This window comes from Triticum urartu, chromosome 4A (assembly GCF_056163025.1).
Source record: "Triticum urartu cultivar PI428250 chromosome 4A, HENAU_Tu73, whole genome shotgun sequence".
Lineage (NCBI taxonomy): Eukaryota > Viridiplantae > Streptophyta > Magnoliopsida > Poales > Poaceae > Triticum > Triticum urartu.
Window position 1 is genome coordinate 539862887 of NC_141876.1, and position 72089 is coordinate 539934975.

At 42.9% G+C, this 72089-nt stretch overlaps 3 protein-coding genes across 10 annotated transcripts; 2 read left to right on the forward strand and 1 right to left on the reverse strand.

The window, feature by feature from the left end:
• The first annotated feature begins 12617 nt into the window (after nucleotides 1-12617).
• Nucleotides 12618-18410, forward strand: COP8 (Proteasome component (PCI) domain protein). Its single transcript, XM_048716214.2, has 14 exons — nucleotides 12618-12890; nucleotides 12980-13131; nucleotides 14637-14740; nucleotides 14822-14882; nucleotides 14959-15051; nucleotides 15135-15235; nucleotides 15493-15601; nucleotides 16923-16967; nucleotides 17057-17125; nucleotides 17219-17310; nucleotides 17390-17432; nucleotides 17732-17791; nucleotides 17900-17959; nucleotides 18183-18410. The coding sequence occupies exons 1-14, from the start codon at nucleotides 12755-12757 to the stop codon at nucleotides 18255-18257; spliced, it is 1200 nt and encodes a 399-aa protein (XP_048572171.1). The 5' UTR covers nucleotides 12618-12754; the 3' UTR covers nucleotides 18258-18410.
• Nucleotides 18411-19389: 979 nt separating this feature from the next.
• LOC125552610 (vicilin-like seed storage protein At4g36700) lies at nucleotides 19390-22158 on the reverse strand. Its single transcript, XM_048716213.2, has 5 exons — nucleotides 21803-22158; nucleotides 21529-21719; nucleotides 21349-21429; nucleotides 20913-21257; nucleotides 19390-20816 (listed from the first exon to the last, which is right to left on the reverse strand). Exons 1-5 carry the CDS (start codon nucleotides 22092-22094, stop codon nucleotides 19629-19631), a joined length of 2097 nt encoding a protein of 698 aa, XP_048572170.2. The 5' UTR covers nucleotides 22095-22158; the 3' UTR covers nucleotides 19390-19628.
• Nucleotides 22159-24254: 2096 nt separating this feature from the next.
• LOC125552612 (uncharacterized) lies at nucleotides 24255-29727 on the forward strand. Of its 8 annotated transcripts, none has more exons than XM_048716216.2 (9): nucleotides 24257-24940; nucleotides 25260-25347; nucleotides 25488-25553; nucleotides 25977-26013; nucleotides 26171-26252; nucleotides 26516-26594; nucleotides 27157-27366; nucleotides 27688-27872; nucleotides 28977-29727. In XM_048716216.2, the coding sequence occupies exons 5-9, from the start codon at nucleotides 26195-26197 to the stop codon at nucleotides 29060-29062; spliced, it is 618 nt and encodes a 205-aa protein (XP_048572173.1). In that variant the 5' UTR covers nucleotides 24257-24940; nucleotides 25260-25347; nucleotides 25488-25553; nucleotides 25977-26013; nucleotides 26171-26194; the 3' UTR covers nucleotides 29063-29727. The 8 variants fall into 8 exon arrangements, 7 of the variants coding, with proteins under 7 accessions (XP_048572173.1, XP_087374946.1, XP_048572176.1 ...); XM_087518820.1 differs by having other exon boundaries at nucleotides 25493-25553; XM_048716219.2 differs by lacking the exon at nucleotides 25488-25553 and having other exon boundaries at nucleotides 28900-29727.
• The last annotated feature ends 42362 nt before the right edge of the window (nucleotides 29728-72089 follow it).

Here is a 72089-nt window from a genome sequence, read left to right on the forward strand (position 1 = left end):
TTATAGTGTGCTGACTGTACCATATCATAGTACTCCCACACTCCCTTATACAAGGCCATTATAAAAAATACATTTTGCATCTATACAAGACCACTAACAGTAACCGAGACAAAATTTAATGATGTTTCCTCGCACTGGCGACTTGTTTAATACTTGCATGCATGTAGTCATAATGACATTGTGCTACTTTCTTTCCATTCATTCCTTGCATGCATGCGGACGTATTAATGATTCCGGTTAACTAGAAAAAAAAGTTGGCTTGCAAAGCAGTCATTAAATTTTACCTTGGTACTTCCTTCGTTTGGAATTATTTATCTTGGATATGGATGTATCTAGAACTAAAATACATCTAGATACATCCATTTCCGCGACAAGTAATTCCGAACGGAGGGAGTACCTGTAATTTGAGTGTGTGACCTTATATAAGAGAATGGAGGGAGTATAAATGCCATAGAAGTAGTACTCCCTCCGTTACGGTTTAGAAGGCACAGTTAAATTTGCGTGCGTTTCCACAATAGACAAGGTTTAGGGCCCATTGCATTTATTTCTAGTAGCTAATTAGTACTCCTATATACTATTTCTATATGCATGCGTAGTGTGAATGCTATTTTTTAGCCCATACCACAATCAATAGATAACCACCTAGGTTCCAGAGAATTTTCAAGCACGCCTTCTAAACCGTGACGGAGGGAGTACTATCATACTCCCTCCGTCCGGTGAAAAGTATACGTCTAGAAATTTTAGGACAAATTATGGAGTGGAGTAAAAAATGCATTGGGAAGATGGAAGCCACCTCTCTCTCCTCTTTAATTACTCAACCCCAAATGAGCTAAGTGCATGCAGAAATTAAGAAGATTATGTATAGAATGTTATTGGTCTTGACTACCGTGTAATGAGAGAAAATACTTTAAAGTGCATTGTAAAGATAGAAGTATACTCTTTTGTGGACAAATTTTAAACTCAAACGTACACATTTCATTGGACAAAGGGAGTATATGGTTGCATTTATTAACTTGTAGACTCAATTTTTCTTGAAAAACGCTACGTGATGTTAAATAAAGAAAGTACAATAAGGTGATATAGACGGGCTATAAGACTAAAAGTAATATATTTATACTGAGCTGAAAGAGAGAGAAGACAAGAGGACTACAAACTAACAGTCGGCTGTAGCACATGCTCCTAGAGACTTTGTGAGGGATGGAGGTGGGTCATGTATCAATGAAGTAGTACTTATTTACATCTAACTATTATACTTGCCGGCTATATGTTTGGCTACAGTTGACATGGCAACATCATATAGTCACCAGCTCCCTGTACTTTTAACCATGCTCTAATATGTATGTTCCTCCAAACATCTCTCTTTTCATTAACTAGCTATCACATAAGCGAACTTGTTCTGAAATATGTTATGTTACTAGCTAAGTTACTCCCACTATGACTATCCTTACCGTACACTTTGCCCCAATCAAGATTCTTTCAATTGTGATGAAGCTACGCCACCAACCTAACATTTCACATTCTTAGTCGAGGGTTGAAAATTCTCCCATCTAAATAAAAAAATAAAAATCTTGTCTCACACCTGTTGGAAAATTAGGCAAGTTCATGCTTAAAGTTGCGAGAAAACTTCGAATCTACTCCCAAACATCATGGTAGTACAAAGAACACAAGATAATAGAAATTACATGCATGTTTGTATATATTTTTTGCAAGAATACATGCATGCTTGTAGACCACCTGGCGATGACTACAAGCACGGGAGTGAGCCGAAGGCGCGCTGCTGTCATCGCCCCTCCTCAGCGAAGTCGGGCAAACCTTATTGTATTAAACAGCCGAGAAGTCATTGTGCTAAGCCCCCAAAGGACCAGCACACTAAAATAGCAACTATCGTCGATGAAGAGAAGCATAGATTGAAAGGATCCAACCAAAATACACACGAACACTGACAAAGCAACAGTTATCATGCATACGTCTATGGCAACCAGGAGCAACAAAGTGGAAAAACACTTCATCCCTACCCCTACGTCGCCCAACCTGGCGACATGGCGGAACCATAGCCACCATCCACTAGTGTTCCTCCTCTCATTCTCGCATCATTGTCGCCGGAGGGGTCATCGGCAATGCCATCGCGACGTCAGGAAGGTGGGGGGAGGGGCTTGGCACACTCGTGTTCATGGCCATGGCAGCATGTCGTGTGGCAGCGCAGATCTGGTGGCAGCTCTTGTTACATGATGGTGATGCGTGATACGTCTCCAACATATCTATAATTTTTGATTGTTTCATGTTGTTATATTATCGTTATTTGATGTTTTACAATCATTTTATAGCAACTTTATATCATTTTTTGGGACTAACCTATTGACATAGTACCCAGTGCTAGTTGCTATTTTTTTGCTTGTTGTTTACTTCGTAGAATATCAATACCAAACGGAGTCCAAATGCACAAAAACTTTTTGGAGATTTTTTGGACCAGAAGACAACTTGGGAGCCAAGGAAGTGGACGAGGGAAGGCCCATGGGGCCCACAACCCACCAGGGCGCGCTAGGAAGGCCCATGGGGCCCACAACCCACCAGGGCGCGCTAGGAGGCCCAGCGCGCCCTGATGGGTGGTGGGGCCCATGGAGCTTCATTGCACCGCCTTTTAGCTCTATAAATACTCAGATATTCTATAAACCCTAGGGGAGCGATCGAAACACAATTCCAGCAGCCGCAAGTTCCAGAACCACGAGATCCAATCTAGAGCCCTATTCCGGCACTCTGTCAGAGGGGAACGCGGTCACGAAGGGGTTCATCATCCTTATTGGTGCTCCTTCGATGATGCGTGAGTAGTTCATCATAGACCTACAGGTCCGTAGGCAGTAGCTAGATGGCCTCTTCTCTCTTTTTGATTCTCAATACAATGTTCTCCTCGATGTTCTTGGAGATCTATTTCATGTAATGACTTTTTGTGGTGTGCTTGATGGGATCTGATGAAGTTTGAGTTTATGATCAAATCTATCCATGAATATTATTTGAGTTTTCTTTAATATCTTATATGTATGATTGTTATAGCCTTGTATTTCTTCTCCGAATCTTTGGTTTAGTTAGGCCAACTAGATTAATTTTTCTTGCAATGGGATGAGGTGCTTTGTCATGGGTTCGATCTTGCGGTGTCCTCACTCAGTGACATAAGGGGTAGCGAGGCACGCATGTATCGTTGCTATTAAGGATAAAAAGCTGGGGTCTATTCCTACATGAATAGATCTTGTCTACATCATGTCATCGTTCTTATTGCATTACTCCGTTTCTCCATGAACTTAATACACTAGATGCATGCTGGATAGCGGTCGATGTGTAGAGTAATAGTAGTAGATGCAGGCAGGAATCGGTCTACTAATCTTGAAAGTGGTGCCTATATACACGATCATTGCCTTGGATATCGTCATAATTATTTGTTCTTCTTTCAATTGCCCAACAGTAATTTGTTTACCCATCATATGCTATTTTCTCGAGAGAAGCCACTAGTGAAATCTACGGCCCCCGAGTCTATATTTTATCATATTGCTTTCAGATCTATTATTCCAAAAACACAAAAATACCTTGCTACACTTTTTATTTACTTATTTTATTTTGTGTTTTTGCTAGACCTATTTATCCAATCTCATATAGTTTAATCTATCTTTTTACCGAGGAGGGGTTGACAACCCCTCTTACGCGTCGGGTTGCAAGTATTTGTTCTTTGTGTGCAGGTATCATTTACATAGTGTTGCTTGGTTCTCCTACTGGATTGATAACCTTGGTTTCATAACTGAGGAAAATACTTACCGTAGCTGTGCTGCATCATCCATTCCTCTTTGGGGAAATACCGTGTTAGTGCATGGTGGTGGCGGGTCTGGTCGACGGCGTCCGGGGTGGTGGCGACAGTTGGGCCGTGGCGGCGCGTGTGACTGGTCTGGCCTCAAGTGGCTGGCCATTGCGGCTGCTGCCAATGGCGAGCTGCTTCAGGGGCTTGTGGCCTTGATCTGACGGCGTTGCGGCTGCGATGAGGCTGCGTGATTGGGCTTGATTCGATGCTCAATGATAGCGCTCCAGAGTAAGATCTATGGAGGACGGCTTGAGGCAAAGGGCATGGATGTGTACCAGCGGTGAATTTTCTTGATGTGTTGGTAATCTATGTAGTGAGATGCTAGTGCCATGATCCCATCTATAGGTACACGAGCGGTCACGTCGGCTTACTCCGTCATAACATGGCGGTTCTTCGCTCGGGTGCGCAAGTGATGATGTGGCCCTGGGTGATTACAAAGATGAGTTCGGGGATCTTCATATCCGACAACAACGTTGAGCTTGTTTTTCTACGTGATGCTTCCTCTGAACTAGGAAGGTGTTGAGCCCCCAATTGAAGGGTTTGTAGCAGCAATTATCCTCAAGTGGATGACCATAAAATTTATCGAACCAGTAGAAGTGTACGACATAACCAATGATAAGTATCTGCACACACAAATTGCAAAACTGCATTGGCCCAGAACAAAACTAGCGAGGTTGTCCGCCTCCCTAGTCTTACTATTACAAGGATTAAATGCAAGTGTGTACGGAAGAATTGATTGCAATGGGAAATTTTAAAAAACAAGCAATTGTAAAAAAAACACAATTGTAAAAAAAACATTGACCGAGGTTGAAGGAAATAGGAATAAGAATGGTGCGGGGTCCATAGGATGACCTTAAGGTTTTCCCCCTTTCCTCTTTCTTTTTACTTTTTCATTGGTTTTGTTTAGTTCTTTCTTTAGTTTTCATCGTTTTTCTTCAGTTTTTTAACACATGTCTAATTTTTTTCATACACATTATACACTTTTCGTATACATCAGCAACAATTTTTATACATGTTTAGCATGTCTCAAATATATGCTTAACATTCTTCAAATACGTGTTTTGAATATGTTTTGAATACATGTTAAACATTTTCATGTTGAAACATTTTTCCAATATGAAATATTTTTTCTAAACTGGGTGCACATTTTTTAACATTTCTTTAAAATCTCACAAACATATTTTTAAAAAGTGTGAATAAATTTTAAATGTAAAATACATCTTTTTGAATGATACATATCTTTTTTTAATCTAAAAAACTTTGTTTGCATCGTATATGTCACCTACATTTGTTTTCAAAGTGTGAATATTTTTAAAATGCCACATACTTTTTTTAATATTACAAACATTTTCTAAAAATTGAGTGAACATTACTTGTATGAACATTTTTTTAATGTGCAATTAACATTCTTAAAAACTTATTAATTATAAGTTTCACAAGATATGCATTTTTATTATTACTCAGGATATAAATAAAAGTAAAAATGAAAAGACATACACATGTGTGACGCCAGCGAGACGAAACAACATGGCTACTCGGCTGCCCCCACCATCGGCTCTATGTAGGCGAGCTCGGCTTCCGTCTCGCTACCGGTTGGTGCAAAGCAAATTTCTCGCCTGCCGCGAGTTCTAATTGGTCTCGCCTAAAGTTGAGCCCTCCCCGGTCTGGTCGACTACCCATAGTGAAAGTAACATAAGTAGTAACATCATACATATTTAGTCAAAATAAATGACGTGGCAAGTAATTAATGAGGAAAAAGAGACATGTGGTTATATAGCTATTACATCACATATATCAAGACAAAATGACTCTATAACCTAGTAATAAATGAAGTGTTGCATGATATCACACACATGTTACTCTTCACTATAGAAGTAGTAAAATAGACTAGTAATATATGCATATTACTAGTCGAAATTACTCCCCTCTGTGGGTAGTCTAATACTTTAGTTGTGCGCATGTTTTTTTATGTGGTTTTTATATTGATTTTTACAGTTTTGCATCAGTATTCTTCAAGATTTCCTTGGTTTCGACGGGTTTCTTTGGGTTTTCTGTCTTCTCCTTTTATTTTCTTTCTTCGATTTTCACCAGTTTCTTTGATTTTTTTAACACATGTATATTTTTTTCATACACATTGGACATTTTCGTATGCATGGGAATATATTTTATAGACATTTAATATTTCTGATACATGATTAATTATTTTTAAAATAAATGTTTTGATGTTTACTTTTTCCATACACAATGAATATTTTCTGTATACATCTAACATATTTGTATATATGTTCAACATTTTATAGATACATGATTATCTTTTAAAAATATAGGTTTTGATGTTTTCCAAATATGTCTATAATATTTTTCAAATACACGCTATTATTTTTTAATGATACAAAATATTTTTTAAATGTGGAAACATTTTTTTTCATTTTTTTAATTTATAGGAAATGTCACCAACATATTTTTGAAATGTCTGGACATGTTTTAAATGTAATTTACATTTTTTCAATGGTACAAAACATATTTCTGAAACATTTTTTACAATGTATATTTTAGAAAAATGTGACCTACATTTTCTTAAACGCGTGAATTGTTGAAAATATGCCCTAGAGGCAATAATAAATGTTATTCTTTATTTCCAAATTTTTATTTGATGTTTATTAATAACCACAATTCTTCTCGAGTCCGCAATATAAACGAGAATCGGAGGAAAACTCATGTGCATGTGTGAAATAATTAATTCTTAGTCTTACTGGTAAGACTAGCTCATGTGTTTCTTGATGGTCATGTTTTCCATATCATGGACATGTTTAAAGTAACAAGGATGCTGAAAACAATGGGAGTACATTGGTAGAATAACAATTGTGTTGATCATGTTTTCCTTATCATGGACATGGTTAAAGTGACAAGGATGTTGAAAACAATGGGAGCACATTGTTAGAAGACCAATTGTGTTGAACAGACCCAATCGATTGATATAGTACGAGATCATATCATCACGAGTTATTAGTATAATCACACAAATGTTAATGTATGCATAATTTATTAGACTGTGAGGGTATTGAGTACCTTCATACCGGAAGATGTGCTTTGGGGTTCATCAAACGTTACCCGTAACAAGATAATCATAACGACAACTTTAGGGTAAATCGGAAATGTATGACAAGAGATTGATAGGTCAAAATCGGGGACGACGGAGAAATATTCTTAGGGCCCTCTCAGTGTTACGACATCCATCATTGTTGGGCCAAACACTACATGACATGTTCACGGGCATGCCGAAATACGGGAACAAGAAAATGGAACAAAACCAGTAACGAGGATAACTTGGTATAGTGATAAAGTGTTGCTTCACATGGATATCAACAAGTATCACCTTGGGTTTGTAAAGTATCATGAAGCAAAAGGAATAGTACACGGGAACAACAAATTCACTCGGCAATTATTCATGCATGTGTAGGGGTCAATATGGATGTCCATGATTCCACTATTGATCATTGATCAGAAGGAGTTCCTGGTCATGTCTACACTTTACCAAGCCTGTGGCGTCACGCGCGTAGGGTTATCGTTCTGATGAGTATTATAAGTGTATGAGCTTATGTGAAATTGCACCATAAAAGTATTTGGAGAAAATCGAAAAAACCTAGATAACTATAAATGTTCCGGGCAACCCTAGAAAACCTCTGGTGGATCCAGTAGGTTTTAGAAGTGTTGAAACCCTCCCAAATAATTTCATAGGGTGTCATGGGGTTACCACTTGGCAAGGGCCTAGTGGACATCCCTAGATGGGCCACATGGCCCATTAGTGGGGTGCCTCCCTTTTGCTTGGGACACAAGCCTGTGGAGCGGCTAGGGAGAGGAGGAGGGGCAAACCGCTTGGGGGCTGCCCTCTCCAAGTCGGCATCCTCCCGTGGCCTATATAAAAAGAGGTGATGAGCAGCCTCCAAACAGACCAAGCACTAGCCTTGGTTGCCCCTCTCCCCCTCCCCGTGTCTTCCTCTTTCTCCCACAATTACATCTCCATGCCGTGAGGTTGCTCCTCCGTTTCTTCTACTCCGACACAACTGAGCTCTCGACAACGAAAACCTGTCAGATCATTGTTCCGTACACGTAGATACCGACAGAGATATCGTCTGTTTTATCTTTGGTTCGAGGAAAAAATTCTTATAGTTCAACTAGGAAAGGAAAATAAATAAACATAAAAGAAAAATAAAAACATAAATAAGAGAAAAAACAAACAAAGGAAGAAACAGTCAAATTTTCTTTTACATTAACCGGTCAAAAGCTTGTAAAAGCTTTGTAGAACCGGTCAGAAACTTCCCAAAACTGGCCACGAGTTGAACAAAACCCATAAAGTTTCAAAGCCCTATATGGGCTGGCCCAATTACTTTACGATGGATGTGGGTGTGCGCCCCATAGGCATTTCCTAGACGGCGCCTTAAGCGCCCACTATAAGCGAACTCGCCAACCGACACACACCCCACCCCCCGCCATGGGCCGACACCATGCATAGATTGAACAATGGCAACCATCGGGATACCATGGCTGCTGTGATGTTTATACTTCTTTTTTCTTCTTCAGTAAAACACAAAAATGTTGTGGTTTCACTGTTTTTGTTGTCTTCGTTTTGGCCGACTTTTTGTTCTCGTCTTTTCGTTTTCTCTTTCTCTTTCTCTTTCTTTCTTCATTTTATTTTCTTTTTAAAATTTGCGATTTTTTGTCAAAACGTTTACAAATTCAATGAACTTTTTTTAAAAATGATGAAATTTTCAAAAATTGCTGAAATTTTCTTAAAATTGATAAACTTTTTCAAAATTTGTGAACCTTTTTTTCAAAATTGATGAACTTTTTTGAAAATAGTTGAACATTTTATCAAAATTGATGAAATTTTTTAAAAGTCGATGAACCTTTTTTAAAGATCAATGATTTTCTTTACTAATTTGTGAACTTTTTTTTCTAAAATCTATGAACGTTTTTAAAAGTTTAATGAACCTTCTCCAAATTTGATGAACTTTTTTTAAAATTTGTGAATATTTTTTCCAGATTCGATGAACAATTTTTTAAAATGAATGAACTTTTATTCAGAATTGATTAACTTTTTCTAATTCATGAATTGCTTTTCAAAATTTTAAACATTTTCAAGTTCGTGTTTTTTATAATTTTCAAGTTCATGGGGTTTTCTATATATTTTTAGAATTATTTTATGTTTTTTCGGATAACTTATACTCAGTATATAATAAATGTTATCTGCAGTACTAAAAGGGTCAAATACTATTATTTACTAGCGGCTAACATTCTTCCACTCCGTCCTGAAGACTAACTAAGACCAATTGAGTCATGTTTTCATGTTTTAATTTAACACTTTCCATTTATGATGTAACTAAAGGAGAAGATTGTTCTTTTACCAAACATATACAGATCAAATCACATCTTATAATAAGAAGAAATCTTTCTCGGTGGTAGTACGTTGACTATGTCGTTCTGAGCTCAATTCCTCCTTCTTGCAGTAATTTCTGCTTTTTTTTGAGCGATTGCAATAATTTCTGCTAACATTTTTTTCTGCGCGTCTTTCCTTTTTAGCATGTTGTTGGGCTGGCCCGCTAGGCGCCGCATCCGTGCGCCAAACAGGTTTGTATACTTTATAAAGGAAATTATCATTAGAAAAATGTTTCCAACGAGTATTGAAAATGTTTAACATATATTCGCAACACAATTCAAAACATGTTCACGTAAAAATGTACATGTATTTTAAAATGTGAAAAAATAATAAAAAAAACATGTTTTAGATGTGCAACGTGTATGAAACAAAATATGGACATCAGAAAATATATTTAAAAAAAGGGAACAATGTATTTGAAAATGTTAAACGCGTGTTAAAAAATATTTCTAATGTACACAAAAAATGTACAATTCATACGAAAAATGTAGACATGTGTTGAAAGAAAAAAACTGAAAAAAATAGTGAAATTCGGTTAAAACCGAAGAATAGAACAAAAAAATAAAGAAAGTTACAAAGAAAAGTGTTGAAAAAAGAAACAAAAGAAAGTACAAGGGAAGCAAACCGAAGAGAAAACTAAAAAGAACGGAAGAAAAAATAGAAGGAAAAAGGAAAACCCAAAACCCAAACAAGCCAGAGAAAACCTATTGAAAACCTAAGAAAAAATGGGCTACAAATAGTAAAAAAATATATCAAAATATCAGAAGAACAAACTCGTGTCGTGCTACAGTGTTGGCTGCCCGTAGGTGATTCCTACTGGAATCGGTACTAACGAGACATAGCCATTGCACCTTTAACCAGCCCATATGAGAAGTATTTAGGACTCCCAACACCAGAAGACCATATGTCAAACGGCCGCTCTTCATAATATCCTGATGAGTTTGACTAAACAACTAATACATTGGGGTGATGGCCACCTGGCATAACCGGGTCGAGAGACGCTCATCAAATTGGTCGCGCATGCATTACCCACCTACATCATAGGTGTGTTTAAGCTTCCCTTTTTCGGTGTGTGATGAACTTACTAGGATGGTGCGAAGTTTTTATTGGGGTTCTACCAATGGGTAGAGGAAAGTTCACTGGCATGGGTTGGATGATCTTCTACAACCAAAAGAAAGAGGCAGTGTTGGGTTTAGAGACTTCCCGCTCTTTAACCAAGCCCATTTAGCTCATCGAGCATGGAGGCTAATTGTTAAACTCGAAAGTTTATGTGCACATGTTCTCAGTGCTTATTTTTATCCAAGTGAAAAAATTGAGGGCACGATCTTCACTGAAAATGTGTCTTCTTCATGGAACATGGTAAGCAATGGATTAGAACTTCTGAAAAAGGGTTTGGTATGGAGGGCGGGGGACGGCAGGAGCATTCGTGTGTGGCGGAACAATTGGATTCCGAGACCTTTTTCATACAAACCTATCTCTCCCCAAGGAACATGCAGAATCAAATTTGTTGCTGAACTCTTAAATGCTAATGGTTCCTGGATTTTTGGCTTACTTCAGAACATCTTTATGCAGGTGAATGTCTTAGAAATTTCAAAAATCCATGCTTCGCCTAGATTGGAGTCCGGCACACTGGCTTGGGGTCCAAAGTACGGAGTGTTTCCCGTCAAAAGTGCATATTAGTTGGCCTTAGATGAGGCGCACAGAGATACTGCTTCTGATTCTAGTTCGAGAGCAGATGGTCAACGTGATTGTTGGAAATATATTTGGTCATGCGAGGTGCCACCTATTGTCCGCAACTTTGCATGGAGACTTGTGATGAATACCTTGCCTACCTGGCAAAGGAAACACATGATAGGTCTCGAAGATGATGATCTATGTCTGGTGTGTTCGTCTGAACTGGAGGACAATTACCACCCTTTCGTTCGGTATAATCTTGCTCAAGAATTTTGACTGTTATGGCCGAGGTTTAGATGCTGCCGCCATTGTCTTCAATTTAGAATTCTGGGAGGGAATGGCTATTCCAAGTGCTTGAGCCTTTGCCTGACATTGAGCGGTCTATGTTACTAATGATGCTTTGGTGAATATGGCATGTACAAAACGAAGTTGTGCATCATAAGCCTCCTCTACCGATGGAAGTATCCAGAACCTATCTTGTAGCTATCTTGATTCCTTGATTGGCCTCAAAACAGAGCTATCTGCAGATCCTAACAAGGGTAAGTCTATCATCACTTGTGAGAAAAAAGTGAAGAAGCGACTTGTGATAATGGGAACAAGGGTACAACTCAGGTGGTGTCCTCGAAAGGGTGGTTGGGTTAAACTCAACACCAATGGTGCCTTTGCTGATGATGGTCATGCCGGTGCAGGTATAGTCCTTAGAGATGAAAAGGGCAATATCATTTTCTTCACTCGCAGGGCTCTCCTTTCTTGCCTTGATACACTTGAGGCTGATTTATGTGATTGCATGGAGAGTCTCTCTCTTGCCATTCAGAGAAGTGAATTATCAATCATGGTGGAGATGAATCCTATAGTTGCAGTGAAGTTTATCTAAGCGCGGGAACAAGACAGATCAGGCCACGCTTCTATCATCAAGGAGATTAGGCATCTTATGGGCTTACGTGAATGTTGTATTACTCATATTTACCGCACACAAAATAATGTTAGTGATAGTTTAGTTAAATTTGCTAGAGTTGAGGGCATAACTATGACTTGTTATTGTCTGGCCCGGATGTTTCTTTGGTTCTAGACCTCGTTGATTGTGAGGACTATGTGATTGAGTAATACAAATATTTCACTCACAAAAAAGAAAAAAAATCAACGCATAAGCAAGCGCCAAATAAGAACGTGCCTTGCCCACCCAAGGCGAAAGACATAGAGTTGCCCTGGTTTCTTTTTTTTTGAGTATCAGTAGCCGGCATATCATCTTGAGATTTACGAAGTCACCGTAGGCGCCTCGTCGTCGACGGGAACGTCTCCTCCCACTGAAAGCGCATCGCCGGAAATCCTGAAATAAATCCAGGAATAATGCGAGCACCAGGATTTGAACCCTGATGGGTTGGGGATACCACTGTCCGCCTAACCAACTCAACCACAGGTTGATTCACTTGCCCTGGTTTCATTGCATGTGTTACAAGATAAAACTGAAGGACGCGTCAAAGAAAATAAAATAAAAATAAAACTGAAGGCTGAGTTGGCCCATAGAGTCGCAAGACGAAACTAAAACTTTAGGCCCAAATAACAAGGCGTCCCACACTAAAAGTACAAGGCGGCCCACCACTAGAAAAAAACACAGGGCGGCCCATCGTCCTACTCCCCAGCAGAATATATCCGACCCAGTTCATCTGCAAAACCCAGTTATAGCTTTTCCCCTCATCTTCTCCGCAGATCAAACGCCAAAACCCTAGGCCGCTCCATCTCCGACGCCGGCTACGACCCCCAACCCCTGCTGCTGTCCGCGTTAGCCGAGGGCGGAGGTAGCCATGGACAGCGCCCTCGCAAGCGCCGCGGCGATCGCCGACCAGCGCCAGAAGATCGAGCAGTACCGCCACATCCTCGCCTCCGTCATCTCGTCTTCCCCGCCGGACATCCCCCAGGCCAAGCGCTTCCTCAACCACAGTAACGCGCTTCACTCAAACCCTAGCCGTAGATTTCTGGGTATCTGATTTTTGTTTTGGGCGTAATGGCCGGGATTGTTGCGAACGCAGTGGTTTCGGATGAGGTGCCGCTCGTGGTGTCGCGGCAGCTGCTGCAGACGTTCGCGCAGGAGCTGGGGAAGCTGGAGCCAGACTCTCAGAAGGAGGTCGCCCACTACGCGCTCACGCAGATCCAGCCTCGTGTGGTCTCCTTCGAGGAGCAGGTAGGCACCCTTCGGTTCCCAGCCGGCCAATTTGAAGTACCAGATTGCTCTGTACTAGTTGTAGTATGTTGTACTGCACAGCCTGTAAAGCTAATATGCAATGCCATGGTATAATTTTGGAAAATTGCTATCACAGCACTTTTGTTTTGACAGTTGGTCACACCTGCCACTGAATATTTTTAACTTGCCCACTAGCTACTAGTAGTACGCATGGAGCTACTGCTGTAATGAGATTTTCTGTTCTTGTGAGATTTGCTTTGGAGTGGCCAATTTGGGCTCTGGCTGATTTTTCTTCAAGGGAATACACAGTGCATGAAAATGAATTCATCATGTTATCTCATTTACGCAGTCTCAGCTTAGATTGTGTATGCAAGGGCAAGTATTGAGGATAATGTTATGCATTTTTTGTTGATGCTCTCTACAATTTAAATTTTCGTGTGGCATACTTTCCAGGGGAAATAGAGCTATAGTTGATTTATGCCAGTCAGGCAGTCAACCACACAGCTATTACATGCCGTGTTAGTCTGTAATCCATTAAGAAGACCTGCGATTTGGAGCCCAGTCATTATAAGCCACATATCAGCCATTTGAGCCAATTCCTTAAGCTTATTACCCCACATGGTTAACTTATTTTGATTATCTGTGTGATAGTTCGGGACTAGTTATGAACAGGAAAATTATAACTCAAGGATTATAGTTTTATAATACCTCATGATCTTGTCTGCGAGTAGAGAAAATAATGCAATATTTGGAATTACTGTTGCCACTCATTCCATGTTCATATGGGTTGCATTGCAGAAACCTAAATATCTAGATATAGCTTTGTGCATCATGTCCCTCTTATGCATCGCATTTCAGAAATCTAAATATCTATGGGTTACTTCTTTAGTGTTACTGTTTGGGAGTTCTTGTTGAAGTTGCAATTTATAATGTCTCATGGGTTCAAACTTTGTTAAGCTGCTGAAAACAGTCACTAAAATTAGCAGTTAAGGAGTTGTATTATTTCTATTTATTGCAATTATGTCAAAGGTCTTAGATATTCATATTTCTAGGTAGTAGCTACCATCAAAGTAGAACCAAAATGGATTAAGTGTGCCCATTTTGCAAGTTACCTAGTCTTGAAAGATTATGTAGATTGAAGCTGGTTAATATATACCTGTGCAGAAAAAAGTGTCCCTCCGATCCATATTAATTGTCGCTGATTTAGTACAGGGAGTACAAAGAATGAATGCCTGCATCATGCTTGTCATCTTGTGAAAGAAATTATCCATTACATTTTATGTGATATTTACTGCTGTTCCAGCGTCTTCATGTAAATCTCATGGAGAATCTGAATCTCTAGATTTGTTTCTTCTACCACAAATAACCAACTTAATATCTGTTTCTGTCGGCTTTGTATCCGCTCATTAGATCTCCATCGGTGACTTTGTGATTGACCCTGTTGTTATTATGTAAAAAAGTGTTGCAACAATCTTAATCTATAATTTTTCTGGCTATCGATCCAGGTAGTAGTGATTAGAGAGAAGCTTGCAGAACTGTATGAATCTGAACAACAATGGTCGAGTGCAGCACAAATGCTTAGTGGCATTGACTTGGACTCAGGAATCAGGTAGAAACAAGCTTTTGTCTCTCTTTACATGTCAATGGATTTTCTAAGTCTGGGAAACCTGACTATCTGCTAAAAAACCAGGATGCTTGATGACACCAACAAATTATCCAAGTGCGTCCAGATTGCGCGACTCTATTTGGAGGTTAGTGCTGTTTAGCCTTTGTCGTCATTGGTTCATTGCATTGTCAGCTGGACTAATGTAGTTCTTCATTTTGTAGGATGATGATGCAGTGAATGCTGAAGCTTTTATCAACAAAGCCTCTTTTTTGGTCACAAACAGCAACCAGGAAGTTCTGAACTTGCAATACAAGGTTTGTTGGTTCAGAAACAGTTTACCAATCTATCTGTCTACAACTATGGACAAAGATTTAGTTCCTTCCTTATATCTCTATAGGTCTGCTATGCGAGAATTTTAGATCTAAAGCGTAAATTCTTGGAAGCTGCACTTCGATACTATGGCATCTCTCAGATTGAGCAACGCCAAATTGGGGATGAGTAAGGCTTACTCCCTTTTAATGTTCTGTCTTGTATGGTCCTTTGTTGCCTTGCCGATGTAGTGGTGCCTAATTTCTATTTTACACCCTTGCAAATATTTCAATATTTTGCTCATTGTATCAAAAAAATTACCCTACTTGATACTCATGTTTAGATACTGCAGTGGTGGGTATTGACAAGTCGTGTTTGGAACTGATATTGCTTCCATGTATTATTCTCAAAAATCTTGATGGAACATTGTTTCTGTATTTTCTCAGAGAGATTGATGAAAATGCTCTGGAGCAAGCTCTTAGTGCTGCTGTAACATGCACAATATTGGCTGGTGCTGGCCCACAACGGTCCCGTGTTCTTGCTACATTGTACAAGGTATTGGCTTTTAGCTTATCTCAATGTCCTGTGATATCACACCTTCTTTTATTTACCCTATTATCATTAATTGCTGCAGTAACTTCTAACCATCATGATCGTCTTGGTTCTCTCTTGATCCAGTTTTGCCAATTGGAAACCAATCAACGCAAGTCACGTCATTTATTTAGAGTTTTCGTCCCACTGGTTTAAGTTGTTACCACCTCCATTCCAAGCACACGCATTTTGAGATTTCCGATTTCATCCGTTAGATCTCATCATTTTGCAAATCAGAACCGTTCAAAGTAGGCATCGCACAAAATTCGTACGTGCATTGTCATGTTCAGAGTAGTTTCGTTGAGATTTAACATTGACTATTAATTTGACCAATAATATATAAGTTATGTGACTTTACAATTATACTATTGGTCCTTTTCCAATACAAATTCAACGGTTTAACTTTTGCAGCGCATAACCCACATTTTGTTGGTTAAACTTGATGGTCAAACTTGATTCTCGAAATGTGCGTGCACCTTATTCACTGGAATGGATGGAGTTCTCCCTCCATAATCCAAGTACATGTTGCTGGAACTGTCTATGCAAAGCACAAGAAAATATGATGTTGGAGGATTAGGAGTTCGGTGATTATTGTATTAACGCCCCAGAAGTATAGATGCACCAGGCTTCGATCCCTGCACCTGCAGGGTACCAAAAAATGTTCATATGTAATAAGGGCGAGATGGTAAACAAGCTCTGTATTTACGTGGCTCTTTGGATGGGAGCCGTGAGCTGCCCTTCCAAAAATTGGCTGTTGACCAGATCTGGTTGCACGTTTGGTTTTGCACCGATTATGGCTTTACCTTACTGTTGTAGTGTTCTTGTGATGCCTCATTTCGTATCTATTTTCTCTTTGGTTGGTAACAATTTTAGTTTGCCACTCATCAATATAACGTGAAATACATTAAATTGCATCCTGGATTTGTGGGAACCCAGGGTTGTTAAACCTACTGTTTGCTAAACTCATCCAAGGTCCAAAAACATGCTGTTCTATGTCTTTCTCCAATCTGGCACCAACTTACTAATATCATGATCCTGTGAACCAATTATGTTCAACCTTTTTTGGTAATTATTTTTCTACTTTTGAATATCTTCCACCATTCAGTTTTAAAACTGTCCAATGGCAGGCAACCTATATACACCTTATTTTTGCTATGCTGCTTGAAACAAACATAATGGTTACCTTAGTAATGTGCAGATATTTTTGTTTTACTGTGTATCTTATCATAATGACTCCTAAACTATGACTTTATGACATGATGTTATAATAATTTGCCCCATCCAGGATGAAAGATGCTTGAAGCTCAAGATATACCCAATACTGCAGAAGGTATCTGACATGGATATACTTCCCTGGCATTATGTTCGGAATATAAGTTCTCTTCATTGATAGGGTCTCCACTTTTTCCAAATATTCAGGTTTTTCTTGAAAGGATTTTGAGGAAACCAGAAATTGATGCATTTGCAGAGGAGCTGAAGCCGCATCAAGTAGGGAAACTTTTAGTCATTCTCTCTGTACCTTGTTCAAGATAAGTTCTCATTTATGGTATTCCTGACTGGAATTTCTCTACTGTTCAACAGAAAGCCCTTCTGCCAGACAAGTCTACTGTGCTTGACCGGGCAATGATTGAGCATAATCTCCTTAGTGCCAGTAAACTTTACACCAATATCAGGTCAGTATTCATTGATATTGTTGTTCATTCATTATTGGTTTATTCAACCTAATAACAGACCATCAATTCATTTCTGCAGCTTTGAGGAGCTTGGAACATTGTTGGGCATTGACCCTAGAAAGGTAAATTCTTTGTGCATGTGTTGGTTCTTTCGTTTCCCTGAACTCTACCAGCAACTTAGACTCTGTAATATTCTGCCATATTGCTTCTGGCTTGTAAAAGGGAACTTGTAGTGTTGTGTAAAGCAATAACAGAGCATAATTAATTTACAAACTAAGACATGGTAACATTTGTCAGGGTCAGCTCCTTGTTCTTATTTTGGTTTTTACTGCTATACATATACAGGGTGCAGAGTTCTGAACTTAGTCTAGGGTACCATTTAGATTTTGAGCCTTCTTACCATTGACTTCTGTACTGGCAGGCTGAGAAGATAGCATGTCGAATGATTTGTGAAGATAGAATGCGGGGTTCAATTGATCAGGTATTTTTACCAGCTCTCTTTCTTGGCATTCACTATCTGCTAAGATCATGAAACCCCACATCTTTGTGTCATCAGTCTGAAATTCGTGCATACATCTTTGTTCCACAGGTTGAAGCTGTGATACACTTTGAGGATGACACCGAAGGGCTGCAGCAGTGGGACCAACAGGTTAGTGTAGCCTTGTATTTCATTTCTTCTAGTTTTAACTTCTTTTTTAATTTAGTTAAAGCGAGAAACTAGCCTTGATAGAACTGTTGCATACTTGCACTTGCCTTCGTGCACCGTACACCAAAAATTTCTCCACAAGCAACTGCTACGTTTACAACAACTATCAGGAAACGCATCCATCTGTTTCTAATCATGTATTGCAACAACTTTGCCACACCTGCAGATTGCTGGATTGTGCCAAGCGCTGAACGACATCCTTGACAGCATGTCGAGCAAGGGGATCGCTATACCTGTCTGAGGGAGTCTGTTCACCCAGTTGTTTCGATGGTATCTGTGGTTTAACTCGGGTCAAGTCGCTGGATTAACATTTTTGTACAGATGTTTTGCCGTTGACTGATACTTGGAACCGATTCTGCTATGCGATCATCTCATGTGAAATTTGCGTGGGAAATGCCGCCTGAGTTATGCTCTGTGTTTTTCCAGTGGGTGTTAATGGTTTGCACGCCCATCACTATGCGACACAAATACTTCCTTTCAACTTAATATATAAAAGATGTTTTTTGACACCGTAATAGTAGAGCATCGCCGGAGTACTAGATTCCAGGCTAGCGCAGTATGATCATCTAATCGTAATTTTAAAGCCTTGTCATTGTACCTGGAATTCTCGATTAACCGTCTATGACTGATTTCATGTCTACAAATGCGAAAATCGTGCCTCAAAATGTAACAATATTAAGAAGACCTCCTGGCCGTGAGTCTTTTTCAGGGGGTGTTTTTTATTTGCATTCACGCTTTCTAAAAAGAGCCGCTAAACTAAATTTCCACAGGTTGCCCACAGGTTCTTCCTCCAAAACCTTCTTTTTCATTCGGAACCCTCTCCGTATTAGTAAGAAAAACATACCAGACTCTGACTTCAAAAGGTGGGAACAACGTCAGCACGCAGGCGTTTTTTTTTAAAAACAAGAAAAGGCGCCCAGAGCGCCAAACTTTCATTCAAACTCAGCTCGGGTACACATGAATTACAGAGATAGGACAAGCTGAATTAGTAATTACAGAGAGGAGCTAAGAAGGGACATCCTGCTTGTCATGAACAATCATGCTATGATTTTCATGTATGACGGGATGGAGGCTCATCTGCTCGTGTTGATGAACAAATTCTGTATGTATCCTGAGAAAGGTTCAAAACTGTTGATTTTATTTTCTATCCCGAGCTTCCCGGATGTAACTGTTGATTTTATGTTGCGTCCCTAGCTCCCCGGGTGTCTTATGTTCTGCAACTTTCCAGCACACAGAGAATTTGTTCGTCTCTTTGATGTAAAAGAAGTTGCAAAATTTTTCAACTTACTTTCATTTCACTCTTCTTCTATGAGCAAATGAGCGGATTTCCGGGATGGAAGGAGATTATGCACCAGTGGTCAGCATCCAGTGCATTGCGATGAACAGCTCCTTTATTTATACGTAGGCATAATGCACAAGCTGCTCTTCTATACACCGGCTACAGCGAAGACACAGTGGCATTGTGGCAACGACGGACCCAACAAAACTACGAGCACAGACTACAGTAGACTGAACAGAGCCACACAACTAGGATCGCCACCATTATTCGTACAGCGGTACGCGGGGAAAGGGTAGAGCATAGAGCGTGCAAGGTGATTGGAACAGTTCTTGTTCAGGCGCTCTGGAACACGGCGCCCTTGCGACCACGGTGGTAGCGTTTCTTCAGGTTCGTCGTGGCCGCGCGGTACCTGGAGGAGTCTCCCCAGTCGCCTTCCTCCTCTTCCCACGGGTCGTCTCCTCCTCTCCCGCCACGGCCTCCTTCCTCCTCCTCTCTCCTCCCCCTCCGCTCCTCTTCCTCCCTCGGATCGTCTCCTCGTCCGCCTTGGCCTCCGCCACCTTCTTCCTCCTCCCTCCTCCGCCGTTCTTCCTCCTCCCTTGGATCATCACCTCCTCCTCCTCCTCCGCCTTGGCCTCCGCCACCTTCTTCCTCCTCCCTCCCCCTCCTTTCTTCTTCCTCTTCCTGCTCTCTCCTCGCCGCTTCTTCCTCCTCCCTCTGCTTCCTCTCCTTCTCCTCTCTCCTCTGCCTCTCTTCCTCCTCCCGTCTCCTCTGCTCCTCCTCCTCCCGCTTCTTCCTTTCCTTCTCCTCCCTCCTCGCCCTCTCCTCCTCCTCTCTCCTCGCCCTCTCCTCCTCCTCTCGCTTCTTCCGCTCCTCCTCCTCTCGCTGCTTCCTCTCCCTCTCTTCCTCCTCTTCCCGCTCCCGCTCCCTCTCCCCCTTCCCGCCCTCCTGCTCCTCCTGCTCCGCCTTCCTCTCCAGCTCCTCCGCGCACGAGACGCACGCCATTATGGTCGACCCGCTCTTCGCCGACAGCAGCTTCTCCACGGCGGTCGTGTTCTTCTGCCCCAGCGCCAGCGCCACTATCTCCTTGCCGATCACCTGCAGCACCGAATGCTCCCCGGCCAGGAACTGCGGGTTGTTCTGCCCCATGTGCGTGCTGAACCCGACGAACACGAACGACCCGTTGTTGAACGACAGCTGCGCCATCGGGTGGAACCTCGGCACCACGAACACGTCGCCTTCCTTCACCCTGAACACCGAGTTCTTGCACTCGACGCCTTCTTGCCCGTGGTCGCCGCCCCTGCGGCCGCCTGCGTCGTGGTGACCGTGATCGCCAACCCTGCGGCCGCCCTCGTCGTGGTGACCGTGATCACCGCCCCCGTGGCCGCCCTCGTCGTGGTGGCCGCGATCGCCTCCGGCACCCGACGCGGTGCTCGGGCATACCACCTGCACGATCCCTGACCCGTGTGTCACGATGGCGATCTCCGTCGCTTTCGGGTTCCAGTGAGGCCCCATCATCGATCCCTGCAAAATTACCAGTGCAAACACTTCTTATGTTGGCACGAGAACTGAATAACCACTCAACGCAACAGTAAGCGAAGAATCTTCTTGCCCACTTACCGTGGTCAGGTTCACCATGAACATGCCGATGTTGGACCCCCTGAGGTTCTGCAGGTCCTTGTTGGTCATGGTTTTGCTCCACCCGAAGCAGTTCTTGACGTCCGGCTTGCCGGAGTAGAAGTTGAACGTCTCGCTCTTGGACTTGTCATCCTTCTTGTCCTTCTTCTTCTTGTGCTTATCCTTCTTCTTCTTCTTCTTGTTCAGTGGGGACTCGTCGCCCCACAGCGCGTCGAAGATTTCCTCCGTCCAATTCGACTTCTCTTCCTTCTTCTGGTCTGGATTGTACGTTATAATCGACTGCGGGCTCTTGGCCGATCGGATTGCCTCCACCACTTCAGCGGAAACCTTACAAGACCAACAATTCATGTAATCGGTGTGATGCAACTATGCAAGACATGTGCATACTCGTTCGTAAGTTGATACTAATTTTACTTACCCCAAATCCCTGTCGAAGAATCTTTACATCAAATCCTCTCAGTAGATTGCTGACGCTCGAGTATGCTTCTGAAGTGGGATGCTGCAATACCGGGGGCGAAGTGAAGTACTCACTCGTCAGTGCCTCATGAATGAACGAATAAGTAGATCACCGACGAACATAGAAGCGGTCTGTAGGTACCGATGGGTCGTCGGAGTTGATGGCGTTGCTGGTGAAAATGGCGTAGATCCGGAGACGCTCTCTGGTGGCGTTGGGGTAGCTCTGGATGTACAGGATGCTGCCCTGCTCCAAGTTGTACACGTCTCCTCGCTGTACCTCCAGCGAGCTCGTCTCGCTGCCCCCTTCTTGGATGTAGGTCACCTTGCCCCGCCCTGCCCCCAGAAAACACGGCGTAAGTTTAGTCACACAATCACTGTGCACTTGCAGACAGCGTTCGTTCACGGATGCTACGTACCGCTGTGCACGTAGAACACCGCGTCGGCGTGCAGCTGCACGGGCAGGAACAAGGCGCCGGGGTCCATGGTGATGAACTGCAGCCGGTACACGGTGCCCGCCGCGTCGGCGACGTCCGTGGCCGTAACAGTGCCGGCCTCGCCCTCCGCGACCACCCTTCGCCGCTCCTTCTCCACGACCTGGCCGCCCACCGCAGCCCCGGCCTTCCATTTCTTCTCGTGCGCCGCGGCCGCCGCCGACGCCCACGCGGCGGACACGAGCAGGGACAGGACGAGCCACCGAGGCGTCGCCATGTTTGCAGTCTTTGTTTACCTCTCGTCGACCTCGCGCGGTCTGTGAAAGGAAGGGGAGGCTATGGGCGCCTCATATGTAGACGACGCGATGCTGTAGCTGGTGAAGTGGCGATGCGTGGCGTGAGCTACGTGGGAGGCCGTGGGCATGGTGGCCGTGCATGGGCGCGACGTGCCCCTGATCACGACGGAGGCGGTGGGCGGCTCGAGGACTCGCGGTGGTGTTGCCGTCCGCGGAGTGTGTCCTATGCTAGCCACTTGGCCCCTGGCTATGTGAGGTGGAGTGCACGTGCCGTGCGATATATATCCATTTGGTGCCCACCGCCCCACGCGAAGTTTCCGTACGGCTTCCGTTGCTAATTTCGGTGCTTAAGGGCTGTACAATGTTATCTTGACAGATAAACGTTGAGGCGAAGGATGGGAAAGTATCAGGTGCTCATATCCTTGGTTACTCCGGTGCTTCAAATTCAGAAAATATATTCTTAAATGTTTCAAAAGATTCTGAAAAAAATGTGAATATTCATACGGAATGTGACTGCAACTCCTAAAAATTTCAGGTCCAAACTTGAAATCCACATTGAGGAACAAAAAAGTGAAATCCAGATGTGTATTGTCAATATTGCTTTGGCCTTTTTTTACACCGTATTTTTGTTTCTCAATGTGTGTTTCGAGTTTGAACTTGAAACTTTTAGCGATTATAGTCAAATTCCTTATGAACATTCATATTTTTCCGGATGTTTTTAAAATATTAAGAACATTTTTTTAATCTGGAGCACCCGGAGTACCCCAAGATGGTAGTACCTGATACTCCCATGACGAAGAATAAAAATAAGAAAGACTTCTCTTAATTAAGAGAGGATCTTTTAGCATAATTTCTTTTATCACATATCTAGGTATATTTAGTTATGAGAGTGATGTGTTTATCTCTCATTTAGGTGGCGCCTGCATGGAAAACAAGCGAGGGATGAAATTTAAATAGAAGGCCCACTCGCAAGCCCCGTCTATCGTCTCAGCTTGCTGGGCCTGAATGGGCTCTAAGAGTATCTACAGCCGGGCACCCCAATGCCCCCTCATACGCCCGGGCGGACGGTCTAATCAGTGACCGATCACAAAAAAGCGATCCAGACGGACGCCTCAAACGGGCCTCAAATGCCCGGGCTGACCAGCACCCCAGCCCAAATGTATGGCGGATATGGAGGCATCGCAATGCATCCACCACGTCGGACTGACGATGGGGTCCCACACGGTATCACTCCAAAACCCGGCGGTTCGATGGACGTCTCCTTCGCTCGGGGGTGTGAACGCCGCGTGACGCCGCTCCGGCTCGCCGCCTAAGGCCAAATCCAACCATTTAAGTCGGCCAGCGTCCCACAACCCTAGCCGCATCCACCTTCTTCCTCTCCGCTGCCAGCCCGAGCTCATCCACCTCTTTCTTGCTTTGTTGATCTTCCCACACCTTCAGGCTTCGCCATGGTTAGGTCAAAGAAAACCACGTATGATATGCTCATGCTGGAGCATCGGTTCCAGATTGAGCAGGAGATCCGGACAAGGCGTAGGTTTAACAATATAAGTAATTTAAGAAGTGGCACTGGTTTATCAAACATAGTAGAAGCATCATTATGAGTATTATCAATAGCAGAAGCAATGTCTATTACTTGTGACATATCAGATTGAATAGCAGATGGTGGTGTCACAAGTTGACTTAAAACAGTAGGTGACTCAAGTGTAGACCGAGTTGGCAGTTCCTTAACTCCCCTCGTCTTAGAGGGCATGATGTTGGTCTTAGAGTCTCTCAGATTCTTCATAGTGAATATAAGTTGCAATAGATATTTAACTCCCAAGTGACCTTAATAAATAAAGCTATGCTCCCCGGCAACGGCGTCAGGAAATAGTCTTGATGACCCACAAATATAGGGGATTGCAATAGTCTTCGAGGGTAGTATTTCACCCAATTTATCGATTCGACACAACGGGATCCAAAGAGTATTTATAAACCTTAGCAGTTGAGTTGTCAATTGAACCACACATGAGAAGCAAACTCTTGCAGCAATTGAACATACAAAGAATGAAGGGGGTGCTAGGCAGGCTCGCGTCGTCCACGTGTCGCTATGAATAGTGCCACGAGCATTGCGTCTCGCTCGAGCAGAGAAGCGAGCGAGCGAGAGAAAAAAAATAAGTGGGCCCGCGTCTCCCCCGTGACCCCCGCCTCCTCTCCTGTCGCCGCCGCCGCGCCCTCCCCACCCGTACGCGACCCACCCTCCTCCTCGACCTCCCTCCTAGCCGCCGCTGCCTCTCCTTCTCTTCCTCCTCTCTCTCCTGCTCCGCCGTCCTCCCCCATCCACCCATGCCGCACTCCTATCCTGTATCCCGCTGGATCCAAGGCTTCTTCGACGGCGATGATGACCTATAGGCGAAGGGCGACGACGCAGAGGAGAGGGAGGTGCAGCAGCATACGGGAGAGGGTCACCAGCCAGCGTCGGCCTGTGCTGGTGAGGTCGGGCTCCACCATTCCTGTCCGCCGTCCTTACGCGTCACCGGTGCTGCAGTTGCGTGGGGCGTGAGGAAAGCAAGGAGAGGGAGGGGATGAGTGGGAGGCGCGAGGACGGAGGCGCTCCGGCGGCCGGGCTCGCCAGCCATGCGGTGCTGGTCGTGGAGGACTCCAGATCCCCTTTTGCTCGCTGCCACCACGGCCTTGCTCGCCATCGACCTCCCCAGGCGATTCTCTCCCCAAATTGTGCCTACATGGCCAAATTGATTCAAGCCCCAGGTGAAGACACCTCCCTCACTGTCCAAGCGTGCTTCTCTACATGGGCGACGTCACCACGACCAGTTTGCTGATTCAAGCCAAGGTGAAAATATTGCCCTCTCTTTATTTCTCAGTTGTGTGAGATCTACTTTTGTTCAGAATTTGTGTGGAGCTTGAAGCACATCAACAAGAAATTGGAGATGATTCTTTGTCCATGGGATCTTCCAAAAACAGAAAACAACACAACAAATTAGTCACTATGAATTGCACCATATTCAGATATTTTGTTTGCTTGCTCAGAAATCTCAATCAGACTTTTGCTTTCATTCTATTACATGTAAATGAATTACTTGAGGAATGTGAGATCTCTTATCAGATTATATCCTTTGGAGCTAACTCATGTTGCTTTATTTTACTTGCAGGGTTGCATTAGATCTTCACGAATCATATCTATTATTTTGAGGAGCACTCAAACAATTGTATTGCAAAACAGTATGCCTTTGTTTGACGGTATGGCATCTTAGTCCTTTCATTGGTAGCGCTGTATAGGCCGGATTGGCTGATGTATAGGTGTATTGATTGAACTTATCGACTTTGCCTGGTTCCATGTTTTTCATTTCCTTTTGTTGATGAAGATTGATTTTTTACAGTGCAGATCTGGATTGTAGAATTGCATGCTTGAGTTGAGGCTTGTGATTGGCCTTTGTGATGCGCAGGTAGTTTGTAGGATGTACTTGATTGATCTATGAAATGTGTGTCTTGATGGTGAAGTTTTTTCACATCTGCTTGGTTAACCATGTACTGACTATGTCAAAATGAGCATGTCCACCATGCTGATTGTTCATATATTCTCTGGCTATGTCAGTGCTTATCTTAGTTACCTGATTTGCTATGAATTGCTCTTGCCATTGTTGTGCTCTTGCCGGTGCGAGTATAGTAGCAGATTTATGCACTGCCACATCGGTTCATCTTTATTTCGTAGATTATCCTGACATGTTTATGTAGGATCAACATTTCTATCTTGCTAAGCATTTTTTAAGTAATAACGCAACTTGTAAGTTTGGGAAATTTATACTTGTTCATTGTAACATTAGTATTCCAGTAAGCTCACACCTGATGTCTCCATCTTATAATTGCAGGTGTATTCACCTCATCATACCATCCGTTCTAATCAAGGTACCCATCATTTCCTACATTGCAGATGTAAAACCCTTTTTTTGCGGGGGTTGCTGATATTAAGTTTGTCACTTGGGAAAACATTTCTGATCCTAATAAATAATAAGATTATTGTGCTCGTAGTTTTGCTTCTCTAACTAGGATGGATGTGCCGCAGGCCACAGTCACTGCCCGGTAGGAGATGTCGGGGTTGTTATTGACTGGGAGGAGACAAGGAGCAGGAGGCAGCAGGAGAGGTAGTAAGCACCTTAACAATGACAACCGTCACCCGGCTTATTTGGTTATCCTTCATATGCCGCATAGGCTTGTTTGTGGGAATTGACATGCATTGCTGTTCCATTTTACTGATTTATTTGATAAATACATGACCATACGGGTAACCTCTTGTTTGTTTTAGCACTATCGGACAACACATTCCTATTTAACAGGGAATTGCTTATCTATGATTCAGGCTAGAACAATTGTTTTCTACTAACGACCGAAGTTCTACTGTATGCTTCAGATTTGCGTAGCGCATACTGCTCTCTGAACAAGGTGTTGATGTCTTCACAAAAATTGCTCAAAATCAACTATGTGTTGTGGTACAGATCTTTTATCTCTTTGTTTTTCTCCCTCAAATTGTTGAAAAATGGCTAGCCTATTTCTTCCTTCAGATGATACATATGAACAGATAATGCTAGGTGGCAGCCTTGCAAGATGCGTTTTGATGTTCATATGTACTGTCTACATGATGAGAGAAAAACAATAATATAATAGATAGTAAGACGTGTGCTGTTGCTTTGATATGGCTTGGAAAAGAGGGTTTAGTAAGGGGAAATAGCTGGCTGTTATAGTGTGGCTTTCATAGTTAGTTATTTGTTAGAAAAGCTTAAACCTGTTTGTTCCTTGCCAATCTTAAAGATCTTCCAATGCTTGTGATCCTTTTCCATAGTTATTACTTATTTGTTAGAAAATATTACAATTTCTTCATTCTACATGCGGCAATCGATTGTTGGATGTGGTAATAATGTATAAATTGGCATGAAAAGCACAGATGCAGAACAGATGGAAAAATTGATGTTGAACTCGAAAATACATTGCAAGAAATTTTCTTCAGAGATGCTATGAAAAAATGAATATATTTTGCTGTTTGTGAACATGTAGGAGAATGATATATACATTTATAGAGTATGTCCTGCTCGAGAACGGCGGCAATGGATGCCAGTGCTCCTCTTCATCTTTCCCGACCTGCAAGGATGTAAGCATCCAGTACGGGACTGCACCAGCACCGGTGGCGGTGTCCAGGGCGCCAGCTCGTCATCGTCCACACCACACTGGAGCAGACACGCCTCTGTACAGCTCTCACGCCCGCAGGTTCCACCTCCTTCCTTCCTGCTGCTCCCCTCTTTTGATTAATGAAGTTGTAACTGGAAATTGGTTTCAGTGCTATGCCTGATGTCGCTATAACATTGGTGAAGCTCTTTTGATTAGTCAACCACTGTACCATCTCTTTTGATTAGTGAAGCTCCTCATCCTATTCAGTCTCGCTGTAACCAACAAGTAAAAACATACCTGCTGAATTTTGGTGCCCAGGCACATGCTTTTGTTTCTTCAGATATATTATCGACTGCTGAAGAAGACACCAGTCACATTTTTCATTGCACAAGATGACTTTGTCATGTGTCATGCTTCCAGGAAAAGTTCAAGATCATACGACGATGCTGTTGTTTTTGACCTCCAAGGACGCGTGCCGGCATCCGGGTACGCAAGCAACCAATACAACCACGACATGGTGCAGTCGGCCTTCTCTGATGAGCTTCCGCCCCTGCACCAACAGCATCACCGCGCTGGCTGCTGCAACATTGAGTTCAACAGCGGTGGTAAGACGGCGACCATCCCTTCCTTCCTTGCTTGCTTGCAATGATTTAATTTTCACCTAGCTATCTAGATTGGTTTGGTTTGAGGGTGCTCTGATCTGATCCGTTGGAGGTGGATTCACTTCACATGGATGGAAACGGATGCCCTTTATTTTGTTTATTCTGTAACAAATTCCAATCAGACGAATTTTGTGTCAGTTCACTTGTACACATGGATGAAATAGAGGGGGTAATTCGGTTCAGAGCGAGACACATGGATAGTTCAACCCCACTTTTTTTGTTGTTGTTTCTGACAACAAATTCATCAAGCGAGCCAGGCATACAATGCTACAACTCACTTTTGCTGCTACGTTCACTTGCAACAAGAACACCAGGCCTAGGCTACAACAAACCAGAACACCAGGCCTAGGTCACGATTCAGCTGAACAGTAGCCTTTTCTTCTGTGTGTAGAGAAGAAAGAAGCTGGTACCTATAGATGGCAACAGTTACTCAGTTGAATCCCAACCTCCGAGTGCATAGAATCTACATTGATGTAGTTAGCCATGGAATTTAGGTCACTGTATGGCACCAACAGCATGTGAACCTGCTGCTTGGCGTCTCTAGGGATCTCCCCCTGGTGGCGCCCTGGGGAGGCGTCGCGAGGGCATTGGAAACTGCTTATATTATTGAACCTAATTATGTATAAAATCCCTATGTTTCTCTTGCTTGCTTCTCAAAGCAAGAGCTGGTTGTCCTAAAAAACTTGTGATATGACACCGAGGTACTTTTCCCTGTATGCCAGTGGTGCTATCTGCAACCCATTTGCTGCTACTCCTAGCTTACTTTAAATTTGACTTCCAGTAGGCTTTAATATGCACATAACTTTCCATTGTATTCTGTTTTTGTGCCATGGGCAATGTTGGCTATCCTCTGTGTGAACATTTAGCTTACTTTTGCAACTAACTATGATTTTACATTTAGCTTGCAATAATATAATAGCTGATCCATTTCATTCTGAAGTTAATCTGCTACATCGCCTCAAATTTGCAGCAACGCTATTGTTGCTTTGGAAATGCTATTGGATCTTATAAAGATTTTTGGACCTATTATTCATTTAACATTGTTAGCTAGCTCACTCGTTGGAGTAGATCTTCAAGCCGGAAAGAGCTATGCTCCCCAAATTTACTCAGAGAAGGGAGCTGGGTGTTGCTAAGAGAGATGTTGTCAAAACTTGTGTTGCTACAAGCCTACCAAGGAACTCAGTGCGAGGTGGCAAGTTGGACACAAACTTATGTTTTGCCGAAACTGTTGCCCCGAAACGAACCGCATAATTACTGCAGTCATCAGTAGCATATTTACTCTAGCTGCAACCTAATTCTCATATCCCATTAAGCTCATGTGCATAAATCAACTAGGTTGAAGAGTGTTATCAATTTCCTGAAGAAGACCAGTTGAGATATTATATGCATGGTGTGGATTGTTGAGTTTGCTTGGTTATTGGAATGCCATGCCTGTGTAGATCAGCGGGGGCTGAGTCCAGGGTGAGACCTTCAAGATGGATTTGTTGTTACCGTTATTTCAGTTTGCGGGTAGAGGATATGATTCCAGCAAGACCGAGACAACGATGATGAAAGGTGAGATTTCTGTTAAGGAATATTAGCAAATGTTCACAGGATCACTGGAAGCATATAAAGGTATCCACAAGGATAGTTGCTTTCTTATCGACTCAGAATTAAATTATAGTTATAGACAGTCAAGAGTAGTTGTCTTTTCATTTGTTCGAAAACACAGTGTACCTTTTGTGATCGTAGTTGTATGCAATGATCCATCATGTATTTTTTTCTAAACCACAACCCCTAATTGTTTGATGTCATGAAATGTCTATGTTTTTTGTTTACATTCTTAAGTTAGCTTCCATACTACAGTAAACTGATCTCGTGATGCATCTCTACCTATGTAGCTTGCTTGATAAAGGCAATGCAAATAAGTTGTCGTAAACTGATCTCTTGCCTTTCTTATAACACTGCCTATCAACTTCATACCTAAATATCTATTTCCTTGTGACCCAGTCGGCATCTAAATATTCTAACGTGTACGCTCTGAATGCTTGGCTTGCCCTTGCCCTTTGCGCCATTGGCGCAACAGGTCATCTAGTTTATTAGTAGCACGGTAATTTGATAGCAATAGCGATAGCAGTAGTAATAGTAACTGTTTTCGTACAAGTGTAAGAGCAGCAACAATAGTGGTAACTTAGCAAAAACAATATGAGCAAAGCTGAAAGTGCAACTAATCCCTGGGTGGTTTTGGTAATTCTTAACAACATATAGCTCATTGAACTAATATTCTTTCAAGATAATCATTTCAGAAAGTTCAATGATTGGCATGGCATGGACTAAGAGATGTGGACCCCTCAAATGCTAAGGAAAAATATTGGCAAAAGCTCAAGACTATACATTTTAATTTTAGTGATCCAAGATCACATTGAGTCCATAGGAAAAGCCAATACTATTAAAAGGGGATGAGGTGTTGCTTAATGGCATGCTTGCTCAAAATGCTTAGTGATATGCTCCAAAAGCCCTCAACCACTTTCTCATTTCCACATATGTCCTAAGCCTAAAGTCAAACTCGGCCCACCGATTTGATCTATCTGGCGCCACCGAGTTCATTTGACATAGCCATAGCCAGAAAGCCTAATTAGTTCGGTCTTACCAATAGGAATCTCGGTCTCACCGAGATGGGATTGCAAACTCTCTTTTTCCCTTTGTAATGTTTCGGTCTAACCGAGATGAGCGGTTGGTCCCACCGAGTTGGCAATGCAAACTCTCTGTTTCTTTTTTGTAACATTTCGGTCTCACGAAATGAGCGACCGGTCCCACCAAGTTTGCCTGGCCAAGTCTTTGTTTGCTTATTACTGAAATCGGTCTCACTGAGTTCATGTGATCAGTCTCACCGAGGCGAGGTTTCGCCCTAACCCTAGCGCATCGGTCTCACCGAGTTGGTATTGTCGGTCCCATCGAAAAGCCTAACATTCATATTTTGAACCAAATCGGTCTCACCGAGTTCACATATTCGGTCTGACCGAGTTGGCTCTTTTGTGTGTAACGGTTAAATTTTGTGTGAAGGCTATATATACCCTTCCACCATCCTCTCGATTTGAGAGAGAGCCATCAGAACGTGCCTACACTTTCACTACTCATTTTCTGAGAGAGAACCACCTACTCATGTGTTGAGACCAAGACATTCCAATCCAACCACAAGAATCATGATCTCTAGCCTTCCCCAAGTTGCTTTCCACTCAAATTATCTTTCCACCATATCCAAATATGTGAGAGAGAGTTGAGTGTTGGGGAGACTATCATTTGAATCACAAGAGCAAGGAGTTCATCATCAACACATCATCCATTACCTTTTGAAGAGTGGTGTCTCCTAGATTGGTTAGGTGCCACTTGGGAGCCTCCGCCAAGATTGTGGAGTTAAACCAAGGAGTTTGTAAGGGCAAGAAGTGAAGGAAATATGCCCTAGAGGCAATAATAAAGTTATTATTTATTTCCTTATTTCATGATAAATGTTTATTATTCATGCTAGAATTGTATTAACCGGAAACATAATACATGTGTGAATACATAGACAAACAGAGTGTCACTAGTATGCCTCTACTTGACTAGCTCGTTGATCAAAGATGGTTAAGTTTCCTAACCATAGACATGAGTTGTCATTTGATTAACGGGATTACATCATTAGGAGAATGATGTGATTGCCTTGACCCATTCCGTTAGCTTAGCACTTGATCGTTTAGTTTGTTGCTATTGCTTTCTTCATGACTTATACATGTTCCTATGACTATGAGATTATGCAACTCCCCGTTTACCGGAGGAACACTTTGTGTGCCACCAAACGTCACAATGTAACTGGGTGATTATAAAGGTGCTCTACAGGTGTCTCCAAAGGTACTTGTTGGGTTGGCGTATTTTGAGATTAGGATTTGTCACTCCGATTGTCGGAGAGGTATCTCTGGGCCCACTCGGTAATGCACATCACTATAGGCCTTGCAAGCATTGCAACTAATGAGTTAGTTGAGGGATGATGTATTACGGAACGAGTAAAGAGACTTTCCGGTAACGAGATTGAACTAGGTATTGAGATACCAATGATCGAATCTCGGGCAAGTAACATACCGATGACAAAGGGAACAACGTATGTTGTTATGCGGTCTGACTGATAAAGATCTTCGTAGAATATGTAGGAGACAATATGGGCATCCAGGTCCCGCTATTGGTTATTGACCAGAGAGGTGTCTCGGTCATGTCTACATAGTTCTCGAACCCGTAGGGTCCGCACGCTTAACGTTCGTTGACGATATAGTACTATATGAGTTATGTATGTTGGTGGCCGAATGTTGTTCGGAGTCCGGGATGATATCACGGACATGACGAGGAACTCCGGAATGGTCTGGAGATAAAGTTTTATATATGGGATAATAGTGTTTGGTCACCGGAAGGGTTCCGGAATTCACCGGAAGGGGTTCCGGATGTTTCCCGAAATGTTTGGGTACGAGAACACTTTATTTGGGCCAAAGGGGAAAGCCTACAAGGTTTTTGGAAAGCGCAAAAGAAAGTTTTGCAGAGTCCAGGGGCCAGACGCCAGGGTCCAGACGCCGGGAACCCTGGCGTCTGGCCCTGGAGTCCGAGAAGGACTCTTGACTTTCGGGTGAAACCGACTTTGTGGAGGCTTTTACTCCAAGTTTCGACCCCAAGGCTCAACATATAAATAGAGGGGTAGGTCTAGCACCCAAGACACATCAAGAAACACCAAGCCGTGTGCCGGCAACCCCGTCCCCTCTAGTTTATCCTCCGTCCTAGTTTTCGTAGTGCTTAGGCGAAGCCCTGCGGAGATTGTTCTTCACCAACACCGTCACCACGCCGTCGTGCTGCCGGAACTCATCTACTACATCGCCCCTCTTGCTGGATCGAGAAGGCGAGGACGTCACCGAGCCAAACGTGTGCAGAACTCGGAGGTGCTGTGCTTTCGGTACTTGGATCGGTCGGATCGTGAAGACGTATGACTACATCAACCACGTTGATATAACGCTTCCGCGAACGGTCTACGAGGGTACGTAGACAACACTCTCCCCTCTCGTTGCTATGCATCACCATGATCATGCGTGTGCGTAGGAAATTTTTGAAATTACTATGTTCCCCAACAGTGGCATCCGAGCCAGGTTTTATGCGTAGATGTCATATGCACAAGTAGAACACAAGTGAGTTGTGGGCGATATAAGTCATACTGCTTACCAGCATGTCATACTTTGGTTCGGCGGTATTGTTGGATGAAGCGGCCCGGACCGACATTACACGTACGCTTACGCGAGACTGGTTCTACCGACGTGCTTTGCACACAGGTGGCTGGCGGGTGTCAGTTTCTCCAACTTTAGTTGAACCGAGTGTGTCTACGCCCGGTCCTTGCGAAGGTTAAAACAACACCAATTTGACAAACTATCGTTGTGGTTTTGATGCGTAGGTAAGGACGGTTCTTGCTAAGCCCGTAGTAGCCACGTAAAATTTGCAACAACAAAGTAGAGGACGTCTAACTTGTTTTTGCAGGGCATGTTGTGATGTGATATGGTCAAGACATGATGCTAAATTTTATTGTATGAGATGATCATGTTTTGTAACCGAGTTATCGGCAACTGGCAGGAGCCATATGGTTGTCGCTTTATTGTATGCAATGCAATCGCCCTGTAATGCTTTTACTTTATCACTAAGCGGTAGCGATAGTCGTGGAAGCATAATATTGGCGAGACGACAACGATGCTACGATGGAGATCAAGGTGTCGCGCCGGTGATGATGGTGATCATGAAGGTGCTTCAGAGATGGAGATCACAAGCACACGATGATGATGGCCATATCATATCACTTATATTGATTGCATGTGATGTTTATCTTTTATGCATCTTATGTTGCTTTGATTGACGGTAGCATTATAAGATGATCCCTCACTAAATTATCAAAGTATAAGTGTTCTCCCTGAGTATGCACCGTTGCGAAAGTTCTTCGTGCTGAGACACCACGTGATGATCGGGTGTGATAGGCTCTACGTTCAAATACAACGGGTGCAAAACAGTTGCACATGCGGAATACTCAGGTTAAACTTGACGAGCCTAGCATATAACAGATATGGCCTCGGAACACGGAGACCGAAAGGTCGAGCGTGAATCATATAGTAGATATGATCAACATAGTGATGTTCACCGTTGATACTACTCCATATCACGTGATGATCGGACATGGTCTAGTTGATATGGATCACGTGATCACTTAGAGGATTAGAGGGATGTCTATCTAAGTGGGAGTTCTTAAATAATATGATTAAATTGAACTTAAATTTATCATGAACTTAGTACCTGATAGTATCTTGCTTGTCTATGTTGACTGTAGATAGATGGCCCGTGCTGTTGTTCCGTTGAATTTTAATGCGTTCCTTGAGAAAGCAAAGTTGAAAGATGATGGTAGCAATTACACGGACTAGGTCCATAACTTAAGGATTATCCTCATTGCTGCATAGAAGAATTACGTCCTGGAAGCACCGCTAAGTGCCAAGCCTGCTACAGGAGCAACACCAGATGTTATGAACGTCTGGCAGAGCAAAGCTGATGAATACTCGATAGTTCAGTGTGCCATGCTTTACGGCTTAGAACCGGGTCTTCAACAACGTTTTGAACGTCATGGAGCATATGAGATGTTCCAGGAGTTGAAGTTAATATTTCAAGCAAATGCCCGGATTGAGAGATATGAAGTCTCCAATAAGTTCTATAGCTACAAGATGGAGGAGAATAGTTCTGTTAGTGAACATATACTCAAAATGTCTGGGTATCATAATCACTTGACTCAACTGGGAGTTAATCTTCCTGTTGATAATGTCATTGACAGAGTTCTTCAATCACTGCCACCAATCTACAAAAGCTTCATGATGAACTATAATATGCAAGGGATGAATAATACTATTCCCGAGCTCTTCGCGATGCTAAAGGCCGCGGAGGTAGAAATCAAGAAGGAGCATCAAGTGTTGATGGTCAATAAGACCACCAGTTTCAAGAAAAAGGGAAAAGGGAAGAAGAAGGGGAACTTCAAGAAGAACAGCAAACAAGTTGCTGCTCAGGAGAAGAAACCCAAGTCTGGACCTAAGCCTGAGAATGAGTGCTTCTACTGCAAGCAGACTGGTCACTGGAAGCGAAACTGCCCCAAGTATTTGGCGGATAAGAAGGATGGCAAAGTGAACAAAGGTATATGTGATATACATGTTATTGATGTGTACCTTACTAATGCTCGTAGTAGCACCTAGGTATTTGATACTGGTTCTGTTGCTAACATTTACAACTCGAAACAGGGGCTACGGATTAAGCGAAGATTGGCTAAGGACGAGGTGACGATGCGTGTGGGAAATGGTTCCAAAGTCGATGTGATCGCGGTCGGCACACTACCTCTACATCTACCTTCGGGATTAGTATTAGACCTAAATAATTGTTATTTGGTGCCAGCGTTGAGCATGAACATTTTATCTGGATCTTGTTTGATGCGAGACGGTTATTCATTTAAATCAGAGAATAATGGTTGTTCTATTTATATGAGTAATATCTTTTATGGTCATGCACCCTTGAAGAGTGGTCTATTTTTGCTAAATCTCGATAGTGGTGATACACATATTCATAATATTGAAGCCAAAAGATGCAGAGTTGATAATGATAGTGCAACTTATTTGTGGCACTGCCGTTTAGGTCATATCGGAGTAAAACGCATGAAGAAACTCCATACTGATGGACTTTTGGAACCACTTGATTATGAATCACTTGGTACTTGCGAACCGTGCCTCATGGGCAAGATGACTAAAACGCCGTTCTCCGGAACTATGGAGAGAGCAACAGATTTGTTGGAGATCATACATACAGATGTATGTGGTCCAATGAATATTGAGGCTCGTGGCGGATATCGTTATTTTCTCACCTTCACAGATGATTTAAGCAGATATGGGTATATCTACTTAATGAAACATAAGTCTGAAACATTTGAAAAGTTCAAAGAATTTCAGAGTGAAGTTGAAAATCATCGTAACAAGAAAATAAAGTATCTACGATCTGATCGTGGAGGATAATATTTGAGTTATGAGTTTGGTCTTCATTTGAAACAATGCGGAATAGTTTCGCAACTCACGCTACCCGGAACACCACAGCGTAATGGTGTGTCCGAACGTCGTAATCGTACTTTACTAGATATGGTGCGATCTATGATGTCTCTTACTGATTTACCGCTATCGTTTTGGGGATATGCTTTAGAGACGGCCACGTTCACCTTAAATAGGGCACCATCGAAATCCGTTGAGACGACGCCTTATGAACTATGGTTTGGTAAGAAACCAAAGTTGTCGTTTCTGAAAGTTTGGGGCTGCGATGCTTATGTGAAAAAGCTTCAACCTGATAAGCTCGAACCCAAATCGGAGAAATGTGTCTTCATAGGATACCCAAAGGAGACTGTTGGGTACACCTTCTATCACAGATCCGAAGGCAAGACTTTTGTTGCTAAATTCGGAGTTTTTCTAGAGAAGGAGTTTCTATCGAAAGAAGTGAGTGGGAGGAAAGTAGAACTTGATGAGGTAACTGTACCTGCTCCCTTATTAAGTAGTTCATCACAGAAAATGGTTTCTGCGACAACTACACCAATCAGTAAGGAAGTTAATGATGATGATCATGAAACTTTAGATCAAGTTGTTACTGAACCTCGTAGGTCAACCAGAGTAAGATCCGCACCAGAGTGGTACGGTAATCCTGCTCTGGAAGTTATGTTACTAGACCATGACGAACCTACGAACTATGAAGAAGTGATGGTGAGCCCAAATTCCGCAAAATGGCTTGAGGCCATGAAATCTGAGATGGGATCCATGTATGAGAACAAAGTGTGGACTTTGGTTGACTTGCCCGTTGATCGGCAAGCAATTGAGAATAAATGGATCTTCAAGAAGAAGACTGACGCTGACGGTAATGTTACTGTCTATAAAGCTCGACTTGTTGGAAAAGGTTTTCGACAAGTTCAAGGGATTGACTACGATGAGACCTTCTCACCTGTAGCGATGCTTAAGTCTGTCCGAATCATGTTAGCAATTGCCGCATTTTATGATTATGAAATTTGGCAAACGGATGTCAAAACTGCATTCCTGAATGGATTTCTGGAAGAAGAGTTGTATATGATGCAACCAGAAGGTTTTGTCGATCCAAAGGGAGCTAACAAAGTGTGCAAGCTCCAGCGATCCATTTATGGACTGGTGCAAGCCTCTCGGAGTTGGAATAAACGCTTTGATAGTGTGATCAAAGCATTTTGTTTTATACAGACTTTTGGAGAAGCCTGTATTTACAAGAAAGTGAGTGGGAGCTATGTAGCATTTCTGATATTATATGTGGATGACATATTGCTGATTGGAAATGATATAGAATTTCTGGATAGCATAAAGGGATACTTGAATAAAAGTTTTTCTATGAAAGACCTCGGTGAAGCTGCTTACATATTGGGCATCAAGATCTATAGAGATAGATCAAGACGCTTAATTGGACTTTCACAAAGCACATACCTTGACAAAGTTTTGAAAAAGTTCAAAATGGATCAAGCAAAGAAAGGGTTCTTGCCTGTGTTACAAGGTGTGAAGTTGAGTAAGACTCAATACCCGACCACTGCAGAAGATAGAGAGAAGATGAAAGATGTTCCCTATGCTTCAGCCATAGGCTCTATCATGTATGCAATGCTGTGTACTAGACCTGATGTGTGCCTTGCTATAAGTCTAGCAGGGAGGTACCAAAGTAATCCAGGAACGGATCACTGGACAATGGTCAAGAACATCCTGAAATACCTGAAAAGGACTAAGGATATGTTTCTCGTTTATGGAGGTGACAAAGAGCTCATCGTAAATGGTTACGTTGACGCAAGCTTTGACACTAATCCGGACGATTCTAAATCGCAAACCGGATACGTGTTTATATTAAACGATGGAGCTGTCAGTTGGTGCAGTTCTAAACAAAGCGTCGTGGCGGGATCTACGTGTGAAGCAGAGTACATAGCTGCTTCGGAAGCAGCAAATGAAGGAGTCTGGATGAAGGAGTTCATATCCGATCTAGGTGTCATACCTAGTGCATCGGGTCCAATGAAAATCTTTTGTGACAATACTGGTGCAATTGCCTTGGCGAAGGAATCCAGATTTCACAAGAGAACCAAGCACATCAAGAGACGCTTCAATTCCATCCGGGATTTAGTCCAGGTGGGAGACATAGAAATTTTCAAGATACATACGAATCTGAATGTTGCAGACCCGTTGACTAAGCCTCTTCCACGAGCAAAACATGATCAACACCAAGGCTCCATGGGTGTTAGAATCATTATTGTGTAATCTAGATTATTGACTCTAGTGCAAGTGGGAGACTGAAGGAAATATGCCCTAGAGGCAATAATAAAGTTATTATTTATTTTCTTATTTCATGATAAATGTTTATTATTCATGCTAGAATTGTATTAACCGGAAACATAATACATGTGTGAATACATAGACAAACAGAGTGTCACTAGTATGGCTCTACTTGACTAGCTCGTTGACCAAAGATGGTTAAGTTTCCTAACCATAGACATGAGTTGTCATTTGATTAACGGGATCACATCATTAGGAGAATGATGTGATTGACTTGACCCATTCCGTTAGGTTAGCACTTGATCGTTTAGTTTGTTGCTATTGCTTTCTTCATGACTTATACATGTTCTATGACTATGAGATTATGCAACTCCCGTTTACCGGAGGAACACTTTGTGTGCCACCAAACGTCACAATGTAACTGGGTGATTATAAAGGTTCTCTATAGGTGTCTCCAAAGGTACTTGTTGGGTTGGCGTATTTCAAGATTAGGATTTGTCACTCCGATTGTCGGAGAGGTATCTCTGGGCCCACTCAGTAATGCACATCACTATAAGCCTTGCAAGCATTGCAACTAATGAGTTAGTTGCAGGATGATGTATTACAGAACGAGTAAAGAGACTTGCCGGTAACGAGATTGAACTAGGTATTGAGATACCGACGATCGAATCTCGGGCAAGTAACATACCGATGACAAAGGGAACAACGTATGTTGTTATGCGGTCTGACCGATAAAGATCTTCGTAGAATATGTAGGAGCCAATATGGGCATCCAGGTCCCACTATTGTTTATTGACCAGAGAGGTGTCTCGGTCATGTCTACATAGTTCTCGAACCCGTAGGGTCCGCACGCTTAATGTTCGTTGACGATATAGTACTATATGAGTTATGTATGTTGGTGACCGAATGTTGTTCGGAGTCCGGGACGAGATCACGGACATGACGAGGAACTCCGGAATGGTTCGGAGATAAAGTTTGATATATGGGATAATAGTGTTTGGTCACCGGAAGGGTTCCGGAATTCACCGGAAGGGGTTCCGGATGTTTCCCGAAATGTTTGGGTACGAGAACACTTTATTTGGGCCAAAGGGGAAAGCCCACAAGGTTTTTGGAAAGTGCAAAAGAAAGTTTTGCGGAGTCCAGGGGCCAGACGCCAGGGTCCCTGGCGTCTAGGTCCAGACGCCGGGAACCCTAGCGTCTGGCCCTAGAGTCCGAGAAGGACTCTTGCCTTTCGGGTGAAACCAACTTTGTGGAGGCTTTTACTCCAAGTTTCGACCCCAAGGCTCAACATATAAATAGAGTGATAGGGCTAGCACCCAAGACACATCAAGAAACACCAAGCCATGTGCCGGCAACCCTATCCCCTCTAGTTTATCCTCCGTCCTAGTTTTCGTAGTGCTTAGGCGAAGCCCTGCGGAGATTGTTCTTCACCAATACCGTCACCACGCCGTCGTGCTGCCGGAACTCATCTACTGCTTTGCCCCTCTTGCTGGATCGAGAAGGCGAGGACGTCACCGAGCCGAACGTGTGCAGAACTCGGAGGTGCCGTGCTTTCGGTACCTGGATCGGTCGGATCGTGAAGACGTACGACTACATCAACCGCGTTGATATAACGCTTCCGTGAACGGTCTACGAGGGTACGTAGACAACACTCTCCCCTCTCGTTGCTATGCATCACCATGATCTTGCGTGTGCATAGGAAATTTTTGAAATTACTACGTTCCCCAACAAGGAGATCGCCTACTTCGTGAAGATCTACCCAAGAGAGGCAAGTCCTTCGTGGGCGATGGCCATGGTTGGATAGACAAGGTTGCTTCTTCATGGACCCTTCGTGGGTGGAGCCCTTCGCGGACTCGCGCAACCGTTACCCTTCGTGGGTTGAAGTCTCCATCAATGTGGATGTACGATAACACCACCTATCGGAACCACGCCAAAAATCTCCATGTCTACATTGCGTTTGCTCCCTCCAAACTCCTCCCCTTTACCTTCATATGCAATGATTTACATTCCGCTGCTATACTCTTAGAATTGCATGTGTAGGTTGATTGGTTGACTTGTGTTAAGTTGCTAAAATCTGCCAAGACTTAAAATTGCGAAAAGACTAGATTTTTATTTGGTCAAGTAGTCTAATCATCCCCCCTCTAGACATACTTTCGATCCTACAAGTGGCATCAGAGCTTTGGTCTCCATTTTCCTTGATTTCCATAGCTTTGGTGATCATAGCCTTGGTTTCACAACCTAGGAGAGTATGGCATCTAGTGAGGGAAATTACCACCGTAGAGGTCCTTACTTTGACGTTACTAATTTTGCTAGTTGGAAGCATAAAATGAAAATGCATATTCTTGGATATAACCCCGCTGTTTGGACTATTGTGTGTATTGGCTTGCAAGGTGAATTCTTCAATGAAGGGAAACCAAATCGTGAAGCTACCGCTGAGGAATTGAAGATGTTGCAATACAATGCTCAAGCTTGCGATATTCTCTTCAATGGATTATGCCCCAAAGAATTCAACAAAATCAGCCGTCTTGAGAATGCAAAGGAAATTTGGGATACTTTGATTGATATGCATGAAGGTACCGATTCCGTCAAGGAATCCAAATTGGATGTGCTTCAAAGTCAACTTGACAAGTGATACGTCTCCAACGTATCTATAATTTTTGATTGCTCCATGCTATATTATCTACTGTTTTGGACATTATTGGGCTTTATTATCCACTTTTATATTAATTTTGGGACTAACCTATTAACCGGAGGCCCAACCCAGAATTGCTGTTTTTTGCCTGTTTTAGGGTTTTGAAGAAAAGGAATATCAAACGGAGTCCAAACGGAATGAAACCTTCGGGACGTGATTTTTAGGAAGATTATGATCCGGGAGACTTGGACCCTACGTCAAGAAAGAAAACAGGAGGGCACTGATACGTCTCCAACGTATCTATAATTTTTGATTGCTCCATGCTATATTATCTACTGTTTTGGGCAATATTGGGCTTTATTACCCACTTTTATATTATTTTTGGGACTAACCTATTAACCGGAGGCCCAGCCCAGATTTGCTGTTTTATGCCTATTTTAGTGTTTTGAAGAAAAGGAATATCAGACGGAGTCGAAACGGAACGAAATCAACTAGAGAAATTATTTTTGGAATGAAAGCCACCCGATGGACTTGGACCCCACGTCAAGGAAGGAACGAGGAATCCACGAGGGTGGGGGGCGCGCCCACCCCCCTAGGACGCACCCCCTGCCTCATGGGGCCCTCGTGGCTCCCCTGACGTACCTCTTCCGCCTATATAACTCCACGTACCCTAAAACTTCCAGAACGGAGATTAGATCGGGAGTTCCGCTGCCAGAAGCCTCTGTAGCCACCGAATACCAATCTAGACCCGTTCCGGCACCCTGCCGGAGGGGAATCCTTCTCTGGTGGCCATCTTCATCATCCCGATGCTCTCCATGACGAGGAGGGAGTAGTTCTCCCTCGGGGCTGAGGGTATGTACCAGTAGCTATGTGTTTGATCTCTCTCTCTCTCGTGTTCTTGAGATGATACGATCTTGATGTATCGCGAGCTTTGCTATTATATTTGGATCCTATGATGTTTCTTCCCCCCTCTACTCTCTTGTAATGAATTGAGTTTTCCCCTTGAAGTAATCTTATCGGATTGAGTCTTTAAAGATTTGAGAACACTTGATGTATGTCTTGCCGTGGATATCTGTGGTGACAATGGGATATCACGTGATTCACTTGATGTATGTTTTGGTGATCAACTTGTGGGTTCCTCCCATGAACCTATGCATAGGGGTTGGCACATGTTTTCGTCGTGATTCTCCGGTAGAAACTTTGGGGCACTCTTTGAGGTTCTATGTGTTGGTTGAATAGATTAATCTGAGATTGTGTGATGCATATCGTATAATCATACCCACGGATACTTGAGGTGACATTGGAGTATCTAAGTGACATTAGGGTTTTGGTTGATTTGTGTCTTAAGGTGTTATTCTAGTACGAACTCTAGGGCTGTTTGTGACACTTATAGGAATAGCCCAACGGATTGATTGGAAAGAATAACTTTGAGGTGGTTTCGTACCCTACCATAATCTATTCGTTCGTTCTCCGCTATTAGTGACTTTGGAGTGACTCTTTGTTGCATGTTGAGGGATAGTTATGTGATCCAATTATGTTATTATTGTTGAGAGGACTTACACTAGTGAAAGTATGAACCCTAGGCCTTGTTTCCTAGCATTGCAATACCATTTACGCTCACTTTTATCACTTGTTACCTTGCTGTTTTTATAATTTCAGATTACAAATACCTTTATCTACTATCCATATACCACTTGTATCACCATCTCTTCGCCGAACTAGTGCACCTATACAATTTACCATTGTATTGGGTGTGTTGGGGACACAAGAGACTCTTTTATTTGGTTGCAGGGTTGCTTGAGAGAGACCATCTTCATCCTACGCCTCCTACGGATTGATAAACCTTAGGTCATCCACTTGAGGGAAATTTGCTACTGTCCTACAAACCTCTGCACTTGGAGGCCCAACAACGTCTACAAGAAGAAGGTTGTGTAGTAGACATCAGGCATGAGGTAGGGGGGCGCGCCCACCCCCACCAGGCGTGCCCTCCACCCTCGTGGGCCCCCTGTTGCTCCACCGACGTACTCCTTCCTCCTATATATACCTACGTACCCCCAAACGATCAGATACGGAGCTAAAACCCTAATTCCACCACCGTAACTTTCTATATCCACGAGATCCCATCTTGGGGCCTGTTCCGGAGCTCCGCCGGAGGGGGCATCGATCACGGAGGGCTTCTACATCAACACCATAGCCTCTCCGATGAAGTGTGAGTAGTTTACCTCAGACCTACGGGTCCATAGTTAGTAGCTAGATGGCTTCTTCTCTCTTTTTGGATCTCAATACAATGTTCTCCCCCTCTCTTGTGGAGATCTATTTGATGTAATCTTCTTTTTGCGGTGTGTTTGTTGAGAGCGATGAATTGTGGGTTTATGATCAAGTCTATCTATGAATAATATTTGAATCTTCTCTGAATTCTTTTATGTATGATTGGTTATCTTTGCAAGTCTCTTAGAATTATCAGTTTGGTTTGGCCTACTAGATTGATCTTTCTTGCAATGGGATAAGTGCTTAGCTTTGGGTTCAATCTTGCGGTGTCCTTTCCCGGTGACAGTAAGGGAAGCAAGGCACGTATTGTATTGTTGCCAACGAGGATAACAAGATGGGGTTTTCTTCATATTGCATGAGTCTATCCCTCTACATCATGTCATCTTGCTTAAGGCGTTACTTTGTTTTTAACTTAATACTCTAGATGCATGCTGGATAGCGGTCGATGAGTGGAGTAATAGTAGTAGATGCAGGCAGGAGTCGGTCTACTTGTCTCGGACGTGATGCCTATATACATTATCATACCTAGATATTCTCATAACTATGCTCAATTTTGTCAATTGCTCAACAGTAATTTGTTCACCCACCGTAGAATACTTATGCTCTCGAGAGAAGCCACTAGTGAAACCTATGGCCCTCGGGTCTATCTTTATCATATTAATCTCCTACTACTTAGTTATTTCCTTTGATTTTTTACTTTGCCTTTATTTTACTTTGCATCTTTATCATAAAAATACCAAAAATATTATCTTATCATATCTATCAGATCTCACTCTCGTAAGTGGCCCTATAGGGATTGACAACCCCTATTTGCGTTGGTTGCGAGGATTTATTTGTTTTATGCAGGTGCGAGGGACTCGCGCGTAGCCTCCTACTGGATTGATACCTTGGTTCTCAAAAACTGAGGGAAATACTTATGCTACTTTGCTGCATCATCCCTTCCTCTTCGGGGAAAACCAACGCAGTGCTCAAGAGGTAGCAACAAGTTCAAAATGAAGGATGGTGAAGGTGTCGCTGAAATGTACTCTAGGCTTGCTCTCATCACAAATGAGATTGTCGGCTTAGGAAGTGAAGAGATGACCGATAGATTCATCATCATGAATATCCTAAGAGCCTTGGATGGAAAATATGATACCATGTGCAAATTGATCCAAATGATGCCCAATTACAAAGATATCAAGCCAACGGAAGTCATTGGAAGAATTGTTGCTCATGAGATTTCACTCAAGGACAAAGAAGAACTTCACAACAAGTCTAGTGGTGCTTACAAAGCTTCATGTGGTGCTCCTACATCATCAAGTGAGAAACAAGTCTTCAATGAGGAATTGAGCCTAATGGTGAAGAATTTCTACAAGTTCTACAAGAGTAGAAGCAAAGAGAGAAGTTCCAAATCAAGATCCTACCATGACAAAAGATCTTCTAGTCGTGATCGCAATTGCTACAATTGTGGAAGACCCGGACACTACTCAAGTGAGTGTTGCTACCTCTTGAGCATGTGTTGGTTTTCCCTTGAAGAGGAAAGGGTGATGCAGCAAAGTAGCGTAAGTATTTCCCTCAGTTTTTGAGAACCAAGGTATCAATCCAGTAGGAGACTACACGCAAGTCCCTCGTACCTGCACAAACAAATAAGAACCTTGCAACCAACGTGATAAAGGGGTTGTCAATCCCTTCACGACCACTTGCAAAAGTGAGATCTGATAAAGATAATAAGATAAATATTTTTGGTATGTTTGTTTTATAGATTGGAAAATAAAGATTGCAAAATAAAAGGCGGCAGAAATAGCAAGTAGATAGGAAAATAATATGATGGAGGATAGACCCGGGGCCATAGGTTTCACTAGTGGCTTCTCTCAAGATAGAAAATTCTACGGTGGGTGAACAAATTACTGTCGAGCAATTGATAGAAAAGCGCATAGTTATGAGAATATCTAGACATGATCATGTATATAGGCATCACGTCCGCGACAAGTAGACCGAAATGATTCTGCATCTACTACTATTACTCCACACATCGACCGCTATCCAGCATGCATCTAGAGTATTAAGTTCATAAGAACAGAGTAACACATTAGGCAAGATGACATGATGTAGAGGGATAAACTCAAGGAATATGATATAAACCCCATCTTTTTATCCTTGATGGCAACAATACAATATGTGCCTTGCTGCCCCTGTTGTCATTGGGAAAGGACACCGCAAGATTGAACCCAAAGCTAAGCACTTCTCCCATTGCAAGAAAGATCAATCTAGTAGGCCAAACCAAACTGGTAATTCGAAGAGACTTGTAAAGATATTAAATCATGCATAAAAGAATCCAGAGAAGAATCAAATATTGTTCATAGATAATCTTGATCATAAACCCACAATTCATCGGATCTTGACAAACACACCGCAAAAAGAATTACATCGAATAGATCTCCAAGAGAATCGAGGAGAACTTTGTACTGAGATCCAAAGAGAGAGAAGAAGCCATCTAGCTAATAACTATGGACCCAAAGGTCTGTGGTAAACTGCTCACACATCATCGAAGAGGCTATGGTGTTGATGTAGAAGCCCTCCGTGATCGACTCCCCCTCCGACGGAGCGCCGGAAAAGGCCCCAAGATGGGATCTCACGGGTACAGAAGGTTGCGGTGGTGGAAATAGGGTTTCGTGGTGCTCTCGGATGTTTTCGGGGTATATGAGTTATATATAGGCAAAAGAAGTAGGTCGGTGGAGCCACAAGGGGCCCACGAGGGTGTGGGGGGTCGCCTACCCCCTGGGCGCGCCCTCCTACCTCGTGGCCGCCTTGTTGCTTCCTTGACGTCCACTCCAAGTCTCCTAGATTGCGTTTGTTCCCAAAATAACTCTCCCGAAGGTTTCATTCCGTTTGGATTATGTTTGATATTCCTTTTATGCGAAACACTGAAATAGGCAAAAAAATAGCAATTTGCACTGTGCCTTTGGTTAGTAGGTTAGTCCCAAAAATAATATAAAAGTGCATAACAAAGCCCATTAAACATCCAAAACAGATAATATAATAGCATGGAACAATCAAAAATTATAGATACGTTGGAGATGTATCAATCATCCCCAAGCTTAATTCCTGCTCATCCTCGAGTAGGTAAATGATAAAAACATGGTTTTTCATGTAGAATGCTACCTAGCATAATTCTCAATGTAATTTTCTTTATTGTGGCATGAATGTTAAGATCCGAAAGATTCAAGACAAAAGTTTAATATTGACATAAAAATAATAATACTTCAAGCATACTAACAAAGCAATCATGTCTTCTCAAAATAACATGGCCAAAGAAAGTTATCCCTACAAAATCATATAGTTTGGCTATGCTCTATCTTCATCACACAAAGTATTTAATCATGCACAACCCCGATGACAAGCCAAGCAATTGTTTCATACTTTTGATGTTCTCAAACTTTTTCAATCTTCACACAATATATGAGCGTGAGCCATGGACATAGCACTATATGTGGAATAGAATGGTGGTTGTGGAGAAGACAAAAAAGGAGAAGATAGTCTCACATCAACTAGGTGTATCAACGGGCTATGGGGATGCCCATCAATAGATATCAATGTGAGTGAGTAGGGATTGCCATGCAACAGATGCACTAGAGCTATAAGTGTATGAAAGCTCAACAAAAGAAACTAAGTGGGTGTGCATCCAACTCGCTTGCTCACGAAGACCTAGGGCATTTTGAGGAAGCCCATCATTGGAATATACAAGCCAAGTTCTATAATGTAAAATTCCCACTAGCATATGAAAGTGACAACATAGGAGACTCTCTATCATGAACATCATAGTGCTACTTTGAAGCACAAGTGTGGTAAAAGGATAGTAACATTGTCCCTTCTCTCTTTTTCTCTCATTTCTTTTTTTCTTTTTTTAGTTGGGCCCTTTCCCCTTTTTATGGCCTCTTTTTTTTCTTTTCTATTTTTTTTCGTCCGGAGTCTCATCCTGACTTGTGGGGGAATCATAGTCTCCATCATCTTTTCCTCACTTGGGACAATGCTCTAATAATGATGATCATCACACTTTTATTTACTTACAACTCAAAAATTACAACTCGATACTAGAACAAAATATGACTCTATGTGAATGCCTACAGCGGTGTACCAGGATGTGCAATGAATCAAGAGTGACATGTATGAAAGAATTATAAAGGTGGCTTTGCCACAAATACGATGTCAACTACATGATCATGCAAAGCAATATGACAATGATGTAATGTGTCATAACAACCAGAACGGTGGTAAGTTGCATGGCAATATATCTCGGAATGGCTATAGAAATGCCATAATAGGTAGGTATGGTGGCTGTTTTGAGGAAGATATATGGTGGGTGTATGATACCGACGAAAGGTGCGGTATTAGAGAGGCTAGCAATGGTGGAAGGGTGAGAGTGCGTATAATCCATGGACTCAACATTAGTCATAAAGAACTCACATACTTATTGCAAAAATCTATTAGTTATCAAAATGAAGTACTACGCGCATGCTCCTAGGGGGATAGATTGGTAGGAAAAGACCATCGCTCGTCCCCGACCGCCACTCATAAGGAAGACAATCAATAAATAAATCATGCTCCCACTTCATCACATATCGGTTCACCATACGTGCATGCTACGAGAATCACAAACTTTAGAACAAGTATTTCTCAAATTCACAACTACTCAACTAGCATGACTCTAATATCACCATCTTCATATCTCAAAACAATCATAAAGAATCAAACTTCTCATAGAATTCGATGCACTTTATATGATAGTTTTTATTATACCCAACTTGGATGTTCATCACATTAGGACTAATTTTATAGCCAAAGAAAATTACCATGCTATTCTATAAAACTCTCAAAATAATATAAGTGAAGCATGAGAGATCAACAATTTCTATAAAATAAAACTACCACCGTGCTCTTGAAAAGATATAAGTGAAGCACTAGAGCAAAATTATCTAGCTCAAAAGATATAAGTGAAGCACATAGAGTATTCTAATAAATTTCGATTCATGTGTGTCTCTACAAAATGTGTGTACAACAAGGATGATTGTGGTAAACTAATAAGAAAAGACTCAAACCATACAACACGCTCCAAGCAAAACACATATCATGTGGTGAATAAAAATATAGCCTCAAGTAAAGTTACCGATGGACGAAGACGAAAGAGGGGATGCCTTCCGGGGCATCCCCAAGCTTAGGATTTTGGTTGCCCTTGATTTACATTGGGTTGCCATGGGCATCCCCAAGCTTAGGCTCTTGCCACTCCTTATTCCAAAATCCATCAAATCTTTACCCAAAACTTGAAAACTTCACAACACAAAACTCAACAGAAAATCTCATGAGCTCCGTTAGTATAGGAAAACAAACCACCACTTCAAGGTACTGTAATGAACTCATTCTTTATTTATATTGGTGTTAAACCTACTGTATTCCAACTTCTCTATGGTTCATACTGAAGGAAATATGCCCTAGAGGCAATAATAAAGTTATTATTTATTTCCTTATTTCATGATAAATGTTTATTATTCATGCTAGAATTGTATTAACCGGAAACTTGATACATGTGTGAATGCATAGACAAACAGAGTGTCACTAGTATGCCTCTACTTGACTAGCTCGTTGAATCAAAGATGGTTAAGTTTCCTAGCCATATACATGAGTTGTCATTTGATTAACGGGATCACATCATTAGGAGAATGATGTGATTGACTTGACCCATTCCGTTAGCTTAGCACTTGATCGTTTAGTATGATGCTATTGCTTTCTTCATGACTTATACATGTTCCTATGACTATGAGATTATGCAACTCCCCTTTACCGGAGGAACACTTTGTGTGTTACCAAATGTCACAACGTAACTGGGTGATTATAAAGGTGCTCTACAGGCGTCTACGAAGGTACTTGTTGAGTTGGCGTATTTTGAGATTAGGATTTGTCACTCCGATTGTCGGAGAGGTATCTCCGGGCCCTCTCGGTAAAGCACATCACTATAAGCCTTGCAAGCATTGTAACTAATGAGTTAGTTGCGGGATGATGTATTACGGAACGAGTAAAGAGACTTGCCGGTAATGAGATTGAACTAGGTATTGAGATACCGACGATCGAATCTCGGGCAAGTAACATACCGATGACAAAGGGAACAACGTATGTTGTTATGCGGTTTGGCCGATAAAGATCTTCGTAGAATATGTAGGAGCCAATATGAGCATCCACGTTCCGCTATTGGTTATTGATCGGAGATGTGTCTTGGTCATGTCTACATAGTTCTCGAACCCGTAGGGCCCGCACGCTTAACGTTCGGTGATGATTTGTATTATGAGTTATGTGATTTGATGTACCGAAGGTAGTTCGGAGTTTCAGATGAGATCGGGGACATGACGAGGAGTCTCGAAATGGTCGAGATGTAAAGATCAATATATTGGATGACTATATGCGGACATCAGAAAGGTTTCGAGTGATTCGAGTATTTTTCGGAGTACCAGAGAGTTACGGGAATTTGTATTGGGCCTTAATGGGCCATACGGGAAAGGAGAGAAAGGCCTTAAAAGGTGGCCACACCGCTCCCCATGGTTCGGTCCGGATTGGACGAGGGAAGAGGGGCGCCCCCTTCCTTCCTTCTCCTTTTCCCTTCCCCCTTTCCTATTCCATATGGGAGGAGGAATCCTACTAGGACTAGGGAGTCCTAGTAGGACTCCACACTTCTGGTGTGCCCTAGGGGCTGGCCGACCTCCCCTCATCCATCCTTTATATACGGGGCAGGGGGCACCTCTAGACACACAAGTTGATCATTGATCCCTTAGCCGTGTGCGGTGCCCCCTCCACCATAATACACCTCGATCATATTGTAGCGGTGCTTAGGTGAAGCCCTGCGTCGATAGCAACATCATCACCGTCAACACGCCATCGTGCTGATGGAACTCTCTTGTGAAGCTCTGCTGGATCGGAGTTCGTGGGACGTCATCGAGCTGAACGTGTGTTGAACTCAGAGGTGCCGTGCGTTCGGTACTTGGATCTGTCAGATCGTGAAGACGTTCGACTACATCAACCGCGTTCTCATAACGCTTCCGCTTACGGTCTACGATGGTACGTGGACGATACTCTTCCCTCTCGTTGCTATACATCACCATGATCTTGCGTGTGCGTAGGAATTTTTTCAAATTATTACGTTCGCCAACAGTGGCATCCGAGCCAGGTTTTATGCGTAGATGTTATATGCACGAGTAGAACACAAGTGAGTTGTGGGCGATACAAGTCATATTTCTTACCAGCATATCATACTTTGGTTCGGCGGTATTGTTGGATGAAGCGGTCGGACCGACATTACGCGTACGCTTACGCAAGACTGGTTCTACCGACGTGCTTTGCACACAGGTGGCTAGCGGGTGTTAGTTTCTCCAACTTTAGTTGAACCGAGTGTGGCTACACCCAGTCCTCGAGAAGGTTAAAACAACACTAACTTGACAAACTATCGTTGTGGTTTTGATGCGTAGGTAAGAACGATTCTTGCTCATCCCTTAGCAGCCACGTAAAACTTGCAACAACAAAGTAGAGGACGTCTAACTTGTTTTTGCAGGGCATGTTGTGATGTGATATGGTCAAGACATGATGCTATATTTTAATTGTATGAGATGATCATGTTTTATAACTGAGTTATCAGCAACTGGCAGGAGCCATATGGTTGTCGCTTTATTGTATGCAATGCAATCGCCCTGTAATGCTTTACTTTATCACTAAGCGGTAGCGATAGTCATAGAAGCAATAGTTGGCGAGACGACAACGATGCTACGATGGAGATCAAGGTGTCGCGCCGGTGACGATGGTGATCATGACGGTGCTCCAGAGATGGAGATCACAAGCACAAGATGATGATGGCCATATCATATCACTTATATGGATTGCATGTGATGTTTATCTTTTATGCATCTTATTTTGCGTAGATCGTCGGTAGCATTATAAGATGATCTCTCACTAAATTTCAAGATAAAATTGTTCTCCCTGAGTATGCACCGTTGCCAAAGTTTGTCGTGCTGAGACACCACGTGATGATCGGGTGTGATAAGCTCTACATTCATCTACAACGAGTGCAAGCCAGTTTTTGCACACGCAGAATACTCGGGTTAAACTTGACGAGCCTAGCATATGCAGATATGGCCTCAGAACACTGAGACCGAAAGGTCGAGCGTGAATCATATAGAAGATATGATCAACATAGTGATGTTCACCATTGAAAACTACTCCATCTCATGTGATTATCGGACATGGTTTAGTTGATTTGGATCACGCGATCACTTAGATGATTAGAGGGATGTCTATCTAAGTGGGAGTTCTTAAGTAATATGATTAATTGAACTTTAATTTTATCATGAACTTAGTCCTGGTAGTATTAGCATATTTATGTTGTAGATCAATAGCTCACGTTTAGCTCCCCTATTTATTTTGATATGTTCCTAGAGAAAACTAAGTTGAAAGATTTTTGTAGCAATGATGCGGATTGGATCCGTGATTTGAGGATTATCCTCATTGCTGCACAGAAGAATTATGTCCTTGATGCACCGCTAGGTGACAGACCAATTGCAGGAGCAGATGCAGACATTATGAACGTTTGGCAAGCTCGATATGATGACTACTTGATAGTTTAGTGCACCATGCTTTACGGCTTAGAACCAAGACTTAAAAAATGTTTTGAACACCACGGAGCATATAAGATGTTCCAAGAGTTGAAATTGGTATTTCATACTCATGTCCGTGTCGAGAGGTATGAGACCTCTGACAGTACTTTGCCTATAAGATGGAGGAGAATAGCTCAACCAGTGAGCATGTGCTCAGATTATCTGAGTACTACAATTGCTTGAATCAAGTGGGAGTTAATCTTCCAGATAAGATAGTAATTGAAAAAGTTCTCTAGTCACTATCACCAAGTTACTAGAACTTCGTGATGAACTTTAATATGCAAGGGATGACGAAAGTAATTCTTGAGCTCTTCGTGATGCTGAAATCTACGAAGGTAGAAATCAAGAAAGAGCATCAAGTGTTGATGGTTGACAAGACCACCAGTTTCAAGAAAAAGGCAAAGGGAAGAAGGGGAACTTCAAGAAGAACAGCAAGCAAGTTGCTGCTCAAGTGAAGAAACCCAAGTCTGGACCTAAGCCTGAGACTGAGTGGTTCTACTGCAAAGGGACTGGTCACTGGAAGCGGAACTGCCCCAAGTATTTGGCGGATAAGAAGGATGGCAAAGTGAACAAAGGTATATTTGATATACATGTTATTGATGTTTACTTTACTAGTGTTTATAGCAACCCCTCAAGTATTTGATACTAGTTCAGTTGCTAAAGAGTAGTAACTCGAAACGGGAGTTGCAGAATGAACAGAAACTAGTTAAAGGGCGAGGTGACGATGTGTGTTGGAAGTAGTTCCAAGATTGATATGATCATCATCGCACACTCCCTATACTTTCGGGATTAGTATTGAACCTAAATAAGTGTTATTTGGTGTTTGCGTTGAGCATGAATATGATTTGATCATGTTTATTGCAAAACAGTTATTCATTTAAATTAGAGAATAATTGTTGTTCTGTTTACATGAATAAAACCTTCTATGGTTATACACCCAATGAAAGTGGTTTGTTGGATCTCGATCGTAGTGATACACATATTCATAATATTGAAGCCAAAAGATGCAAAGTTAATAATGATAGTGCAACTTATTTGTCGTACTGCTGTTTTAGGTCATATTGGTGTAAAGCGCATGAAGAAAATCCATGCTGATGGGCTTTTGGAATCACTTGATTATGAATCAGTTGATGCTTGCGAACCATGCCTCATGGGCAAGATGACTAAGACTCCGTTCTCCAGAACAATGGAGCAAGCAACTAACTTATTGGAAATAATACATACTGACGTATGCAATTCGATGAGTGTTGAGGCTCGTGGCGGGTATCGCTATTTTCAAACCTTCACAGATGAATTGAGCAGATATGCGTATATCTACTTGATGAAACATAAGTCTGAAACATTTGAAAAGTTCATATAATTTCAGAGTGAAGTAGAAAATCATCGTAACAAGAAAATAAAGTTTCTACGATCTGATCGTGGAGGAGAATATTTGAGATTACGTGTTTGGTCTTCATTTGAAACAATGCGGAATAGTTTCGCAACTCACGCCACCTGGAACACCACAACGTAATGGTGTGTCCGAACATCGTACCCGTACTTTATTAGATATGGTGCAATCTATGATGTTTCTTACCGATTTACCACTATCGTTTTGGGGTTATGCATTTGAGACAACTACATTCACGTTAAAAAGGGCACCATCTGAATCCGCTGAGATGACACCATATGAACTGTGGTTTGGCAAGAAACCAAAGTTGTCGTTTCTTAAAGTTTGGGGTTGCGATGCTTATGTGAAAAAGTTTCATCCTGATAAGCTCAAACCCAAATCGGAGATACGTGTCTTCATAGGATACCCAAAGGTGACAGTTGGGTACACCTTCTATCACGGATCCTAAGGCAAGATATTCGTTGCTAAGAATGGATCCTTTCTAGAGAAAGAGTTTCTCTCGAAAGAAGTGAGTGGGAGGAAAGTAGAACTTGATAAGGTAACTGTACTTGCTCCCTTATTGGAAAGTAGTTCATCACAGAAAACTGTTCCTGTGACTCCTACACCAATTAGTGAGGAAGCTAATGATGATGATCATGTAACTTCAGATCAAGTTACTACCGAACCTCGTAGGTCAACTAGAGTAAGATCCGCACCAGAGTGGTACGGTAATTCTGTTCTGGAGGTCATGTTACTTGACCATGACGAACCTACGAACTATGATGAAGCGATGCTGAGCCCAGATTCCACGAAATGGTTTGAGGCCATGAAATCTGAGATGGGATCCATGTATGAGAACAAAGTGTGGACTTTGGTTGACTTGCCCGATGATCGGCAAGCCATAGAAAATAAATGGATCTTCAAGAGGAAGAGGGACACTGATAGTAGTGTTACTATCTACAAAGCTAGACTTGTCGGAAAAAGGTTTTGACAAAGTTCAAGGTGTTGACTACGTTGAGATTTTCTCACTCGTACCGATGCTTAAAGTCTATCCGAATCATGTTAGCAATTGCCGCATTTTATGAAATCTGGCAAATGGATAACAAAACTGCAATCCTTAATGGATTTATTAAAAAAAGGAGTTGTATATGATGCAACCAGAAGGTTTTGTCAATCCTAAAGGTGCTAATAAAAATGTGCAAGCTCTAGCGATCCATCTGTGGATTGGTGCAAGCATCTCGGAGTTGGAATATACGCTTTGATAAGTTGATTAAATCATATAGTTTTATACAGATTTGCGGTGAAGCCTGTATTTACAAGAAAGTGAGTGGGAGCACTACAACCTTTCTGATAAGTATATGTAAATGACATATTGTTGATCAGAAATGATGTAGAATTTTCTGGAAAGCATAAAGGACTATTTGAAAGGCGTTCTTCAAAGAAAGACCTGGGTGAAGCTGCTTACATGTTGAGCATCAAGATCTATAGAGATAGATCAAAACACTTGATAACGATTTTCAATGCGTATGTACCTTGACAAGATTTTTGAATTAGTTCAAAATGGAGCAGTCAAAGAAAGAGTTCTTGCCCGTGTTGCAAGGTGTGAAGTTGAGTAAGACTCAAAGCCCGACCACGACAGAAGATAGAAAGAGAATGAAAGTCATTCCCTATGCCTCAGTCATAGGTTCTATAAAGTATGCCATGCTGTGTACCAGATCTATTGTATACCCTACACTGAGTTTGGCAAGGGAGTACAATAGTGATCTAGGAGTAGATCACTGGACAACGGTCAAACTTATCCTTAGTGGAACAGGGATATGTTTCTCGATTATGGAGGTGACAAAACATTCGTCGTAAAGGGTTATGTCGATGCAAGTTTTGACACTGATCCAGATGACTCTAAGTCTCAATCTGGATACATATTGAAAGTGGGAGCAATTAGCTAAAGTAGCTCCGTGCAGAGCATTGTAGACATAGAAATTTGCAAAATACATAACAGATCTGAATGTGATAGACCCGTTGACTAAGATTCTCTCACAAGCAAAACATGATTACACCTTAGTACTCTTTGGGTGTTAATCACATAGTGATGTGAACTAGATTACTGAATCTAGTAAACCCTTTGGGTGTTGGTCACATGGCGATGTGAACTATGGGTGTTAATCACATGATGATGTGAACTATCGATGTTAATCACATGGTGATGTGATCTAGATTATTGTCTCTAGTGCAAGTGGGAGACTGAAGGAAATATGCCCTAGAGGCAATAATAAAGTTATTATTATTTCCTTATTTCATGATAAATGTTTATTATTCATGCTAGAATTGTATTAACCGGAAACTTGATACATGTGTGAATGCGTAGACAAACAAAGTGTCACTAGTATGACTCTACTTGACTAGCTCGTTGAATCTAAGATGGTTAAGTTTCCTAGCCATAGACATGAGTTGTCATTTTATTAACGGGATCACATCATTAGGAGAATGATGCGATTGACTTGACCTATTCCATTAGCTTAGCACTTGATCGTTTAGTATGTTGCTATTGCTTTCTTCATGACTTATACATGTTCCTATGACTATGAGATTATGCAACTCCCGTTTACTAGAGGAACACATTGTGTGTTACCAAACGTCACAACGTAACTAGGTGATTATAAAGGTGCTCTACTGGTGTCTCCAAAGGTACATGTTGGGTTGGCGTATTTCGAGATTAGGATTTGTCACTCCGATTGTCGGAGAGGTATCTCTGGGCCCTCTCGGTAATGCACATCACATAAGCCTTGCAAGCATTGCAACTAATGACTTATTTGTGAGATGATGTATTACGGAACGAGTAAAGAGACTTGCCGGTAACGAGATTGAACTAGGTATTGAGATACCGAAGATCGAATCTCGGGCAAGTAACATACCGATGACAAAGGGAACAACGTATGTTGTTATGCTGTTTGACCGATAAAGATCTTCGTAGAATATGTAGGAACCAATATGAGCTTCCAGGTTCCGCTATTGGTTATTGACCGGAGATGTGTCTCGGTCATGTCTACATAGTTCTCGAACCCGTAGGGTCCGCATGCTTAACGTTCGGTGATGATTTGTATTATGAGTTATGTGATTTGATGTACCGTAGGTAATTTGGAGTCCCAGATGAGATCGGGGACATGACGAGGAGTCTCGAAATGGTCGAGACGTAAAGATCGATATATTGGACGACTATATTCGGACATCGGAAAGGTTCCGAGTGATTCGGGTATTTTTTGGAGTACCGGAGAGTTATGAGAATTCGTATTGGGCCTTAATGGGCCATACGGGAAAGGAGAGAAAGGCCTCAAAAGGTGGCCGCACCCCTCCCCATGGTCTGGTCCGAATTGGACTAGGGAAGGGGGGCGCCCCCTTCCTTCCTTCTCCTTTTCCCTTCCCCTTTCCTATTCCATATGGGAGGAGGAATCCTACTAGGACTAGGGAGTCCTAGTAGGACTCCACACTTCTGGCGCGCCCTAGGGGCTGACCGGCCTCCCCTCCTCCATCCTATATATACGAGGGCAGGGGGGCACCTCTAGACACACAAGTTGATCATTGATCCCTTAGCCGTGTGCGGTGCCCCCCTCCATCACAATCCACCTCGATCATATCGTAGCGGTGCTTAGGCGAAGCCCTGCGTCGGTAGCAACATCATCACCGTGAACATGCCGTCGTGCTGATGGAACTCTCCCGTGAAGCTCTGCTGGATCGGAGTTCGTGGGACGTCATCGAGCTGAACGTGTGCTGAACTCGGAGGTGCCGTGCGTTCGGTACTTGGATCGGTCGGATCGTGAAGACGTTCGACTACATCAATCGCGTTCTCATAACGCTTCCGCTTACGGTCTACGAGGGTACGTGGACGATACTCTTCCCTCTCATTGCTATACATCACCATGACCTTGCGTGTGCGTAGGAAAAATTTGAAATTACTACGTTCCCCAACACATACCCCCCGATACTAGCCATAGATTCATCAAAATAAGCAAACAACACACGAAAAACAGAATCTGTCAAGAAACAGAACAATATGTAGTAATTTGTAGGTTTAGAATACTTCTGTAACCCCAAAAATTCTGAAATAAATTTGTGGATGTGAGTAATTTGTCTATTAATCATCTTCAAAAAGAATCAACCTAATCTCGCTCTTCAGTAAAAAATGGCAGCTAATCTCGTGAGCGCTAAAGTGTCTGTTTTTTACAGCAAGATCGCAAAGACTTCCCCCAAGTCTTCCCAAAGGTTCTACTTGGCACAAACACTAATTAAAAACATAAAACCACATCTAAACAGAAGCTATATGAATTATTTATTACTAAACATGAACAAAAAGCAAGAAACAAAAATAAAATTGGGTTGCCTCCCAACAAGCGCTATCGTTTAACTCCCTTAGCTAGGCATAATTTTTATTGATGCTCACAGGGATGATAATAATTTAAACACAAAGAGAGCATCATAAAACATGTGATGAACACATTTAAGTCTAACATACTTTCTATGCATAGGAATTTTATAGGAAAACAAATTAGCAAGACAAGCAAGATCTAGCATATGCATGGAAGAAAACAATAGCAATCTCTACATGAAGAGAGATAATTTAGTAACATGAAATTTTTTACAAGCATGTTTTCCCCTCTCATAATAATTATATGTAGGATCATAATCAAATTCAACAAAATAGCTATCACATAAAATATTTTCAACATGATCCACATGCATGCAAAGTTGGCACTCTTCCAAAATAGTGGGATTAACATTAACTAAAGTCATGACCTCTCCAAACCCACTTTTATCAAAAATTTCATAAGATTGAACATTCCCAAATATGTGGGATATAAAGTTGACACTCTTCCAAATCCACTTTCAATAATATTGCAAACACTATTATCAATCTCATATTCACCATGGGGCTTAAATAAATTTTCAAGATCATAAGAAGAATCACCCCAATCATGATCATTGCAACAACTAGCGGACATAGCAAAACTAGCATCCGCAAGCTTAGGGTTTTGCATATTATTAGCACAATTGACGTTAATAGAATTTATAATAACATCATTGCAATCATGCTTTTTATTCAAAGATCTATCATAAATCACTTCATAAAGCACTTCATCACAATTTTCAGATTCACGAATTTCAAGCAAAACCTCAGAAAGATAATCTAGTGCACTCAACTCACTAGCAATTGGTTCATCATAATTGGATCTTTTAATAAGATTAGCAAGAGGATGAGAATCCATAACAATAGATATTTAGCAAGCAAAGATGCAAGCTAATAGAAGGCACATGGTAACACAAGCAAACAGAAGGACGAACAGAAGAAGGGCGAATAAAATGGTAAAGGTGAAGTGGGGGAGAGGAAAACGAGAGGCAAATGGCAAATAATGTAATGCAAGGGATAAGAGTTTGTGATGGGTACTTGGTATGTCTTGACTTGTGTGTAGATCTCCCCGGCAATGGCGCCAGAAATCCTTCTTGCTACCTCTTGAGCATGCGTTGGTTTTCCCTTGAAGAGGAAAGGGTGATGCAGCAAAGTAGCGTAAGTATTTCCCTTAGTTTTTGAGAACCAAGGTATCAATCCAGTAGGAGACTACACGCAAGTCCCTCGTACATGCACAAACAAATAAGAAGCTTGCAAGCAACGCGATAAAGTGGTTGTCAATCCCTTCATGGCCACTTGCAAAAGTGAGATCTGATAAAGATAATAAGACAAATATTTTTGGTATGTTTGCTGTATAGATTGGAAAATAAAGATTGCAAAATAAAAGGGGCAGAAATAGCAAGTAGATAGGAAAATAATATGATGGAAGATAGACCCGGGGGCCATAGGTTTCACTAGTGGCTTCTCTCAAGATAGCAAATTCTACGGTGGGTGAACAAATTACTGTCGAGCAATTGATAGAAAAGCGCATAGTTATAAGAATATCTAGACATGATCATGTATATAGGCATCACGTCCACGACAAGTAGACCGAAACGATTCTGCATCTACTACTATTACTCCACACATCGACCGCTATCCAGCATGCATCGAGAGTATTGAGTTCATAAGAACAGAGTAACGCTTTAAGCAAGATGACATGATGTAGAGGGATAAACTCAAACAATATAATATAAACCCCATCTTTTCATCCTCGATGGCAATAATACAATACGTGCCTTGCTGCCCCTACTGTCACTGGGAAAGGACACCACAAGATTGAACCCAAAGCTAAGCACTTCTCCCATTGCAAGAAAGATCAATCTAGTAGGCCAAACTAAACCGATAATTCAAAGAGACTTGCAAAGATATCAAATCATGCATATAAGAATTCAGAGAAGAACCAAATAATATTCATAGATAATCTTGTTCATAAACCCACAATTCATCGGATCTCGACAAACACACCGCAAAAGAGTATTACATCGAATAGATCTCCAAGAACATCAAGGAGAACTTCGTATTGAGAATCAAAGAGAGAGAAGAAGCCATCTAGCTAATAACTATGGACCCGAAGGTCTGTGGTAAACTACTCACGCTTCATCGGAGAGACTATGGTGTTGATGTAGAAGCCCTCCATGATCGATTCCCCCTCCGACGGAGTGTCGAAAAAGGCCCCAAGATGGGATCTCACGGGTACAGAAGGTTGCGGTGGTGGAAATAGGGTTTCATGGTGCTCTCGGATGTTTTCGGGGTATATGAGTATATATAGGCGAAAGAAGTAGGTCGGTGGAGCCATGAGGGGCCCACAAGGATGGGGGGCACGCCTACCCCCTGGGCGCGTCCTTCTACCTCGCGTCGCCTCATTGCTTCCTTGACGTCCACTCCAAGTCTCGTGGATTGCGTTTGTTCCAAAAATAACTCTCCCGAAGGTTTCATTCCGTTTGGATTCCGTTTGGTATTCCTTTTCTGCGGAACACTGAAATAGGCAAAAAACGTCAATTTGCACTGGGCCTTTGGTTAGTAGGTTAGTCCCAAAAATAATATAAAAGTGCATAACAAAGCCCATTAAACATCCAAAGCAGATAATATAATAGCATGGAACAATAAAAAATTATAGATACGTTGGAGACGTATCAAGTGTACGGCTCCCTACAAAAGAAGGGAAGACTCACCTAAAAGGAGAAGTGGAAGAGAAGAAGCAGCTCCAAGAGAGAGAAGGAGTAGAGATGATCGTTATGAACGAAGAACCTCTCGCAGAAGCATGGATTCGGAAAGGAAGGACAAGTCATCAAGGAGCTATACAAAAATAATACATCAAGCTCATGTTGGTGAATGGGTATCCGGTTCCGACTCCGACAACCACTCCGAGAGAAGTTATCACTCCGACTCCGAATATACTCAAGATGAAGGTGTTGCCGGTCTAGCACTTGTGTCATCCAACTCCTACGAAATATTTGATTCACCAAATGAAGGGATTGAAAGATGCTTCATGGCTAAAGGCCCAAAGGCATCACACCCCGAGTATGTTGATTTCAATAGTGATGAAGATGATTTGCTAGGTGATGATGATTTACTTGTTGATAACTCTAGTGATGAAAACTGTGATGAACTTGCTATTAATCATGCTAATCAAGACAAAACAAATGACGATGATAAGAAGGAGATTGAGCGTCTAACTAAAGAACTAAACACTCTTAAGTTAGCCCATGAAACTACCTTAGAAGATCATCGAGAGCTTTTAAAGACTCATGAGAAGCTACGCTTTGAAAAGCTCAACCTAGAGCAAGAGCATGGGTTCTTAAAAGCAATCAATGATGATCTTCGTAAGAAAAGTTCTTCTTACATTGCCAAGAGTTTACTCTTGTCTACTTACATGCCACAAGTAAAATCAAGCAACAAGAGTAAGAAAGATTCTTCTTTTGGTAGTAACAATAATCATGCTTAATCCAATGTTGTTACTTCTAGTAGTTCTCTTGATTCCACTAATGATTCTCTTAGCCAAGTTACACTTGAGTAAGAAAATAGATTATTGAAGGGAATTATAGAGAAAAGTGTTAACAAGAGCCTTGCCGGGAGTAAGAAATTTGAGGAAATTGTACGCAAGCAAGGAAGGCACCGGAAGAATCAAGGTGTTGGTTTTGAACGAAAGTTCAATGCTAATGGAGTTGAGTGGGAAGAAGATCAATACCCCAAGACAAAGTTTGTTCATCGACAAGAGAAGTATGATCCCACTTCTTTCAAAGGAACACAAGCTCAAGATGATCTTCCACCACAAGACCACAAGCTAAAGGCCCTGTTTGGTTCGGCTATGGATTTCTAAAAGCAGATGCGAAAAAGCTGATGTGGAAAAACAACTGTGGAAACTCTGATGTGAAAAAGATGTAGGTCATTTGGCAAACCAGCTGATACAACTTTTGGCCCGCGGCGGAATCAGATTTTGGAAAGCACGCCCTGGGTTGCTTCCGCTTTTGGTTCAGATTTTGGTAGTGGATTTCTGAAACCGGATTCTGCTGGGTTCGCCCTTTGGTTCAGATTCTGCTGCGCGGCAGCGGAATCCATCGATAAAAGCTGAACCAAACAGGGCCAAAAGGCAAGGATAAGCTTCAAGAGGAGATTGATGCATTTGAAGAAGCTCCAAAGGCCTTGTCAAGTGGGTTCCCAAGACTACATCAAGTTCTAGTTCAACAAGTACAACGACAACTCCAAGGATTCCCATCAAGATGATGTGGATCCCGAATAAGAGAACTAGAGAATTCTTGAGGGGGACTCCGCCAATATACCTCACTCATATTCACATTGGCAAGGACAAGTGCAATCAACCTCCACATCTTGCACTCGTTCAAGGAGTCACAAACCCTCTTGTTGGTAATACAAGGGATAGGGTAACCTAATGTTGTCATGGACATCATCTTGTGTGTACTTCACTCTATGTCTATGGATATCCTTGTATGATCCTTGTGGGACTAACCCATGCAGGTATTGAAAGTGCAACTCACTCCAATGGATTGCTCCAAATGATTTACATCAACATTGAGCATCTACATCTTCAACACCTACATGAAGTCATCATCGACAAAACCCAAGGTTAGTTCATCCCTCTTAGGGGAGATATCAGATCTAGGGGGAGCTTTAATCTAAAGAATTGAGCTAAAGCAACTCTAATGGTGTGAACACAACAATGCTTTATGTAAAAGTGGTAACTTCACTTGTGCTTAAACGATGAGTATGACCTACGATCAAATGTTCTCATTTGACTCCTCATTCAATATACTCATATATAGATGACCTAGTCATCGCCAATTGCTTGATAGATGCTAGAGTGTTTGTGCATGCTTTTCCACATATTTCATTTGCCATCTTATTGTGTGAGCATGTTGAGTGCATATTTTTCTCATTTGAGGACATCCATTTATTGCTTTGATTGTTTGGTCTTTTCTTTTGCCAAATGGATGGACAAGAATGCCTAAGAACTCCCTCTAGCTATCTATGCTTTCCTCATATCAAACTCCATTCATGCTACATGACAAAGTTTGATCAAGTCAGATTCGAACCCTCTGGGTGAGGAGCACTCGAAGCCACTGATTCATCATAGACTTAAAATTCCAAAACCTCTTAGTGTATTTCGGTCTGACCGATTAATTACTTTAAGTCATACCGAGTTCATTGAGTTGATCTAGGTTTCAATCTCGGTGCAACCGATTTGAACAGTTCTGTCACAGCGAGTTGCAGTAACCACTTGCGATTCTACATCTCGGTGCCACCGAGTCGTTTCACTCGGTCACACCGACAGGGTCTGGATATATATACCCACGGGTCAAATTTTGGAATTTTCTCTGAAACCCTTCGCTCGCGCATATCCATCTCTGCCGACTCGAGGTGTCCGGATCGTCTCCTCGTTGCCAGCGACCTCCTACTGCTGGTCTCCGCCACCATCAATGGATATCTCTGCCGCCGTTGTCGCCGTAGCGAGGTCATCACCAAGTTAGGGTATGAGTTTGATCCTTTGTGCTTTCTCACTCTGATTCTTAGCTCGAAGACAATGCCATGATTCTTTCCAAGTTTGAGATTGTTCTATCCAGCAAAAACTTCTTTTAGATTAGTTTTGATTCGAAAAGTTAGGGTTAGGTTTCCGCCGAATTCATCTCGGACCGACCGAGTTGTAGAAATCGGTCTAACCGATTTGGCCTAGGCCATTGCACTTGTGATTTTTGGTCTGACCGAAACTTACAAATCGGCGTGACCGAGTTCGATTCTCTGTGAAATCCTAGCAATCTCGGAGTCGCCGAACTGTGTGTCGGTCTCACCGATTCCACTAGTTTAGACTCTAATATTGCTTAGGTGTCATCGAGTTTAACAAATTGATAGCTCTAAAATGCTTTCTGTAGAAAACTAAAACTAAGTTTTCGACTCATTTGTTTTGCAAAATCTCTGCACTTTGTGATGCTCATCCAGTCTATCTCAACTATATCTATTCACAGGGACAACTTTCAGGGTCAGCTTGTAGTTTCAGCCATGTCAGACCAGAGTGACAACCAGAACAGATCTCGGGAACAGGTTAACTTGAGTGAGGGCTCTAGCCCTCAAGAAGCTATGATGAGGGTAGCAAAAGCACCCCAAGCGACCTGCCTAAGGCTGCAACTAGGCAGAGAGTTAAGAGAAACTCAGATTCTGAGGATGAAGATTATGTTGCTGATGAGGAAGTCACTTCAAGGAAAAAGGTTGTCAAGAAAGAGTTTGGCACAATAGCTTCAACCAAGACAGGTATGAAGAAGGCACCAGCCAAAAGGATTCCAATGTCAAAATCCAGAGCATCTACTCAGGAGGAAGCTCAGCCAGCAAAGGAGGCTGGTGAAGGCAAGAAGAGGAAGGAAAGGGTCAAGAAGACCATGGCTAGTGTTATTGGAAATCCATCTATGATGATGCAATATGATGAGGAACATGATGATGAAGAGGATGCTGCCCCAGCTCCTAAAGCTCAGAAGTTGATGGGGGATGCCATCAAGTCAGGGGCTGCTCCATCAAAGCCCAAGACTGCCCCCAAGGCTGCTATTGCTGCTCAAGCTTCTAAGCATGCAGCACCCAAGAGATCAACTAGAAACATACCAGTTGCTGAGAAGAACAAGGCCCCAATGCCTGAAGTGGAAGAAGAAGAAGCTCAAGTGCTCAGAAAACTCAAAACGAAGATTCCTGATCACGATGACAATCATCCAGTTGCTGAGAACATGAAGGAAAGAAAAGATGCAGGACTCAGATTGTGGAGACAGTCAGACCCCTATGCTGTGAGAATAAGAACTGTTGTGGACTACAGGTTTCACACTAAGAAACATCAGGACTTCTATCAGACAGTCCTCTTGGACAAGAAGCCCATTATGTGTGACATGAGATGGGTGGACTGGAAATACATTGACAACAATGAAGATCACTTTCCTATAGTTCAGGAGAGCTTCAGACTCAATGGAGTTGACACTTTTGTGGGTCAAAAATTGACCAAATGGAATGATGAGTTGATCATGCAGTTCTATTCCACTGCTCACTTCTACCCAGATGGAAAGATTGTTTCGATGACTGAAGGTACTAGGTACCAGTCTATAGTTTCTGAGTGGGCCAAGCTTATCAATGCCCCCGAAGAGCATGAGGATGACACTGATGTCTATGCCAAGTGCAAGAAAGATCACAACTCCATTGCCCATATGTACAAGGAGATACCTGACAAGGCCTTGGAGACACACAAGCTAGGCTCAGTATATTACTTGTTGTCTGGATTGGCCACCATGAACACTATATTGAGGCACACCTTGTTGCCCAATTCAGGAGATCACATAATGATCAGAGGCCACTCCATCAACTTGCTTCAGATGTTTGATGTGCCACAAAAATTTAAAATGATGAGTTTGATTGTTGAGACTATCAAGAGAACTGCAGCAGATCAGAAGAGATCATGTGGCTGTGATCCACACATTCAGATGCTCATAAATTCTAAGATGGGCACTAGCACATATCTGTTGGATAAAGAGTGCCACCTCTTGAGCATGCATTGGTTTTCCCTTGAAGAGGAAAGGGTGATGCAGCAAAGTAGCATAAGTATTTCGCACAGTTTTTGAGAACCAAGGTATCAATCCAGCAGGAGACAACGCACAAGTCACCTAGTACTTGTACAAACAATCAAGAACCTTGCAACCAACGCGATAAAGGGGTTGCAACCAACGCGATAAAGATAGTAAAGTAAATATTTTTGGTATTTTTGTTGTATAGACTGGAAAGTAAAGATTGCAAAATAGTAAACGGTATGCGATGTAAATAAAAGAGATGCAATATAATAAGAAAGAGACCCGGGGGCCATAGGTTTCACTAGTGGCTTCTCTCAAGATAGCATGTATTACGGTGGGTGAACAAATTACTGCCGAGCAATTGATAGAAAAGCGCATAGTTATGAGAATATCTAGGCAATGATCATGAATATAGGCATCACGTCCGTGTCAAGTAGATCGAAACGATTCTGCATCTACTACTATTACTCCACACATCGACCGCTATCCAGCATGCATCGAGAGTATTGAGTTCATAAGAACAGAGTAACGCTTTAAGCAAGATGACATGATGTAGAGGGATAAACTCAAACAATATAATATAAACCCCATCTTTTTATCCTCGATGGCAACAATACAATACGTGCCTTGCTGCCCCTACTGTCACTGGGAAAGGACACCGCAAGATTGAACCCAAAGCTAAGCACTTCTCCCATTGCAAGAAAGATCAATCTAGTAGGCCAAACTAAACCGATAATTCAAAGAGACTTGCAAAGATATCAAATCATGCATATAAGAATTCAGAGAAGAACCAAATAATATTCATAGATAATCTTGTTCATAAACCCACAATTCATCGTATCTCGACAAACACACCGCAAAAGAGTATTACATCGAATAGATCTCCAAGAACATCAAGGAGAACTTCGTATTGAGAATCAAAGAGAGAGAAGAAGCCATCTAGCTAATAACTATGGACCCGAAGGTCTGTGGTAAACTACTCACGCTTCATCGGAGAGACTATGGTGTTGATGTAGAAGCCCTCCGTGATCGATTCCCCCTCCGGTAGATGACCGAAAAAGGCCCCAAGATGGGATCTCACGGGTACAGAAGGTTGCGGCGGTGGAAAAGTGGTTTCATGGTTCTCTGCAATCGATCTAGGGTATAAGAGTATATATAGGCGAAAGAAGTACGTCGGTGGAGCTACGTGGGGCCCACAAGTGTGGGGGGCATGCTTACCCCCCTGGGCGCGCCTTCCTGTCTCGTGGCTGCCTCACAGACTTACAAACTTCAACTCCAAGTCTTCTGGTTTGCTTTCGGTCCAAGAAAGATCATCGCGAAGGTTTCATTCCGTTTGGATTCCGTTTGGTATTCCTTTTCTGCGAAACTCTAAAATAGGCAAAAAAACAGCAACTGGCACTGGGCCTCCGATTAATAGGTTAGTCCCAAAAATAATATAAAAGAGCATATTAAAGCCCATTAAACATCCAAAACAGATAATATAATAGCATGGAGCAATCAAAAATTATAGATACGTTGGAGACGTATCAAAGAGCACCTTCCCTTGAGGCCTGATTTTGAGAATAACACTGTTGTGATGGATGCTTCACATCCTACTGAAGGAAATATGCCCTAGAGGCAATAATAAAGTTGTTATTTATATTTCCTCATGTCATGATAACTGTTTATTATTCATGCTAGAATTGTATTAACTGGAAACTTAGTACATGTGTGGATACATAGACAAACAGAGTGTCCCTAGTATGCCTCTACTTGACTAGCTCGTTAATCAAAGATGGTTAAGTTTCCTAGCCATAGACATGTGTTGTCATTTGATGAACGGGATCACATCATTAGAGAATGATGTGACGGACAAGACCCATCCGTTAGCTTAGCATAATGATCGTTTAGTTTTTCTGCTATCGCTTTCTTCATGACTTGTACATGTTCCTCAGACTATGAGATTATGCAACTCCCGAATACCGGAGGAACACCATGTGTGCTATCAAACGTCACAACGTAACTGGGTGATTATAAAGATGCTCTACAAGTGTCTCCGATGGTGTTTGTTGAGTTGGCATAGATCGAGATTAGGATTTGTCACTCAGTGTATCAGAGAGGTATCTCTGGGCCCTCTCGGTAATGCACATTACTATGAACCTTGCAAGCAATGTGATTAATGAGTTAGTCACGGGATGATGCATTACTGAACGAGTAAAGAGACTTTCCGGTGAAGAGATTGAACTAGGTATGATGATACCGACGATCGAATCTCGGGCAAGTAACATACCGATGACAAAGGGAACAACGTATGTTGTCATGCGGTTTGACCGATAAAGATCTTTGTACAATATGTATGTCACACCCTAGCTAGTTCAAGCATTAGAGTGTGCATCATGTTTAAATTAATCTTAAATTTGAAATGGGGATGACAGAACCCCCAGCACCCCCCTGGAACAACTAGGGTTTACTAAAAACTTTTTCAATGAACCTGAAATGCCCTTCTAAAAAGCCCACCCTTTTTGTTTTGGGTTAAAACCTTTGACAAAAATGGTGCACATTTTTTTAGGACATCTTAAGGTCATTGGATTAATTCTTATAGTAATTGCATTTGGGCATTTAAATGCTATAAAATATTTTAAATGCTCAAATAATCATAAATTAAAATGTTTGCTGTTGGATATATTCTAAGCAGTAGCCATGATTAATTTTATGATTTATGGAAATGCCCTGGCATTTTTAATAAAGCCCTGAAGTTACAGAAAAAATAGAAAAAATGAAAAACAGAAAAGGAGAGAGAGAACAGAGACTTACCTGGCGCAGCCCACCTAGCCCACTAGCTCGGCCCAGTCCACTGGCTCCTGCCAGTCGTCCTCCTCCTCTCGCCAGGAGGACGAGAAGCGCGTGGCCGGCGCCCGCGGCCACACGCCGGCCACCTCCTGCTTCCGCCGATGCCCTGGACGCGCCTACGAGTGCCACGCACTCCCCCACGTCCCCCTCTCATTCTCCCCACTCTCCCCGTGGCCCTCTCCCCTCTCTGGCTCTCTCCCCATTCCCTGCCGAGCGCAGCCGTTGCCGCCGACAAGCTCCACCGTAGCCACCGCCGTCCACTCGTTGCCTCGCCATGCCAAGAAGCTCCGCCGTCGTCCACTGCTTCGCCTCGACCCATCCCCGAGCGCTCGCTCGCCCCTAAGACGCTGCACCGAGCTCGTCTTCAACCTCGGTCGCCGGAGATCCCCCTCGCCGCCCCGCTCGCTCCAGCTCTTCCTCGAGCTCGCCGTTCGCTCCCCTGCAACCGCAGTGAGCTACTGACCTTCTCCCCCTCTCCGTGCTAGCTCTCGTGCACCGTACGCGCCACCTCGAGTTCGCCCGAACGCGCCACCGCGAAGCTCGTCGTCGACGAGGCTCCGGCCATGCCACAACAACGCCACTTAGTCCACTAACCTCACCACGTTTCCAGGAGTCTAACGCACCTTACCACGTGCCTCGCCGTGCCCCGCAGCCTCGGTTCCAAGCTCACCCGAGCTCCGGCCGCCACCAAGGTCGACGCCGACGACGTTTCCGGCCACCCCAGCTCCACCCACTGCCACCACCCGACGCGGCTCACTCCCCGTGTCGGTGTCAAAACCGGCGGATCTCGGGTAGGGGGTCCCGAACTGTGCGTCTAGGCCGGATGGTAATAGGAGACAAGGGACACGAAGTTTTACCCAAGTTCGGGCCCTCTCGATGGAGGTAAAACCCTACGTCCTGCTTGATTAATATTGATGATATGGGTAGTACAAGAGTAGATCTACCACGAGATCGAGGAGGCTAAACCCTAGAAGCTAGCCTATGGTATGATTGTTGATGTGTATGTCCTCCTATGGACTAAAACCCTCCGGTTTATATAGACACCGGGTAGGGTTAGGGTTACATAGATTCGGTTACAATGGTAGGAGATCTGCATATCCGTATCGCCAAGCTTGCCTTCCACGCCAAGGAAAGTCCCTCCCGGACACGGGACGAAGTCTTCAATCTTGTATCTTCATAGTCCAGGAGTCCGGCTGAAGGTATAGTCCGGCCATCCGGACACCCCCTAATCCAGGACTCCCTCAGTAGCCCCTGAACCAGGCTTCAATGACGACGAGTCCGGCGTGTAGATTGTCTTCGACATTGCAAGGCGGGTTCCTCCTCCAAGTACTTCATAGAAATTTCGAACAAAGATAGTGTCCGGCTCTGAAAAATAAGTTTCCACATATTGCCATAGAGAGAATAATATTTACACAAATCTAATCTGCTAATGTATTCCGTAGTGTGACATCACACCACGGCCAATCTTTTATTCGAACCGTTTTACTATCACATCTCAGCGCGTTATGCGAGGCGGCTTCCTTGGCACGTCTTGTTAAAGCAGAGATCGTGTCCCCTTATTCTGGGATTCTCATCTATACGGGCGTGGGTAACCCAACCGCGCCATCGATTACGACGCTTGGAGATAAGCGAGTTTTATCAGGCTGGTGGGGACATGTAGATGCGTCCACCCATATAAGGGGATAAAGATCCACCTTTTCACCTACGCCTTCTTCCTCCTTCGCCTATCCATTCTTGCGCACTCGAGCTCCAGTGCCCAAGTCCGCACTCCCAACCTCAACCTCCTCCAGCCATGTCCGGAGCGGGAGGCAAGTGGATGGTCTCCTCCGTCACGGAGGGACATATCAAAAAGCTAAGGAAGGCCGGATACCTGTCTAATGACATCGCGTACCGGCTCCCCGAAAAGGGGCAGCTCATCCCCACCCCTAGGCCCCATGAGAGGGTGGTGTTCCTCCCCCATTTCCTCCACGGACTGGGCTTCCCTCTCCACCCATTTGTCCGGGGGCTCATGTTCTACTACGGCCTGGATTTCCACGATCTGGCCCCGAACTTTGTCCTCAACATCTCGGCGTTTATCATCGTGTGCGAGGCCTTCCTCCGCATCCGCCCCCATTTCGGGCTCTGGCTCAAGACTTTCAACGTCAAGCCGAAGGTGGTGCCCGGCAGCCAGGCGGAGTGCGGAGGCGCCATGGTGGGCTAGATGGCCAACGTCCTCTGGCTCGAGGGCTCCTTTGTGGAGACCCTGAAGGGGTGGCAATCGGGGTGGTTTTACATCACCGAGCCGCGCGACGCCGTATGGGTCGCACCCCCCGAATTCCGGTCCGGACCCCCAACGCGGCTCACGTCCTGGAAAGAGACGGGCCTGTCGTGGAGTAAAAAATGAGAGCTAACCGGACTCTAAACATGCGTCAAAACCCAGGTGGACAAGAAGCTCAAACTTGTCAACGTAGTCCAGGTTATGCTCATCCGCTTGATCCTCCCGTGCCAACAACGGGCTTTCAACCTGTGGGAGTTCGACCCGGTGCGGCACCAAACTCTGAGCAGGCTCTTCGACATGAAGTACGAAGATGCCTGGAAGGTGCTTTTCAAGGGCGCCGAGGCTCCTGCATCCGCTACTAAGGATTCAGTGTGCTTCGTCACGCTCTCGCGGCAAGCTGTTTTTTCCTTTTACAGGGTATCAGTTTTTCATAGTTTGACTCCATGCGGGATCTAAACTCCCTTACCTTTGACAGGATTGGCAGGTGACATCCGGACAGATCAACTGTCCGGCTCCTTTGCCCGAAGGCCCAGCGGATGCTCGCTTGGCGAAGCTACTGGTTCCGGCACCCTATGTGGTGCCGGAGAAGAAGGTCAAGAAGAAGGTCACGGGGACTCGAAAGAGTGCCTGACACCCGGAGGTGTCGGATTCAGCATCCAACGAATCCAAGACGCACTCCTCCCGCGAAGACGAGGAGGAGGAAGAAGAGACCCCTCCCCCTCCAGCGGGGGAAGGGAAGAAAAGGAAGGCCGCCCCAACTGGGGAGGCCGAAGGGTCCAAGAAGGGAAAAACCCTTCCTCCAGACTGCTCCACCGACGCCGACGGCGACGGAGAGGAGTGGGCGCCTAGGGCCAAGCCCCTGCGTCGATAGCAACATCATCACCGTCAACACGCCGTCGTGCTGATGGAACTCTCCCGTGAAGCTCTGCTGGATCGGAGTTCGTGGGACGTCATCGAGCTGAACGTGTGCTGAACTCAGAGGTGCCGTGCGTTCGGTACTTGGATCTGTCAGATCGTGAAGACGTTCGACTACATCAACCACATTCTCATAACGCTTCCGCTTACGGTCTACGAGGGTACGTGGACGATACTCTTCCCTCTCGTTGCTATACATCACCATGATCTTGCGTGTGCGTAGGAATTTTTTTCAAATTATTATGTTCCCCAACAGTGGCATCCGAGCCAGGTTTTATGCGTAGATGTTATATGCACGAGTAGAACACAAGTGAGTTGTGGGCGATACAAGTCATATTTCTTACCAGCATGTCATACTTTGGTTCGGCGGTATTGTTGGATGAAGCGGTCGGACCGACATTACGCGTACGCTTACGCAAGACTGGTTCTACCGACATGCTTTGCACACAGGTGGCTAGCGGGTGTTAGTTTCTCCAACTTTAGTTGAACCGAGTGTGGCTACGCCCAGTCCTTGAGAAGGTTAAAACAACACTAACTTGACAAACTATCGTTGTGGTTTTGATGCGTAGGTAAGAACGATTCTTGCTCATCCCTTAGCAGCCACGTAAAACTTGCAACAACAAAGTAGAGGATGTCTAACTTGCTTTTGCAGGGCATGTTGTGATGTGATATGGTCAAGACATGATACTATATTTTAATTGTATGAGATGATCATGTTTTATAACTGAGTTATCGGCAACTGGCAGGAGCCATATGGTTGTCGCTTTATTGTATGCAATGCAATCGCCCTGTAATGCTTTACTTTATCACTAAGCGGTAGCGATAGTCATAGAAGCAATAGTTGGCGAGACGACAACGATGCTACGATGGAGATCAAG

Excerpts from the sequence above, each read along its gene's own strand:
- COP8 (XM_048716214.2), top strand. The coding sequence starts at position 12,755 with ATGGACAGCGCCCTCGCAAGCGCCGCGGCGATCGCCGACCAGCGCCAG. Across the intron at positions 14,741-14,821 it reads GACTTGGACTCAGGAATCAG|GATGCTTGATGACACCAACA; the intron begins GTAGAAACAAGC and ends CTAAAAAACCAG. Across the intron at positions 17,433-17,731 it reads TGGGCATTGACCCTAGAAAG|GCTGAGAAGATAGCATGTCG; the intron begins GTAAATTCTTTG and ends CTGTACTGGCAG.
- LOC125552610 (XM_048716213.2), bottom strand. The coding sequence starts at position 22,094 with ATGGCGACGCCTCGGTGGCTCGTCCTGTCCCTGCTCGTGTCCGCCGCG. Across the intron at positions 21,258-21,348 it reads TTCTTCGACAGGGATTTGGG|GTTTCCGCTGAAGTGGTGGA; the intron begins GTAAGTAAAATT and ends TGGTCTTGTAAG. Across the intron at positions 20,817-20,912 it reads TCATGGTGAACCTGACCACG|GGATCGATGATGGGGCCTCA; the intron begins GTAAGTGGGCAA and ends GTAATTTTGCAG.
- LOC125552612 (XM_048716216.2), top strand. The coding sequence starts at position 26,195 with ATGTCGGGGTTGTTATTGACTGGGAGGAGACAAGGAGCAGGAGGCAGC. Across the intron at positions 26,253-26,515 it reads AGGAGGCAGCAGGAGAGGTA|ATTTGCGTAGCGCATACTGC; the intron begins GTAAGCACCTTA and ends TGTATGCTTCAG. Across the intron at positions 26,595-27,156 it reads AAAATCAACTATGTGTTGTG|GAGAATGATATATACATTTA; the intron begins GTACAGATCTTT and ends GTGAACATGTAG.